General features: G+C 44.1%; 4 protein-coding genes and 1 non-coding gene across 8 annotated transcripts; all 5 read left to right on the plus strand.

The window, feature by feature from the left end:
- Window positions 1–4,992: 4,992 nt before the first annotated feature.
- On the plus strand, window positions 4,993–23,482 carry mtmr9 (myotubularin related protein 9). Of its 4 annotated transcripts, none has more exons than XM_023800079.2 (12): window positions 5,089–5,145; window positions 5,468–5,511; window positions 5,772–5,974; window positions 6,708–6,816; window positions 6,900–7,025; window positions 7,221–7,394; window positions 11,397–11,614; window positions 12,325–12,486; window positions 13,102–13,243; window positions 14,740–14,960; window positions 17,972–18,123; window positions 21,683–23,482. In XM_023800079.2, exons 3-12 carry the CDS (start codon window positions 5,793–5,795, stop codon window positions 21,844–21,846), a joined length of 1,650 nt encoding a protein of 549 aa, XP_023655847.1. In that variant the 5' UTR covers window positions 5,089–5,145; window positions 5,468–5,511; window positions 5,772–5,792; the 3' UTR covers window positions 21,847–23,482. The 4 variants fall into 4 exon arrangements, with proteins under 4 accessions (XP_023655837.1, XP_023655830.1, XP_023655847.1 ...); XM_023800098.2 differs by having other exon boundaries at window positions 5,129–5,145; window positions 5,775–5,974; XM_023800069.2 differs by lacking the exon at window positions 5,468–5,511 and having other exon boundaries at window positions 4,993–5,145; window positions 5,775–5,974.
- A 2,151-nt stretch (window positions 23,483–25,633) lies between these two features.
- tdh (L-threonine dehydrogenase) lies at window positions 25,634–31,860 on the plus strand. The gene is made up of 9 exons (XM_023800751.2): window positions 25,634–25,769; window positions 27,735–27,928; window positions 28,053–28,095; window positions 28,489–28,559; window positions 28,652–28,801; window positions 28,954–29,126; window positions 29,835–29,925; window positions 30,263–30,532; window positions 30,676–31,860. Exons 2-9 carry the CDS (start codon window positions 27,739–27,741, stop codon window positions 30,813–30,815), a joined length of 1,128 nt encoding a protein of 375 aa, XP_023656519.1. The 5' UTR covers window positions 25,634–25,769; window positions 27,735–27,738; the 3' UTR covers window positions 30,816–31,860.
- Window positions 31,861–36,120: 4,260 nt separating this feature from the next.
- pinx1 (PIN2 (TERF1) interacting telomerase inhibitor 1) lies at window positions 36,121–55,825 on the plus strand. Its single transcript, XM_023800726.1, has 7 exons — window positions 36,121–36,166; window positions 36,311–36,420; window positions 36,620–36,712; window positions 36,958–37,030; window positions 38,228–38,317; window positions 42,703–42,785; window positions 54,922–55,825. The coding sequence occupies exons 1-7, from the start codon at window positions 36,148–36,150 to the stop codon at window positions 55,549–55,551; spliced, it is 1,098 nt and encodes a 365-aa protein (XP_023656494.1). The 5' UTR covers window positions 36,121–36,147; the 3' UTR covers window positions 55,552–55,825.
- On the plus strand, window positions 53,686–53,844 carry LOC111838126 (U1 spliceosomal RNA). The gene has a single exon (XR_002836810.1). It is a non-coding gene; the product is annotated as a U1 spliceosomal RNA (small nuclear RNA).
- Window positions 55,826–59,050: 3,225 nt separating the features above from the next.
- On the plus strand, window positions 59,051–62,641 carry sox7 (SRY-box transcription factor 7). The gene is made up of 2 exons (XM_023799314.2): window positions 59,051–59,527; window positions 60,809–62,641. Exons 1-2 carry the CDS (start codon window positions 59,296–59,298, stop codon window positions 61,702–61,704), a joined length of 1,128 nt encoding a protein of 375 aa, XP_023655082.1. The 5' UTR covers window positions 59,051–59,295; the 3' UTR covers window positions 61,705–62,641.
- The last annotated feature ends 8,135 nt before the right edge of the window (window positions 62,642–70,776 follow it).

Consider the following 70,776-nt stretch of genomic DNA (forward strand, 5'->3'; position numbering starts at 1 on the left):
TGTTCTCCTGTACCCTTTTACGTCATCTTCCATTGCCAAAGACCAGTTCCAGTACTAAGAACACAAGTACAGAGGATGGTAAAAATCTTGCGCTGCCCCAAATATAAAGTTAGCAAGACCGGTCTTGCCAAGACCACAAGTTTTTCGTTTTTGGTATTGAGATTCACCCAAGATGTCCAGTATCCAGTGTCAAGAGGTGGAAATTTCAGGTCCAGAAAGTACAAATCCAGACCAAGATTTTGTTTCAACCAACCAGTTGAGTACTCTGTGACTGTGACTCTTTATCTTAATCATGGTCTGGATTTTTACTTTCTGGACCTGAAATTGCCACCTCTGCCAGTGTCACAAGGCTGAGTTAGTGTCCAGTGAATGGAAGCCCATTAGGGTGCTGAACAGCTTGAGTGGATTCATTGTACTGAAGGCAGGAATGATGACATTCATGAACAGGATGTGTGTGAGTGTTAGGAGACTCCAGGCGATGCCAGGTGTACTGGACAGCCAGTCTCTTCCACGTTCCTGGAGGCACAGATTAAGCACCACCGAGGTGTTCTGATGCTCTCATTGCTGCCAGGGTCGCGGATCCTGGGCTATAATCATTCGAGTGGCGCACACAAGGACTCAGTACCAGTCAAAGCTCATGTGGCACCCTAGGCAAGCTTCACCGTCGGCGCCCCCTCTCTGTGACAAAGTGGAATCGCCCCCTGAGGGGATGGTGCCCTGGGTGGCCGCCCAAGTCACTCAATGGGTTGACCACCGCTGCTAGGACTTTTGGGAACAGGGAAGTTTTGAAATACAGTGGGACAACAGAACCAGAACACACCGGAACGAGTGGGAGGGGCATTGCATAAGTGCAACAGTGTTATCCCCTGAAGACAGTACTCATCACCAGGGCTGTCTTTAGCCCCCCCAAGTCTCACATAAGCAGAATTCTAGCACAGCTTCACACCTAGCGCCACGTAACAACAGAGGCTATAAAAATTAGAATATTTTACTCTGATGATACTGCATTTTAGGCTTTTAGATTTATTGGCTTAAGTAATGAATAGTTTGCCATCAGCCCCCCGTAGTAAAGACTCAACCCCCCTATCCATTCATCTCTAACTATGCCCCTGTTCACCCCCCCAATGACGAGGGATGGATGTAAGAAAGGGGTGTGGATGAAGGGGCCTCTGACTGTCCAAAGCCTGCATTGTCATCCGATGGAGCAACGGGAAATCTTTTGTAGCCTGTTACTTTTCAGTGTGTTCCTCCAGGAGTCTGATTTAAATCACTGGTCCATTCTTCTTGCATAGTTCAATTTTGCAGGCCTTAAGGCAGTAGCAGGTCATTTTTGGATCGTTTGTTCTAGTGACTGTCACCATTGGTCTAGGGTGTATTTGTCCGAGTCCATACTATCTGCACTGTTTTTGGAGGACCTCAGTTTGTTGTTATAAAATGTCAGACTTGCATATTTCTTTGACAAAATGTATGTAAGGTGACGCAGTGTTTTCACGCCATTTGAAATGTTCTTTTAGAGATTGAAAAGCAAGACTTTACAGTGATCGTGTCACAGGCTCGGGAGGTTCTGGCACAGGAGTGAGGCATTGTGCAGGCGGGGACTGAAAGTGAGGAACACCATGCTGAGTTATTGCAGGAGTCACAGTGTTAGCCTTTGCTAGAAAACGCTCCATGGGAACCACACCTGTTAGCTTAATGTTAGGTGTGGAGCTGTTGACTGCCGTCATGCTTTCAGAGCTCGGTAGAGATAGAAATTGCCCTATTCCTTGTGGGACAATGGCACAAGCATCATGAATGCACACTATCTGAGAAACATGTTCGCAGTTTAGTAGGTTAACAGCCTTTTCCCACTGAAGAAATTCCTCAGAGACTTCAGCTCTCTTATATCTCAGAAATCTCAGCTCTCCTACCTCAGAGATCTCAGCTTTCCTACCTCAGAGATCTCAGCTCTCCTACCTCAGAGATCTCAGCCCTCTTACCTCAGAGATCTCAGCTCTCTCCCCTTGCTACTTTGTCTAGTATTACTTGTGACATCAATATGTCATGTGTTGTGTCACAGGATTCTTTTTTTTTTTTTTTGCTTTAGAATCAAAACATGCAGCAAAGTGAAACTGGCCACGTGTTGCAGAGCATCTGTGCAACACTGGCCTTGATTATCAGGCATATAACAATAGAGGCCATGGAAAATCGAGTAATTTACCCTGATGATACTGCAGCTTTGCTCCGCTTGAATGTGTAGCATGTGAATCATTTGATTCTGGGTGATTCTTTCATTTTAAACCAAAGCTATCGCAGGCAGGTAGTCATCACATATGATTTGTAGATCAAAGGACTCAAATTTCAAGGGTAGGGAGGTAGGTAGATCATTAGTCAGGTAGGTAGATAAGTTTAAAAAGGCAATCATTTGGGGGTCTGGAATGGAATAAATTAATTTACGTTATTTCTTATGAGAAAATTGACTTGGACCTTGAGCAAATAACAACTAGATCAGCCTTCTGGAAGAAATTAAGTTTGTATTCCATGGTACCACTGTATATATAATTTTAACATTGGCTGTGGTTGTTTTGTTTGAGGTATCAGTGCTCTCTTTTCAAATGTGGCTTTTCTATACAGTAAGCACCAGAATCTAAATATTTTAATGTTCTTTGAAACTGGAATAAGAGGTGGGTTAAGCCTGTTAGTTATTGAAAGTACGCTGCAGTTCCAGTTTGTGCAGTTTCTACAGCAGGGGTGGCCAGTCTTGTTCAGAAAGGGCTGCTGTGTATGTGGGTTTTCGCTGCAACTCCCTAATTACTAATTAGAGGACTGACTGACTGAAGAGTCTTCACACCTGGGTTTGAACAGCTGACCTCAAGGTTATACCAAAATCCTGCATACAAACTGGCCCTTTGCGGATAAGACTGGTTAATCATCCGTTTTACCTTGGTTCTTATATTTTCACGGCACAGTTAGTTGTTCATGAAGGATGATTGCCTTCCATATGCATAACTATGAGTAACTTTGACTTTTCCTGCTGTGTTAAAAGGATATCTTTATACATATTTACTTTCATTGCCATTTACTTTATTTATCAGACTCCATTTGTGCAAAGCAACACACAAGTGAGGCGAATGTACCACTGTAATACCCTCCTTTCTGGTTATCCATCTGGATCCTTCCATAAACTAAAATTGGTACAAAATTCAGCAGCCAGAGTTCTTACAAAAATTATAAAATCCAATCATATTAGCACTGTTCTGTGCTCCCTTCACTGTCTTCCAGTTAAGTCTCGGATTGATTACAAAATACTGCTATTAACTTACAAATCACTGAATGACTTTGCACCAGAAGAGATCTACTGGCTTCTTTCAACCCTCCTCGCCTGCTTCGATCTCAAGAGGCAGGATATCTATTAGCACTTAGAGTAGAAAGAACTATGGCAGGCTGCAGAGGATTCTCTTATAGAGCTCCGCAGCTGTGGAATAGTCTCCCAGTGGATGTGTGGGATTCAGGCTCATTCTCAGTATTCAAGTCTAGACTAAAAACACACTTGTTTAGTCTAGCTTATAGGGACTCTTGTTCTAGCTCTAGCTAACTCCTCACTCCCAGTTAGACCTATAGTGTGAGGTGTAGAGCTGGGTGGGGATCGGTGCCATTGGCTTTGGATGAACTGAACTGTCATTGCTGTCTCTCCAGCTTCACCCCCCTTGTGGAATTGGAGTGCTGACGTTCAGGGACTCCCCATGCCTGCGTTCCCACCTGCTTCTCCCTCATACTTATGCCGCCATAGCCATATCTGCCGGAGCTTACATATTACACTCACCTAACTGTTTGCAATCTCTCTATCTCCCCTCCTTTGGCTAATGCACTTTTTATTTCCCCTACCCCTCCTGGGGTGTGCTGCCAGGAGACCTAAAAATATCATGATATTCTTCCTACAATGCTGCCTGCGATGCCTCTACTACCTGTGACATCTTCTCAGCCTGCCTGCCCGTCTGCCTGTGATGTCTCTCCTATATTCCCTGCTGCCATACCATGCACTGTCCATCCTGCCATCAGAAGCAGCACCAGCCCCTGCCTGCCATCACCTGCCTGCCCCCACTTTGAGATGCAAATCTTAAAATTTGTACAGTGTAAATTAGGATTTTGCCATCATGTTCATTTGACTTCCTCTGCTGGCCCCTGGAGGATGGGCTCCCTCTTTGAGTCTGGGTTCTTCCTCCTAGGGAGTTTGTCTTTGCCACTGTCACCTCTGGCTTGCTCACTAGGGGCATGGACCAGGGACAATGGAAAGTACTTTGATACAATATAATGTTGTGAAAATGCGCTATACAAAATAAGGTCTATTGATTGATTTATCCTCTTTATGGGCATACTCCATTGAGTCCATTGAAGGGCTCACGCTTACACATTATTGATATTTAGAGACACTAGTTCACCAGTTTTGGACTGTGAGGGGAATATAGAGTTTCTTGGGAAATCTCGTACCACAGCTTTGAAGAAGTGTGGAGCTGTAAGGCCCAACTACTATCCAGAGAGTGGCATGCTGGCTAAAAGGTGTTTATGAAGTTTTATGCTTGATCTGTAGTGATTTATGTATTGATTTATTTACAGTGTTGCCAGCTTCTGTCAGCTGGCTGGCATGAGATTTTCAATTTGAGACAAGTCTGCACACACATTTAGCCTACATGTATGAGACAGTTGTATTACATCTGTAAGGTTTGTAAAACTACCCCAACGCTTTTGATGTAGCTAATTTTAGGTTTATAGTGGAATAATATATATTTGCAGTTAGATTTCTTATGCGAGCGTGAGTCTGAAAGTCTGAGTGTCATGCCAGATCCTGTTTATTTATTCTGTAAGACTTCTACAATTACTGCAAAAATTTTACACCAAGTAATTAATCCATTATATGTGCATGGTATAAAATAATTTTTCTGTGTTTAGCAAGTCCCAGAGCAGAGTGCCTGCTGAGACGAAACTACGGGAGCGTGAGACACGGTTTTACGGCTAAAATAGCGAAACTGAGTGCCGCAACGTCCCTGAAAAATTCGGAACCAAATTCTGTCGGTTCCGCGTTTTCCTACCGGCGTGGCTTTCGTTATGGACATACCACTTCCGGTTTCTGTTTCCTGTCCGTCTGGAGCAAGGTAGCGGGCTCAGCGTAAGGTATATTTCGGCGTATTTACTTCACTTTTAGTTTCTTGCATAGATAGCAAACGTAGTGAGACGTATTACTTATATTTTGTTAGCTGCCTACGTCGTATAACTTTCTGTGCAAAGTTCTCTGACTGTCATGACATTAGCAGCCGGATTTAGTTATAAAAACAAAGCAATAAAGAAAGGTAGTAGGTGTGGCTGTATGTTTCAGTTGTAATGTGGCTTTAATGACCTCTCTTTCTTACCCTTTATAAGTGCTTGTATAATTGAGAGGAGGCTGTACGACTGCATTAATATGTAATATATTTATGCAGATGCTGTTTTATTTTAGCTGCTGTAGTTTAAAGACTGCGAACTATTACATGCACATCGTCGGTATGTATCATGGCCATATCCTGTCATCTGTACAGAACATTCTGGTTTATTGTTTGAAATGCATTCTCAAGTAAAGCATTTATTTAAAAGCATTTAGTATAATAAAAAGCATTAATTTAGTATAATGACGGATTACATTTGACAAACATAATTTTGTGAAGAGGAATAATTTTTGCGAGTTTGACTATGAGATTTCCTTTCAGTGATCTGAAACTGATTGATGTTGTGCAACTTGTGAAGGATGATCCTCTTTCGGTTAGCAGTCCAAGCCTGTTCAGAAAATGGAGTTTGCAGAGCTGATAAAGACGCCCCGCGTGGATGGGGTGGTCCTGCACCGACCCTTCATGCCCACGGTGGAGGGGACCCTGTGCCTGACGGGGCACCACCTCATCCTCTCCTCCCGGCAGGACAGCATAGAAGAGCTGTGGCTCCTTCATTCCAACATCGACTCTATTGAGAAGAGGTTAGAGCTGCTGTTTGCCAGTGATTTCTGTGGTGTGTGATGCTAAAACACCTTCACTGTTCCTGGCATTGCCTTCTGCTCCTTTCCTAGACTTTGGGGAAGTGTATTTTGTAGAGGGATGTTAGCTGGTTGTTCCATTTTTGGATTTATGTTTAATCTGCACTGGGACAGTTCAGTGCTTGTTTTTTTATGAACTCCATCTTAGAGCTGCATATGTTGTCGTTATTTGTTATTTGGTTATTTTGGATTTATTTTGTCCCAGTTAAACATTTCCAAATTATACAATGAATAAATGAATGAATTTTAAAATGGGAGTGTCCTGTAGGGTCATGTTGGAGTCTTTTAATTCAAAATAACTTTTTACTCAGATGATAATCATCTCAGGGTTTGTTTCAACTTCTATTCTATTCTGTCTATTCTCAAACCGATGGGAGTAACGCCTTGGTTAAAATCTTGCCAAAGACTTGATAAAGCGATACACACCAAGGAGAGTACAGATAAATAAAGGAAAATGACACAACAAGCGTATTTTTAGATTGATAAGAATGTAACGTTACTGGGGTCACCCTATAGCCCTGGACAGACGTTCTGGAGCAGAATCAGGAAAAGTAGTTTTTTAGCTTATGTTTACCTCTGCTTAACACATTCTTACCTATCTGCTGTGCAGCTCCAGAGCCCCCCCCCCCCCCCTCATGTCTGTGTATCACAGTTCCATTACACATTCTCACCGTAGGTTTGTGGGGTCACTGGGGACCATTGTGGTCAAGTGTAAAGACCTGAGGGTCATTCAGCTGGATATCCCAGGGATGGAGGAGTGCCTGAACATCGCCAGCTCCATCGAGGTGATGAGACCCTTCCCAAGTGGCTGGATCTGTCCGCTTCCTAGGCCCCACATGCCCAGTCACTGCCCCTCCTCTCTCTGCAGGCCTTGTCCACACTGGACTCCATCACCTTGATGTATCCCTTTTTCCATCGGCCGATGTTCGAGGTCATCGAGGATGGGTGGAACCTTTTCCTTCCTGAGGAGTTTTTCAAAGACATCGAGTCCTCGGTACAGATATTGTTTCTCTTCCCTTTTCTAATTTGATGGGATATTAGTATTTTTTTCCTGGCCTGCAGTCGAAAGCGGTGAAGTCTTGCTTAGTAAAATTTGCAGGTGTTTGTGAAACTAACTCTTAATGGCATTTTTAGTTTGGTCGTTTGTCTGATGGCGAATTAAAACGGTGCTAAATGGTTTTCCATACAGACAGATGAGTGGAGGTTGAGCAGCGTTAACAAGGACTTCTCCGTCTGCCCAACGTACCCCGCACTGGTGATCGTACCCAAAGCCGTGGATGACGACACCCTGTGCAAGGTCGCCACCTTCAGGCATGGAGGCCGCTTCCCGGTTCTCAGCTACTACCACAAGAAGAATGGCATGGTGAGGAGAGGGTGTGGCATTGCGTGCGGGGGGCACGGCACGTTGTGCGGAGCGTGCGGCACGTTGAGCGGAGGGTGCGGCACATTGAGCGGAAGCGGCACGTTGAGCGGAGGGCGTGGCACGTTGAGCGGAGGGTGCGGCACGTTGAGCGGAAGCGGCACGTTGAGCGGAGGGTGTGGCACGTTGAGCGGAAGCGGCACGGTGAGCCGAGGGCGTGGCATGGTGAGCGGAGGGTGTGGCATGTTGAGCGCGGCACAGTGAGTGGAGGGCGTGGCATGTTGAGTGGAGGGCGTGGCATGTTGAGTGGAGGGCGTGGCATGTTGAGTGGAGGGCGTGGCATGTTGAGCACGGAATTTTGAGCGTGGCACGGTGAGCGGAGGGTGTGGCACGGTGAGCGGAGGGTGTGGCATGGTGAGCGGAGGGCGTGGCATGGTGAGCGGAGGGCGTGGCACGGTGAGCGGAGGGCGTGGCACGGTGGGCAGAGGGTGACCTGTGGGTGCTTGCCGAGCTCCAATAGCGCGACATCTGGTTGTGGACTGAAAGCTGCATTTTAAGAATGGCCCAGTATAAACTGTGCTCAGAGATTGTCTTTTAATCGTTGTTCCAGACTGATACAGACACCCAGCTGTATGTTTGGTCCCACATAACAGAAACTGTCTCTGTATTGCACATTTCCTGGTTAGTATGACGCATATGTTTTACGAGGGCTGATCGTCTGTAAGTTTTTTTTCTTTTTTTGTACTTACTTTTAAACAGGATACATAACAATAAAATAGTCAACATGATCTTTGTAGAACTGAAAAGAAAAGGAACTTGTTATAAGTAACTGTAGCCATTTCTTTGTGTTCATACATCCATTGTGGTTTTCCTGTTTTCTTTTCTCTTCATGAAATGTCCTCTTTACTCGCATTACCAGTGGCAAAAGGGCCCATTATTCATGGCAGGATGTAATGAAAAGGGAGTTTGCTTATTATCCCCCCCCTCCCCCCCCCCCCGCTTCAGCTCCTTTATGAGGTTAACCCGCGCTGTTGCCATGACTGCTATTGTTCCGTGTCCAAGTGATGGCCCGTGCTGCTCCAGAACCAGAGTTGCCTCTTCTGCTGGTCCGTGACCCTGGGCTGGACCTCTGGGCAGGGACTGGGGGGTGCAGAGTGGTCCGTTCCAGATGGATATGGACAGAATGAGTGTCTCTTACATGGAGGCTTCGCTGCATTGCTTAGAAGGACTATGGATAATAAGGAAATTTTTGCAGTGTAGGAATCAGCCTTACGGGAGTTATTTCATTCGAATGGCTTGAGATTCCTGTTGTACAAAAGCCTCTTTTGATGCCAGTGACCGGATTCCTGTGCTGGAGGCTGACTGTGGGCCGACCACATTCAGACGGCAGCTTTGGGGGGGCAGCGTGACCTTTCGCCTCCCCACCCCCAGAGTCCGACTCCCAGAAAGTAACATGGCGTGTTTTCTGAGCGGGCGGGGCGGGGATGATGCCTGGAGCTGCTGGGCGCCTGCCCCCCTTCACCTTCCGACAGCCCCGCAGAATTACCAGTGAGAAATGTAGCACGTTTTTCCAAAATGTATTTTTGGAACTTTGATATGCTTACTGGGCGCTACAGGCTGCGCGGGACGTCTGTGAATGACGTCACTGACGAGTCCAGAGATGGAAAAACAAGGTGCGTCAGTGTCGCAGTGCCCGCTGGGGCTGGCCCACAGGTCTGCCTGCCCCTCACGCTCCAAAAGCCCCCCCGGGCCTGGTCATGATGACCCAGTCCTTATCTCCCGCTCAGGATAGGAACGCGTCAGGCGTCTGCGAGCAGACCGAGCCCCTGTTTATTGACTTCACTCTAATGGCGTGCGCATCGTAAATGAGGCCATCTCCTCTGCACCCACTTCTCCCCCTCCTCTCTGTTCTCCCGTTTTCCTCTCATTTTTCTTGAGGGCAGCCGCTCTCCCTCCCTTAGCTGGCCTGCTCTCCCCTCACCCTCTCTCTTACTCTCTTTTTATTTAAAATGTATTTTTAACTCGTAGGCCGGGCGGGAGGGTAACCGGAGACGTACATGGCGCATCTGCAGGGACCTGTAATTTCGATGTGCGTTACGTTGTGTGTATGCAGCTGTTTCATAGGTCTTTTATGCTGTAAGCAGGGACCTGGGGAGCCGGATGACTGGAACTGCGGGCAAACGAGTGGATGGTTGCTGTAGGTTGGTTAGCGGGTGTTTTGGGAATGAGGTTTTGATTTGTGTGGTCCGTCGATCCTAGGAGCTATCCACGAGATGAGAAGCACCTTCTAGGTTCTGCAGACTGTCCCTCGGCCTGATAGGATGGGTTCTTCTTTGTGAAGTTGAAATGATCTGCATGAACAGCACTGGTACCCTTCCGGAAGTAGAGGGCGGAGCCTCGTCAGTAAGCGTATCGCCGTTGAAGGGCTGTGGAGGAAGTGGTGCGGCGCTCGTTTGTTGATGTCTGTCCTGATAAAGGATGCCGTCGCTCAGCAGTTCAGGCTCAATCAGCATATTTCATCTGTGTTTCCCCTGTTTGCATGAAACACAGCTTGGGGAGGGTGGGGGTTGGTAGGGTTCAGAGCTTTTGCTTGGGGGCATTTTACATGCCAGCAGATCTGCTGTCTGACAGATTTTCTTTTTGGGTTTAAACTTTTATTTTTTAGTTTGTTCTGCGTGATTCTGGGTGGCGGGTGTTTTCCGCTGTCGTTTGAGGGCAGCTGTGCGGACGCCTGCAGTGGAGCGGCCGTCTGCAGTGGAGCGGCCGTCTGCAGTGGAGCGGCCGTCTGCAGTGGAGCGGCCGTGTATCAGTCAGGCCCAGTCTGTTTACTGAAGCACTTAATCAGCTGATCCTAATTACCCCTTTATTTGAGTGGAGTTTATGTTTAATTAACTTTATATACCAGATGTTTGTTCAAACAAGCAGATTGCAAGCCATGTACAACAAGTTAATCTTGCTAGTGGTGATTACTGACCAAAATCTACGCACAAGCACACACACCTGCCGGTGCCTTAATAATATGTTTACTGAGGAATCATCATTATTTACTGAATGTCTTTATTAAGGAGTGAAATGATGGAAAATAGAAAATAGCATGAACATGCAACCCTCATGGCAAAATCATAAGCTGAGTGTAAGCTGTGAGTTAAAGCGACACTGTGTATGAGCCAAAACATAATGAGCACCTGTGAATTGAATAATGTTAATTATCTTATAAAAACTATGTGTGTCAAGGTCTGGGATATATTACACAGTAAGCCTGCATTCATTACTTGTAGTTGACATGCAGAATGCAGAAGAATTTGATAGGGAGCACATTGTTATGGCCTGACAACTGGGTCAGAGCATCTCTGAAATGGCGGCCATGGTGAGTAGAGAGATCCGAGGAGGGAAAGACCACAAACCAGCAGAAGGGTGACTGGCACTAATGGTAGATCGTTTTGATGGTCATAGGAGTGATGAGTCATGGATCCCTGCTGCGTGTGGGGCTGTGCGGCCACGGACCACACGTGTCGGTCCAATGCGTCCCCATGACGTAACTGGAAACGGGATTCATCAGACCAGGCTACCTTCCATTCCTCCAAGGTGCAGTTCTGTGCCCCTTGTGGACACTCTGAAGCCTGTCTGCTAGCAGAGCTCTGTCTGCGATAGTGACGCTTCATTAATCCCCGTGGGGAAGCACTCTATTCGCCTACGCCATCTTGCTCTCAATGAGACAAACATGTCTAAGCAAGCTTGGGGTAGGTGTGGAGATCACGGCAAGGCGTCAGCCAGCATGCAGCACCCCGTTGAGTTTAAGGCCCTTGCTCAAGGGCCCACAGACATGTGACTATTCTGCTGAGGCTCAAACCAGCGACCTTCCGATCACAGGGACGCAGGCTTATCCCGCTGAGTCTCACACCGTGCTGTGCTTGCTACGGAATACTTTGCACACAGGCTATGTCAGATGCCAGCAGAAGCTCAGACCTCCCCCCCCCCCCCCGCCCCCTCTGCTGCTGTCCCCAGGTGATGATGCGAGCGGGCCAACCCCTGACCGGCACCAACGGGCGGCGCTGCAAGGAGGACGAGAAGCTGATTAACGCCACGCTGCGGGTCGGCAAGCGCGGCTACATCATCGATACGCGCACCATCGGTGTGGCTCAGCAGGCCAAGGCGCGGGGGGGCGGCTTTGAGCAGGAGGCTAACTACCCACAGTGGAGGCGCATCCACAAGGCCATTGAGAGGTACACCCCCCCCCCAACCCCCCCGGCCCACGGTGCTCGTCGACGCCTCAAAACGCAGTTACATTCCTCACCAAGAGGCTGGTCTATATCATGAGTATCGATTTTATGCATTTGTCAATTCAAAGACGTATTTGTAAACTAAAAGTATCGCCGGGAGATCGATAAGGTCAGAAAGCAGGAATCTGGGTGAGGCTGCTTGGTGCAATGAAGGGAATTACCTCCCTGCTGAAAGGTTAACTGCGTAACGTCTATTTCATTTCAGTTTATTTATTTAGCAGGTGATTTTGTCCAAAGCTTGCTCAAGGGTCCAGTAGAGATATGATTGCTCTGCCAGCCATGGGATTCAAACCCACAACTTTCTGGGCACGGGCTCCGCTCTACACCACTTGCTGCTTCTTTTTTTTTTATAGATTTCGTTGGTGTTTAATATGGTTTTGCTATCAGCGTTGTATTTTTCTGAACTTTCCTGGACAGACGACCTCACTCAGCTGAACCCACATCTAAAAGTGCTTTAGGGTTAACACTTATCCATTCATCTGTCCATCCATCCAACTTCTATCTGCTTGTCCTGTTCAGGGTCTTCAGGGGCCTGGATACACCCTGGATGGGATTGGTTCACAGTTACATCAAACCGATCTGGAGATTTCACTTTGGCTATCAAGACAGTGATGTGAGGAGATGTGAGCCTCTTCTCCCCTGTCGGCACACAGGTCTAACATCCTCCAGGAGAGTCTGATCAAGCTGGTGGAGGCCTGCAACGACCAGAGCCAGAACATGGACCGCTGGCTGAGCAAGCTGGAAGCCTCAAACTGGCAAACCCACGTCAAAGAGATCCTCACCACGGCCTGTCTGGCTGCGCAGTGCATTGACCGGTGAGGAGTCCCCTCAGACCCCAACTCCCCCCCCCGGTGCGATTTTTCTGCTGGGCCCACGTACTTCTTGCCAGTGACAACAGGAACACTGAGCACCACCACAGATAGATGCAGATAAGGTTATAATGAAGTACATCTACAAGGAGGAAATGAAAAAATTGGGGTTTATAGAAGTATAGAGATCCAGGGTTTGCTGGTCACTTGGCCCCACCCCAGGGTTAACCTGTTAGGTCAGTGATTGTCTTTTGTTTTATTTTCCTTTCGGGTTAGGGAGGTTTTCGTTGATACACGTGTGGGTAGTTCACTGGGTTTTCTTTATTGCTTTGGCCTTTGTCACTCCCGAAGGTCACCCTGGTGTGTCACGTCCCCTACCCCCATATTTTCAGAATACATCCTTTCTTATTCGTAACCCATTCTGTCAGTCCATTTCCTTGTCCTCTGCTCCCTTATCCTCCCTCCCCCCCCCCCTGCTCTCATTGCCGGTTACGTCCCGACCTTAGACCGGGACGTAACAGAATAACGCTGTGGATATGCCTTCCAGCTGAAGGTCTCTCATCATGTTGGATGTCTTCTGACTCTGCTTATTCCTCCCCCCCCCGCGACCCCCGACCCCAGGGAGGGCGCCTCTGTGCTGGTCCACGGAACTGAGGGCTCCGACTCCACGCTCCAGGTGACGTCGCTGGCCCAGATCATCCTAGACCCGGGCTGCAGGACCATTAGGGGCTTCCAGGCTCTGGTGGAGAGGGAGTGGCTACAGGTATGTGGTGGGGTCTAAGCCCACCAGTGACACCAGTTTGCCAGTGTAAAGGCAGCACTGAAGAGCACAGACTCATAAAGGTCATAAATGCCTATGATGCCAATCTGTCCCATCTGCTGAAATACAAAAGTATAGTTCTCTACCAAATAAACAGCAAACCCATGCGTTGACATGTATTCGTTGCATGCTGTTCCGTTACATCATTCTCGGTTCTGAACGCACAGTGAAATGTATTCATTTCTTGACACGGACAGAACCTAGACTCACAAGTGGATATTCAACACAGAAAACATATTAAGCTGTTAGTTGGTCATGGTTAGTGGTGCAGATCTTCCCATTTTCTGGTTTCCCAATAACTTACCCGTAAATTACAGCAGAGACAGACTAGTTAAAAGGGTAAGACTGTCAGTCCCGTTCTGCCGAACTCGGATATGTTACTGGAAACGCATCCAACATGCTAACTCATTTGAGATGACGTCATCTGAATGTGTGTTCAACCGCAGCCAGGCAGAAACAGTTCATTAACTTGCGGCATTTGAGGTGTTTTTGCCAGGAAATTCAGACCTGGTTATAGTAACTAAATAATTATATATCATTACAGATATGCAATCATACTCGATAGTAGAGAACACAAGGTTTAGTTCATTATGCTTGATTTTTTTAACTTTTATTTTCCATATTTATTTTATAGATTGTAAATAAGCTGACAGACGTATTGCTCTGTTTAGATTACAACTGTTCCTAATTGTGTTAATAATAAACAATTTTGAAACAAATTCTGCTTCCCTGCTGTACTGAAATTACACTGAGCTGTGAAACCAGAGCCAGGGTTTGCATTGAACCGTGTATTTTGTGCTACACTTCTAGTGTTAATCTTCAATACATCGATAATCTTTTATCTCCCCGACCCTCCTGTCCCTCCTCTGTCCCTATCTTCCATCCTTCTGTCATTCCTCTGTCCTTCTCTCCCTCCTCTGTCCTCCTGTCCCTTCTCTGTCCCTCTCTTCTGTCCTCCTGTCCTTCCTCTTTCCCTCTCTCCCGCCCTCCTGTCCCTCTGTCCTCCTCTCTTGCCTTTCTCTCTCCTCTGTCCTTCTCTCCTGTCTCTCCAATCCCTCTTTTGTCCCTCTTTCCTGTCACCCCTCTGTCCCTCTTCTGTCCCTTGTCCTTCTCTCCCTTCTCTGCCCCCATCCCCTTCTCCTGCCCTCCTGTCCTTCCCTGTTGCTCTCTTTTTTTGTCTCTCTATTCTTCTTCTGTCCCTCTCTCCTGTCCCGTCCCTCATCTCTCCCCCTCTTTTGTCCTCCTACTCCTCTGTCTCTCTCATGTCCCTCCATTTTTATCTCCTTGTCCCTCCTCCATCCCTCTCCCCTGTCCCCCTCTCCTGTCCTCCTGTCCCTACTCTCTCCCTCTGTCCTGTCCCATCTCTGACCATCTCTCCTGCCCTCCTTTGTCCCTTTCTCCTGTCCTCCTGTCCCTCCTCTATCCCTCCCATCCCGCAGGCCGGCCACCCCTTCCAGCAGCGCTGTGTCCAGTCGGCCTTCTCCAACAGCAAGCCGCGCTGGGAAGCTCCCGTCTTCCTGCTCTTCCTGGACTGTGTCTGGCAGATCCTGCACCAGTTCCCCTGCTCCTTCCAGTTCAACGAGCACTTCCTGGTGTTGCTTTTCGAGCATGCATACGCCTCGCAGTTTGGCACCTTCCTGGGGAACAGTCCAGCTGAGCGGTCAGTGCGCAGAGTCTCCCACAGCGACTGTGTACTCGCAACGTGCAACACGCACCTACTCTAGGCTTCACATGCAGCTACATACGAGAAAGCCAGTGTGCGACCTGAGAATGCTAATCCACAGTTTCTACCTGCCAGAATTAAATGAATAAATGTTGAAGGTCGTTGGTTCAGATCCCAATGTCAGTAGGTGATTTCACCGCTGGACCTTTGAACAAGGACATTAATCCCCAGTTGCTTGAGTGACTGGCTGATCCTGCTCATCCTGAGTATGACTATTAAAAGTTAATGTTTGGCAGGTTAACAGTCATTTGAGTTGATTGAAAACCTCAATATGGACATCTGAGATTTTTTTCATTTACTGCTGTCTGAACATGTTCTCAGACACCTTGACGTGCAGGAAGCCATTGGCCAAAGGCCAGTTAATTTGACTGGAGTTTGAAAGTGGAGAGGGCATTAGAAGATTGAACATGACTTTGGAATATTACTTTAATATATAAAAGGTTCCTTGCCAAGAAGTCTGTTTACTTTGAGAAGGTTCTGGATGAGATTTGCATATCAGATATCAGACACCTCTTCTGAATTTCTTTTGTTGGCGGGAGACAGCTGTTCACTGCACTGGTTTCCTACTCATTTAACGATTTGGAGTATGGTACCTGCCCTAATTAACCTGCGCTAATGGAGCTGAAGGCATTAGAGATGTCAGTTTCGTGCAGCCATCTATCTCATCATAACCATACAGCTGTGGCTGATTATTATGGGGCTACTATTGTAGCAAAATTATTTGCAAATGTGTATGGAAAGGTGTGTGATTGTATTCAATACCTTACCGTAAAAAAAAGTCATTGCAGCCTTAGAAAGGGTTCAACCTAGGGCTACAAGAATGATTCCTGGTCCTAGAGGAATGTCTTATGAGGAGAGGTTAGCTGAGCTGAATCTGTTCAGCCTCGAGCAATGGAGATTAAGGGAGGACATGATCCAGGTATATAAGATTCTAACAGGTCTGGATGCTGTTCAGCCAAATAGTTACTTCAATATTAGTTCAAATTCAAGAACTTGTGGCCATAGGTGAAAATTAGCTGGAGAACATGTTAAACTGGATTTGCGAAAGCACTTCTTTGCACAGTGTGTACTTACAGTATAGAATAGTCTTCCTGTTAGTGTAGTGCAAGCTAAAACCTTGGGTTCCTTTAAATCAGAGCTAGGCAAGATTTTAACAACTCTGAGCTATTAATTTACTGTAGTTCTCCCATAACGAGCTAGATGGGCCGAATGGCCTCCTCTCATTTGTAAATTTCTTATGTTCCATGTGTGCATAATCAGATTTGTAGATGTGTAAAAGAATTTGTAAATGCATACTGAGATTAGCAAATGTTAATAGGGATCTGTAAATGTGTGTTCAGAATCCGTATGTGTAATCAGATTTATATATGTAATGAAATTTGCAAGTGTACTGAGATATGTACCTGTGTAGACAAATCTGTAAATATGTATTAATTGACTAAAAAGTCTAAGTATTTTGCTCCAACAGCTGTAAATACAGACAAATCATCAGTTACAACTTAGGCGGACCTTTCAATCGGCTGTCTTTTTACGCATGATTTTTGCTTCACTTCTGCCACAGCAGATCTGCAAATGCGTGTGGAGATTTGTCTGTGTGTGGAGGTTCTGAGGGCTTAGGGTTTAGGGCTTAGGGTTTAGGGCTTAGTGCTGTCCCACTCACAAGCTTTTGAGGGCCTAAGTGTGGAACGCCATCAGGGTATAAACCGTGAGACAGTACCTCTCGACACGGAACGCTGAATGATATGCTGAATTATATGTCTGATTTGGAACAAATTAATTTAAAATGAGCAAAGTAGTCAGGGCTAGGAGTAGGACTGAATTTTTAACTGGGATTTTTGATGCTATATGTTTTGATTTAACATTACCATTATCTAGGCTATTGAACGTACATTCTTAGCAGCAGGGTTTAATTTTGCGTTCAGACATATAATTCGGCATATCGGACAAAACAATACATCTCCAAGTAAAAATTTTCGCAAATTTTGAGCTTCAGTGGTTACGATTAAAACCCGAAATATTGTCATATGGCATCCATTACAGACTGGACCATTTGCCCTTGAATACGAAGTGTTAGTGTAGGTATGTCTTAGTACTAAAACACCTTTTTAACATGTACGTTTACACCGTGTTGATGCGGAATAAAAAGGCATGTTTTGTAAATGCATATTTTTATGCTGTCTAAACATTTTACTGTATCTAGAGGGTAAAAAAACACCGCGTGGAGACGTAGAGAGGGGAAAAAAATTTGTGTGTATTCTGTCTGATGGTTTACACCCTGCCGGCGTTCCATACATAAGCCCTCAAAAGCTTATGAGTGGGACAGCGTTAAGCCCTCAATCATTTGGCAGTGGGACAACACTAAGCCCTAAGCCCTCAGAACCTCCACACACAGACAAATCTCCACACGCATTTGCAGATCAGCTGCGGCAGAAGTTTGGCAGAAATTACACGTAAAATGACAGCCAATTAAGAGGTCCACCTGAGTTGTAACTGATAACTTGTCTGTATATGCAGGTCTTGGAGCAAAATACTTAGACTTTTTAGTCATTAATACTTATGTACACATTTACAGATTTGTCAACACACGTACAAATCTCAGTACACTTGCAAATCTCATTACCCATACGAATCTCATTGCGAACACAGATTCTGAATACACATTTACAGATTGCTGTACACATTTGCAAATTTCAGTACGCATTTACAAATTCTTTTACACATTTACAAATCTGATTATGCGCACGTGGTTTGAGATACAATCACACAACTCTCCATACATATTTGCAAATTATTTTGCTACAATAATAGCCCCATACATTATTCCCTTTATTACAGCCTCAGCGAGGTCAGAAGACAACACTGATTTCTGTGGCACTTCAGCGTGTTTGTGAACTGAAGACTGACGTGTGGATAACATGTCCTGTGTCTGCATGCGTCTGCGTGCTCAGGGTGAAGCTGAAGCTACCCCAGAAGACTGTGTCTCTGTGGTCCTGGGTGAACCGGCCCCAGGAGATGGAGCGCTACCTGAACCCGCTGTACGAGGCCAACAGCCTGGTGATCTGGCCGTCGGTGGCCCCACAGAGCCTGCTGTTGTGGGAGGGTAAGGGCCTGCCTCCTACGTCCTCACCATCACCTGCTGCTCCTCACTAGAGACAGAAATTCTTTATCGATAGTCACACGCAGGCTTAGGGGTCTGGCAGGTAATCGCACTGGAATCTTTTTTTATTCGCATACCTGGTAAGTTTAAAGTCAAAGGTGATGATGTTTGGGTTAGGCTGAGTTGCATCTTTTGATGGCTGCTAGGTTTACGGATGTTCAGCAGTTATGTTCCAGCAGAGGGCAGTATAGAACATACAAAAATGTCTGTGGGAACATGGAATCGATGTAGCACTTGTCTGGCTGCGAATATGAATGTCTCTGCATGTGATGTTTACTGGCTGTTTCTGTGCTGAAATTTGGGGCATCGCCACTCGCGGGGGAGGTGCCCTTTTCGGGCTTGTTGGCGGCTTCGCCAGTTTGGACAGACTTCTTGGCTCCCGCCATGTTTTTGCTCTGTTTTGATGAGATTTGGGCCAGTGATCAGCCAGCACCTGGTTATGAGAGCTAATATCCGCAGCGGCAGGTGTCTGGGGGTCTCAGTTTCAGCAAAGCCCCGAGGAACCAGGGTGACCTACATTACTGTCCAAGCAGCAGCCCAGAGCTGGGAGAGGGACAGTCCAGCTGGCTTCCCCAATCCCAATTAGAGTCCCGCCGAATTTATACTGGCTGTGTTCTCACCAGCCCCCCAGTGCTGGGGGCAGGTTGGCATGTTAATATGTGACATGCGCGTTTTACGACGAGTCGGTTTGTAGGCACGGCCAGAGCGGAAGCACAGGGTTATAGTCAGGGATGAGAACTTACGAGTTTTTGCAACTAGTCAACTGCTGTACTTCTGTTATAAAAATAAGCAAACAAACAAGATTAGTCCGACATGCTTTTTTTTTTTTTTTTTTTTACTAACCTCTGGGCTGCTGTTCATTTTCTTGGCTTCATGCCAGTGGGTGAGCTTAATTTCCCACCCTGGCTGTAACGAATGCTGTCTCGCGTTAGACGTGGCAGTGAGTCTCCCTGAATGGGCTACGCTGTCACACCGCGAGGATTCCTGGGGGGAATTCAAACGTCTGTGAGTACGGGAAGGCTCCCTTCCCAAATGTGTGCTTAAATGATTTCTTTTGTTTGCTTTTATTGAACTTTTCAAGAAAAATGCAGTTAAATATCCCAGGGCACAAATATAAAGAGCAAGTTAATAAGGACAATTACATTAACATCGGATACAAACAATTACAAAAAAAAAATATTTAAAAATAGAAATAAATATGGAATAGAAAACAACCCAAATAAAGAAAAAAAACAAACAAAAAACGTTAACGCTTAAATGTTATATTTGTCTCCTTAAATGATCTTTTTCCGACAGTTCAGCCGCTACAAGAATGAGATGTGCGACCAGCTATGGGTTCCTCAAGCTGTGATAGCTATTTTTTATTTTGTGATTCTGAACTGGTGTTTGCGCCTTTCTTGGGGCTGGTTGAATTACTCCCAGCTCTCAGATCTTTATGACAGTGTGTCTCAACCCGGTTCTTGGAAACCCACAGACAGTCCGTGTTTTTGTTTCCGGCTTCCGGGAGGAAAAATGTGGACTGTCTGGCAGGGAGCTGGGACGGAGCAAAAACATGCCCAGTCATGTGGGTCCTCGAGGACCGGGTTGGAAAACACTGCCAAATGCTGGTATGTGTTCCTGGCATTGATGGTGCCCAGGCTGGATCTAGATGGTCGTCACATCGTAGTTTATTCACACAGATTACTGCAGATTGGGGGGGGGGGCGTGGTGTGGACGGCATGAAATTTAAGGATGGCCGTCGCCATGCCACGGGGATGATCTGCGACATTGACCGTGACATGTGGCTGACAGTAAGCTAGCGAACTAAAGACAGATGGTGACTGTGACCACAGATATGAGCTGAACCCCCAACATGACCGGCGTACAGGCAGAAATGCATTGTGCTAATATTAAACCAAGCTGGGCTTAGCACTCAAATTTGGGATCTGCTTGTTATAAATAACTGTGGATACGTCATCCAACTGATCTCGTTAGCCACTTAGCACTGCTAGCAGACTTTCGGCAGGGCGAAATACGGCCGTCGAATCAGAGGACCTCATACGGTCAAGGAATTCCAAAACGAACCGGGATAGAGGCCTCAAAAAGGTAGTCGAGACTCCGCTCGGGTCTGATTTCGAAGACTAAAAAACTCCGTTAAAGCTGCTCATATGGTAATGATAAAGCTGATTTCTGGCAACCGGTTAGCTAACTGTTAAATATCATCTGAGAAGCTTGTCTGACCAGCTCAAAGAGTTTTTTTGCGTGCTTGGGGAGCTATTAATAGATTTTCTCATGGATCTTAGTAACAGTGACTCAGTGACAATGGTCACCATTGTGTGCTGTTTGTAGGAACCATTCAGAGTGACTCTCATTGAGTTTCCCTTTTCCAGTCCTGTTATCACAATGCATGCAGACGAACTTGAGGTTGGTGTCTGAATGTGGCTGTTGAAGTTCCAGTGAATCGCTCCCTTTGTGAGGTGCATCAAAATGGAAATTGTCTCTCTTTATTGACCCACAGGAAACGTTGTGTCAAGTTCTCAAATCCTTAGGTTGCTGAAAAGTATTTTGCAGCTTTTTAAACTGATGTCTGTTCGACTTTCAGATCTACCATTGATTCTGTACTCAGTTCATGGCTAATCTTCATTTGCAATATTTTAACAGGCTGATTCCTGTCTTTGGAAACACCTCGAGGTGATGATTGCAGATATTGCTTACCAACACCACCCCACCCTTACAGAAATCTATTTACCAGTTGGGTTCCTCTGCTTTAGATCCTTTTCCTGGAAGCACAGTTTGCAAGCCAGGGAACATTCCAGTGTAGATGTATGTCTTGATATGCATAAACTGTAGCGGCCATTTAAGGTTCCCAACTAGGGTACAGAGCGAGCAGATTTGGATTTGGGAAGTTCCAGTACTGAAGAACAGAAGAGTACTGTAAAAATCCCTGGATTTCATTCTTGCCCCGCCCCAAATGTCAAGGATGCAGTGGTTGCATCCTTGCCAAACAAGACCAATCCCATGATTCATTGCACCCCAAGTTCGTTCTTGGGTGGCAAGTTTGCATGACCGGTCTTGCCAAGAGAAACGCCCCAAGAATTCTGTTCTTTGGTTTCAGTTACCAGCATCCAGGGCGACACTGGATGGGGTCTCCAGGGGTGTCGTGTGACACCTGAGAAGCTTTAAGGGCCCCCTGCTTGGGGACATGCCTGTGGTCATGGTGGTGTCCCTGTCAGCGGCTGACATTAATGCAGCCTCCTGTATTTTTAATTAAAGAACGACACTGTTTTTGAAAATCTTCTGAATGACACCAGTCATTTGGTATCTGGGAGGTGATTTTGTTCTTGAAGCATTTAGTCGGATATCTGAGACTTTAAGACGGTGTATTAATTGGCTGGTGTAATGATACTGTTGGATTATTTAATTTTCGATTAAACTGACCTAAGAATGATATTAAACTGAACTAGATCGTATCTTGATGGTGGTTCCGCACATCCTGGCCTGACCACCCCTTGCTCCTGAACAGGGGTTTTCCTGCGCTGGAAACGCTCTTCCAAGTGCCTGGACGAGGCCTTCGAGGAGATGGTGCACATCATCGAGTGCAACAAGGAGCTGCAGAGCAAGGTGAATGCTCTGCGGCGGCAGCTGGCCCAGCTGGAGACGGGGGACGGCCTGCTGGGGACGCCCTAGCCGCCCAACTTCCCAGACACACTACCCCTGCCCTGCCCTGCTCTGCCCTGCCCTGCCCCGCCCCCCACCAGGCTGACGTTTTCCCTCACACACACTATGCCAAATGTCCACAGCTTTTTGGTTCCATGGAGCCCCTGTTGTTGTACAGGTACCTTGTGACCGAATTTCCACATTCAGCACTACAGTAAGAAAAATAACGGCGTGAGAGACGGTGGCGCCGCACAAAGCGACATGGGGCTACAGACCATGAAAATATCCCCACATAAACTTTTCCCTCTGAAATTTTAATGGATACTAGACCATATATCCTTGCCTCTTGACTAGATAATATACTGACGTATTGTTTGGCATATATTTGCCATAAACGCCATGTGAAAGATATTTTAAAATATCTAAACATCAAGCCTCTTTGAAATATCTGGTCTTTTGTGTCCCCCAACATCCACTAGAACAAATTATTATTGTTTTTTTTCCAAGTAAGTTGTAAATTTCCCTAAGGCCAAAATGTACTTTGCTCACAGCGTTTGTTAATTGGGACCAAGTAATCTCAGTTTTGGCTGCCTCTGCATGTATAAGGTAATGATGGGCCCTCTCCACACGCCCCCCCCGGTCGGCGCCAGCTCAAGGTGCACTCTCATACATAAGCCAACAATTATTAAGGCACATATGCTCTAGATCTGCTCTCATTCCCTTCCATATGTAGTTTTGCGGGAGACTGGGCATTTAGCATAGCGTAGATTATGTGTCACAGACGCGTGGCAGACGCACAGTGCCAGGCTTAACAGCTCCCTAAATGTGCCCGTCTGACACCTTTATAATTCAGAGTACCAGTACGGTCATGTTGTTATACCTAACTAGCGCTTGTTTTTGGTGGTTTTTTTCCCCCCCAGCAGCCAATTGTCACATATTGTTGTAAACTGTGAGTATAATCTTGTATAATATTCTAGTGATCACTATTGAACGCAGAAGCTCCTGCATGCTTCCCACATCTCTTCCGTCTTTCCTGGCCTCGGTTTTTCTGTCTTTATATGATTTATTGGCTACACAGTAGCGTATAATGCCTCAGAGAAAGTCTGTTTGATCAGTGAGGGTGGTTTTATCAGGCGATACTAAATAAATGGAACCAGAAATGTGACCAAAGAGCTACAGGCAAACAGGTTCTGATGCATCGAGGGACTTCTTGGTCGATACATTTCTTCTATAATTTATTTTTGCTTTTTAAAACATTCTCCGACTGTGTGTCAAATGCCTCGGGGGGTTGCTATACTGGCCAGGGAGCTTCCTGAGAATAAAGTTTGCAGGCTAAGTAATTCAGATGGGATTTGGCACCGGTATGGCAAATTTTAAAGGTTTCATAAAACGGCCACAGACAAAGTGATGAATCGAGAACAATTTCAGACAGTTAAATGTATTTTTCAGTTTGAGGTCGTTGATGGGGAAAGAAAAAAAAAATCATTACTTGAAGTGTCTTAAAGTGATTTTTTTATTTTTGTTTTCATTGAACAGTGCTGTTAAGTTACTGCGGTTTTTGGCTGTATTATGTTGTATTATAAATAATGTGTACAGTGCAATTGATTTTTTTTTTTCCCACTGACGGCATAAATATGACTGCAGTAAATGGAGTTGATGCACTAAACTTTTTCTTTGTTTGGCTTTGTGTTGTGGGTTCCATTAGAACATGTAACTACAAGCAGAACACAAATGAACTAAAATTACTACACTTTGAGTTCAGCCTAAGTATTGTACTCCTATAAAGAACCTTTAGAATTATTCTAAGGACAGAATTGGATTTGCTGTCTTAACCTTTTTTTCACTGTTTAAATCAAGTTAAAGTAGACTTCCATTTCCTAAAATATAGGACAGTTTTAGCCAGTTTAGGATTGTGATGTTTGTTACATTTGTCCTCCAATAGCCAAAGACACTAATATTTGGGTTTATGCATTTTGAATTGATTTTAGGATATAGTTATGTTCTTACGGATGCAGTGCACTGTATGTGGAGTTTGCACACTGTCCCCTTGAGGTACTGCAGTGTCCTCCCACAGTTCAAAGTGCACCTGCCAGGGTATGAGAGTGCATATGGGTGTGTGTGTGTGCCCTGCAGTGGGCTGGTATCCAGGGTGTATCCCTGCCTTGTGCCCTATGCTATCATGAACTTATTGACTTCCACCTTTAAGGACCCTTGCAAAGCAGGGTCTGAATAAAACTGAATCTGGCCTGGAATGCAGGATGTGATTGTAGGTGTGTACATTCCTGGTTAAACAATTCCTGGTCACAATTGCTTTGCTTTGCTAATTTGCTAGTAATCCAATCAGCAGCCGGATTTAACAGGTGGGCTAGAACCAAAAAGGGGGCGGCATGCTTTGGGCCCCACATGCATTCGGGTTTGACACGCCCCCTCCATCATTTGTTTGGAATGTAAACGGCAGCCATCTGGAGCGGAGTGGCACGTGCAGACCTGCACGAGTGAAGCAAGCGACGCTCTCAAGGGCAATGCAATCAGCGTCAGAGGGACAGCGGCCGTGTGCAGGGAGGCACACACATACCGGCACATCCTGCATTCCAGGCCAGGCTGAGTTTTACCCACAGCCAGATATACGAGGGTGTCCAAGGCTAGAAGTCGATCAGTCCATGACTGCAACATGGTTGTCGGGATTGTACCCACTCACTAAATTCAGGTGCACTCTTAGTGATTTTGTTAAAGACACTCAATATTCTCTTCACATAAGGGTAAAGGAAATGTATAACAAGTATCTGAAATATTGAAATTCAGAATAATATGAAAAATATAAGCATGATGTTTGCTACACCTCAAGTAATTCAGCTGAGTAAATGATGCCACTATTAGACATTTTTGAGTATTTGTGGTCTGTCTGGTTTTCAGAATCTCATAATGTAGATTATATGAATTAAAAGATGATTTTAGCCATACTCAATGCTCTCCATGGAGGAAACCAAGGTCAAATCCTCATTATTTTTTCTACAACTCCAACAATCACGATCCATTAAAGGGCACAACTAAGATGGACTGACACGTTTGACCTCGGTATTATAGAAATCCTTACTTTTGCTAATTGCTAATATCTATCATACTGCTCACAAGCAGAATAGAAGTATGGCAGCATTGCTGTAATCCTCAGCTAAGCTAAGTCTCTTCCAGTGATAACTGAGATGAAGCAGTGACTGGCTGGTTTGTTTCTGAGAGAAGAATATTGGTCCCGTGGGCAGGGGAGTTAGCAGAGCTAAGATCATACAGTATGAGCATCGACCATTTCATAACACAAGGTATTGTGTTTAATAATAAGTATATATTATATATAATAAGTAAACGCTATCCTCCTCACACACATAATTTATTTATTTCCCTCAGCATGGTCCTTCAAAGTCAGATTATCAGCGAGCGCCAGACTGGTATCTAACACTCACATTTTTGAACAGTGACTGAAACCCAGAACTTATACGTGACGCTCTCCCTCCCCCCTCCCCTCCCCTCCCCTCCCGCCGTTCCATGGTGTTCAAATAAACCGGACATTTTTGACACAGCACAGCTGTATAAATACACGCGAAGATGCTCACCGACAATAACATTACTTAAAGCCTTTAACCCCCACCGCGCCAGCCACAGATGCTATTAAAAAGGACGCTTTTAATATCGCCCCCCCCCCCATGCGGTATCAAATATTCACGTCATGCGGGCGTCACCAGGGCAGGGAGCCGCACCCCCAGCCTTTCGTCCAATCAGAATAGAGACCGGCTTCCTTCTTTGCCAGATGGCTTCCGATATATAACAGCGTCCAAGGCTGATGCAATATAGCGCCTGCTTCTGATAACACGTGTAGCATATAGCCAGCCAATCCGGGAAGCATCTGAAGGACACACAAAAAAATTGTAATTATTTTTCATAAGCACCTATATATTTTCCTGGTGAGTAAATATTTTTAAATTTTAACGTCTTACTACGTATTTCCCCATTGGTGCATTAACGATATATTATTAATTATTGATATTATTGTTAATTTATTGGAACATGTCTTCGTGTACAGTTTCAATGTACTTTTAACAGAAATGGTTTATGGTATGCTTATTGTGGACGTAGCAGCTTAGATGCCTTTGTTATATGTATTCGGTGTTACTTCGACTGTTATAAGGAACTTACTTGATAGATACGGTAACTAGGTTTAATTTAGAGAGCTGGTTATACCGGACGCAGTAACGAATGAATCACTTTTTTACTTCTCGGCTTCGTTTCTCGTGCTGCTGGATGCTGTACTTTCACTGCAGAGGCGTTCTGTACTGTAATGATGTGTATGAAAGGAAACGGAAAAATAAACGCACTACGTGACGGCTTCAGCATGTTTTCCCCTCTGCTAACGCGTCATATTTCCCCTTTACCCATTTAACTATAACGAATTTACGTGAATATAATTTTGACCATTCGATGGTGAATTATGCAAAGACATATCTGATTTCTAAGTTATAAAGCGAGTTACTCGATTTTACTTATTCCCTCCCCCCCACCACCGTCGTCAGAAATAGCATTCAGTACAGATATAAAAATATTTTTGCGATCAGATTTTTAAAACCTGAGTGGTTGGCCTGCTTATGTCGTTGGTCAGCGTAGTATCGTATTACACACGTATGAAAGCCTAGTGTTATGAAATTTACAAAGGGCATACGTGCTTTATGCACATTCGAAATGTCGCCGAGTCCTTAGAAGAATAGATGCATATGATTTTACTTAAAAACTAAATTTCCACCGACAAAGCGAAATCAAACAATGAATTGTGTGTTATAGAGTGATAATTATATAAATAAGGACAACGGTTCCCGTCCGGTTTCATTTTTTGTTTTATTATCGTGAATGTGATTTATAGCTCTGTGACATACCATGATATACGCTTATGTTTAAAGAATTTCTGCAAAAAATCTGCAAACGCAGTTTAATATTCACATATACTTGATCACTTTTACATAGCTTCCGTTTTATTTCTTATTTATTGAAAACGAGGAGGATCTGCAGTTCAAACGCGACAAAATCTCTTAGTAGCAGCCGATTGAAACAATTTTGAAATTGTATATCAACGCAAAGCTGCTAGACGCTGTGAAAACTTTAGATGGAACGTTTGGGCTCCTGCTGCCTTGTCCCCGCGTCCTGATTGGTTAAAAACGAAGGCAGGGCACTATAAAAACTCGCAAATGATAGTGAGACGTCCTGAAAACCCGAGCGCAGAGGTAAGAGCGAGTTCACTCAAGAAAGATGTATTCATACAAAACATTCAGATAGTATTTTTTTTTTTTTATCATTTGTGCACAAGGAGATTGTAAAATAAAGAAGAAAGTGCTTACTTATTACTGTTTTTTTACTAGAATGCCATGTCATGTTTAAATCGATCTTATTTGTCAGTTTCCAAATGATTTACAATTATTAAATAAAACGTCGTTGGTTAAACACATTTCTTAAACGATTTCAAGCTGTTTAATTCGTTAATTAAATATTAACGTCCTGTCAATTAGATTAACTTCTGACCACCCTAAACATGCGAAAATAATGTCACTTTCGTGCCAAACACGCGCTGCAACCTCGGAGTTCTTGAAATGTACTGTTCGCTACAAAAGGGACGTCCGTCTTGGGTCAAATATCAGCTTAATTTTGTTGCTCCCGGATTATTTTGAGCTTGGTGAATGCAGTTTTGTTTTGATGTGTACTTGTGGGGAAAATAGACAAAAAAAGCAAAAAATAAAATAAAAAACGCGGAACAGTAATACGGATATGAAATGTAACTAATAACACAGAAATTGCTCCACGTGACGTGGCCCTGTGACTTGTCGCAATACTCGGGGATTGTGAAGTGGAATGGTTCCGCCCTAAAATCCCCTCACCTTTCTTAGGTAAATGAAGATGCCTTTTGTCAGAGCCCTGAGCAAGGTGGCCAGGCAGGTCCTCCAGGATCCAGGATGTGGCTGTCAGCCCATGGCCATCGCTGTACGCACCATCAGCTTCTCCCCTCGCCAAGTCACTTCCGATGCCAATTTCCACTCTGTCTCCTTCTCAGAGACGGACCACCCCAAGGTCCTCATCACCGGTAAGTTTCCCTACAAAGCACCTGTGGTCTTAGCTCTCAAAATATTTTTGCTTTATTGAACAGTTGTGTGACTGTCATCCGTCAATGACCTCTTCTCATTGACTCATTGAATCTTCACTACCAGGTGGTCTTGGACAGTTGGGGGTTGGACTGGCTAAGTTGCTACGGTGAGATGTTTCCTCCATTGCGAAATGAATACAGACTTTGTTAAATCGCTCAACCCATTTATTTGATCTGTTTATTCACTTTAGGTTCCAGTATTAAACACACATTAATAAGTTACTGGTGGCCATTTAAACAATTGACACTGTGTAAGAATATGTCCTGTCATGCCTACCACACCCAAACTAAGCAATCGCACACTTTTTTTTAACTCAGAGTGCTACGCAGCATTACACACTAGGCCACAGGCTAGCATTTTATTGCTGTTTGAACATATAGGAACAAAAGCAGGACACATACATGTGCTTTCTTTTGGGAACTTACTGACTTGCTCAATGGGTCAATGGCTTTTTGTGTTGCCTAATTGTGATTGAAGCCTGTTTGTTATCCTTTCACAGGAAAAGATTTGGTAAAAACAATGTAATTCTGTCAGACATCAGGAAACCTCCAAGTCATGTTTTCCACAGTGGTGAGTTTAAGGCTGATTAATTGATCACATTGTATTTTTCTTGACCCAGAGAATGAGTAATTGTTACAAATGTCTTTTTTTGTGTACTGCAGGGCCTTTTATTTACTCTGACATTTTGGACTACAAGAACCTGCGTGAGATTGTGGTGAACAACCGAATTACTTGGCTTGTCCACTATAGTGCCCTCCTTAGTGCTGTGGGAGAGGCGAATGTGTCTTTGGCCCGGGCTGTGAACATCACAGGTGAGGAGCGGATATCTGCTGTCCCTCTTGGCTGAACGGCCTTTGCTCTCCGCAGATATTTGGTCTGAAAATGGAGGAAGTTTGCATGATGAATGTAAACTGGAATACCAAGAGGAACCTTGCAGATTGACAAATATGGCTTCCTCCTTCAGGTCTGCACAACATCCTGGACATTGCGGCTGAACATGGCCTGCGGCTGTTCGTCCCCAGCACCATCGGCGCATTCGGACCCACCTCTCCCCGGAACCCCACCCCTGACCTGTGCGTGCAGCGCCCCCGAACCATCTACGGTGTCTCCAAAGTCCACGCAGAGCTCATGGGAGAGGTAAAGGCCATCCCATGCATCTTATGGCTGCTCGATATCACGTCGCATTGTAATTGCGAATATATGGCGCATGCACTATAAGCACCAGGGCTTTAGATGACAGCCGTAAACATTTGTCCACACGCAGGTGTTACCACACAGACATTTGCTTACACCTTCAGTTTGGTAGTAGCAAGCGTAAAATATTAACGAGATGTGTATTGTGATGCCCAAAAGTTGTGATCCGTGATCTGTATTAAATTTAGTGTATCCTTATGTTTATTAAATTTGGTTAGCAGTGTACGCCCCATGCTACCGTTTTGGTAAAACATGGAAGCGATAGGCACTTGAGTTGTGGTGAAAAAAATGGAGAACAGCAGCCACAATGTATTTTGAAAGAGGAGATATTGTGGATAAAAGGTAAAAAAGATGGTAAAATAAGGATATGCCAAAGTTATACAGATGGCTAATTTTTCGGCGTCACATACGCCTCTCATCAATATTGTAGGCATAGTACTAATTTGCTTACCAAATTGCGGGTGTAAGCAAATATCCGTATGGACAGAAAGCCGGTGTCCGGATGAATGTTTACTCCTGTCATCTAAAGCCTCGGTGATTACTGCGCATGATGTGATATTGTAGCAGCCCTTGTGTGCATCTGACATCCTAAATGGACAGTCAGGGGCTTCTGTCCCTGCAGTTACGCTCACCGTCTCCTCTGTCTCCCAGTACTACCACCACCGGTACGGCCTGGACTTCCGGTGCCTCCGGTACCCGGGCATCATCTCTGCAGACTCCCAGCCTGGTGGCGGCACAACAGGTGAGCAGTTTTAATCATCTTGATGTCTAAAGGAGGTTTTTTGTGGTCAGTATAAGACCAGATGATCCATTTCAAGATGTGTTCTCCTTGACGCTGGGGGCCATGTTATGGTAGAATTTTCCAGATCCCAAGTTTACTTGTACATGTGTGTATATCTTCACATCTTTGGTTGTATCATTATTTATTTTTCTGTGTGTGTTTTTCTTCAATTTAATGAAAAATTTAATGTTTCTATACAGGTGTAATTGTCCTCCTAAATTCTTTTCTGTTCATACTCTTTGATTCATGTGGTAGCGAATACCCTTCCAGCTCATTAATAGCATGTTCCCCTGCCCAGACTACGCCGTGCAGATCTTCCACGACGCAGTGAAGACCGGCAAGTTCGAGTGCAACCTGAAGCCAGACACGCGGCTGCCCATGATGTACATCGACGACTGCCTGAGGGCCACGCTCGAGGTGATGGAGGCGCCGGCCGAATCCCTCACCATGCGGACCTACAATATCAACGCCATGAGCTTCACCCCTGAGGAGCTCGTGACGGAGGTGCAAAAGCAGCTGCCCGATCTCCAGGTCACCTACGACATCGACCTCGTCCGCCAGGCCATAGGTGAGGGATGCCATTCTGCCACAGATCGTCAAGAATGGCTTTGTTACCCTATTAACTGAACATCAACTTGTTGTTGTGTATCTGCATTCTTGTATCAGAAAATTCTAATCGCTAATTCTAATGACCTTTTCTTGTCCCTCCAGCTGACAGCTGGCCCATGAACTTTGATGACAGCAACGCCCGTAAAGACTGGAGGTGGAAACATGACTATGACCTTCCAGAGTTGGTCCAGACGATGCTCAACTTCATTGGCTCTGACTCGCAAATCGCCCATGCTAACTGAACACGCCCAGGCTACCTGTACATAGTGTTAAAACTAGATCTGCACACAGCAGAAGCTCACGGTCTGTAAATAGTCTTACTCCATGATTTGGGAAATGCATTTATTAGAGATTCTGGTAGCCAAGATATCTACCTTCCTCTTTGTATCTAGAGGGGGATAGTTGATTCCCATTAAATTACTGGGAAACCGTTTTGTGAAGACAACTTTCCAAGTGAAATGATGGGAAGCTTCTGGAATCTGTAGCTCTGAAACTTTGGATGCCAGCTACGTGCAGTTTAGATCTGGGAAATGTTGCAAAAGTTAATGCCATGGAGGGAGAAGGTTTGTGCTTCCTTCTGGACCCTGTCATGAAGATGGATTTTAAGAGACCAAAGGAATATTTCTGTGCAAATTATTACAATGTATCAAGGGCTTTACTTGAGGGGAAGTCAAAAACATCACCTGAAGTTGTATCATCCTTCTGTTAAATGGTTTTACATTGATTTTCTCTTCCTGGGTAACAAGGAACAGTAACTATGTTTGATCATTTGTAAGTTTGTTTTGATCCTTGTCAGTATGAATATAAAACAATGGAACATAGAATTACATGACAAACACAGTGGTCTATTTTAAAATGGCAACGTACAGATGAGTGTTTGACAATATGCAGAATTTAAGGTTCATGATTAGAATGCAAAAGCAATTCTGAAATGTCTGATGATTTCCTTGGATATTTATTTTATAAGCTATTTATTGTGTGTACAGTGGAACTTGGCAGATGTTAGCATTTGTTTTGTGACACTGTACCAATGGTCCTGCTTATTATTTTTTACTTTTCAAAAAGTGTATACCTCCATTTGGAGAGTTATCCTATTCTTGACATGTTTGTCGGCTGTTTATGCAGCTACAGTGACAGCTTATGCACCTTCTTTATTCTTGATGCAAAATATTCACTATGGAATGAAATGATAACAGAGAAGCTTTCTTTGGAGTTGTAGAAAATACTTTTGTTTTTTAGCTGCCCTTTTTGTTCCCGGAAATATCAATAAAATGTGTTTAAATACGAGTTCTTCCAGACTCGGCCTGTTTTCTGTTCCATCCCCTCTCTGCAGGTCTTACCGTCAGGGCTGGGCTGGCAGTGAATATCAGCACTTTTTTCTGTCTCTTTTTGCTTTCTTTTTTCAGTTTGGTCAGACTGGGATCACCCCAAGTTCGAACGGTATCCCTCTTGTCCTCATTCCAGCAGAAAAGCCATTTATTTCAATAATTAATTAATATTAAAACACAATATTTCTTAAAATCAACAATAAAACTGGAAGAATTCTTAAAAGCAAGAAATGCAAACATCAAATAACATGGACATTACAGTGATTAAAATGTAACCTTAAATGCAAGCAATCTGAGATTTTGGGAATAAAACAAGGTTAATCACACACAATGCAAAACACACCAAATATAGATTCATATTGTTATTAAATTAAGGTTGAAAGGGTGCTACAAGTAACCAACCAAAACTACTAAATTTGTGTAATTAATTCATTTAAAACTATGAAAAACACCTCAAGCAGAAAGAAAGCACACTTACCTTAAACCCCAAGTACCATCTGTGTGCTTCAGAAGAGGAGATGACATCAGTCTCCATCCTGAAGTTCAAGTCGGCCCAGATTTTGTGAGACAGCCTTTGTGCCTCCAGATGAACCTCTCTGCAGATGAGCATGGTCCTGGCATTCCACAGCTCTCACTGGGTAATGCTGACCAGCAGCCACATCCAAGGGCTGAAGGGGTTGTGGAGGTTAGGAGCAAAATCGCTCTCCCCAGCAGGGAGAAAAATGACGCCTCAAAATAACTCCCACATTTACGCAGGCTGTGACGTTTTCACGTCATTTGCGGAAGTAATTCCATACACACTGAAACGAGCATAAATGTATACATCACGTGGCTGTCCACACGCTGATCTGTAAATTAGTTTTTTTTTTCCTCAAATATGCAGCAGTGACACTATATAACACGCTATTTAGCAGCATACAGTTCAGGAAAAAGGGAAAACGACAATTACAGCAACTTAATTTAATGTAGGCCTATGGCATGTACATTGCATATTAATGTTCTATCCCAATAAAAAATATTCTGCATGGTTTTGTGTGGTAAAAACATGTTTTTTTAATCAAGTGTTAATCAATGCCATGGTCCAAAACCGGCCCACCGCTTCGGTCGAGAGCTGAGGTGCAGCTAAGCCTCTGGTATCACATGCAATTCCACTGCTACTGTTACTGGTTACATAGCGGAACAGTGGAAGATCCCATGATCTGCCCCTTTCCTGGTACAGGCCTCTCTTATTTTGTAATGCCACTGCAAGTCATCAGTGGATATTCCTGCCAGCACTAACCACATCTTGCAGGAGGGGCTAACAGGTTGCATAAGAATTACATTCTCATCAGTCATCATCAGATTATGAGATATGTACCTGAAAGAAACTAAGTCACGAGACATGGGAGCCCGACCAGGATAAGGAGGAATGAAAGGAGTTCATACTTCTCATGTGATGTGGCTCCCAATCGCATTCAGGGGCGCCGTAAGGGGGAGGAAAGCTAGGACGATTCCAAGGGCCCCTGAGTGACAGGGGCCCTAAAAAATTAGGAAAATAACTGGATTGGTTTGGACTGGGGGGCCTAATATGATATGCTTTCATGGGGCCCAAAATCTCTAGCAACGCCCCTGATCGCATTATTACCACGTCTTCAGCTTCCCTAAAATAAAATGTTCTGGGCAGCGAGCCAGTGACCAGGACTAGCTTTTAGCAGACCCCCAACCACGTGAGCCTTTCGTGTGTCTGCTGACTCGGTCAAATACGGGGGAAATTTATGCTCAGACCAGGTGGGTCACTTAAATTGAAAAACATGACAGGAGCAGCGGTTGACATGCTGTCCCAAAACGGTTCATCATAGGCTTTTGAGTACTGCTTAAAAATGGAAGCATGGTTGATCACGCGTTCAATTTAGTTAACATAGTCAAGTAAACAGCATCACACTAAATAGCTATAGAGCCATCCTAGTCGTTTATACAATAATTGCGGGAAATGTCACAGGTATTTTTCCGTATTGGCATTAGTATCTGTTGAGGTGTTGCATGGGTGTTGACAGAATTAAACTGACACTTTGTAGGAACAAAGCCATTACCCCGAAGCACAATGGCATTTCAAGGATATGAGAAGGCACATAAGTCACGTTGGCTTAGTACAAATAAGTCTCGCGTGATTGTACTTGCCTACCACAGCTCGAAGTTATACAATAAAATATTACTATCGGACCGCATTCATTTTATCTTAGATGTATTTATTTAGCAGACGCTTTTGGTGTATAGCGACGTGAAAGTCAGGCAAATAGTACATTGAAAAGTTTTATCGTTGCATTCTTCTAGTTCACCTATTGCTCAAGGTCATGCCTGTTTTGAGCGGACCTATGAGGGAACTGTTCAGTTGCAGAGTCGCTTAAGCGGAATTTCATAGTATTTCCCCCGTGATTTATCTGATGCGTTCTCTATCGATCTTGTGAAAAGAACAACTCGTTATAGTTTAATCGATTTACATAGTAAAAAAAAAAATTATACCATCAAACTGACCAGCCAAATTTGAAATTAGAAAAAAAAATACATCTAGCAGGGGTACAATTAAAATCGGGTAAATCGTCTGGTTAAATCAGAGTGCTCGTGTATATCACACTAGGAATGACCGAAAAATCTTATTACGATTAGGCCTATAGTTAGCGTACGTCACGCCTAAAGGTGTGGAAATCAAGCTTGGGTGCAGCTGGATTAAGCTGATCGCGTTGTACTTGCACTCATTTGTGAGAGGGGTTGGGCACAATACTGTATAGTAGCCTATTTATTGTCTGAATACTGACTAAACAATCCTGAATGTACATATATTCTGGTAGAAGACGTAAAACGTGTATCTTATTCAGAATACTTTTAGAATACTTAAAGAAACTGTAATATGTATATGAGTGAAAGGGTATTTTGTGTTTTTTTGTAACCGTTTTTATTAATCAGGCTAAATGCTGGTGGAATATGGACACGTTTTCTTTTTAATGTTTGAATAAATGCGCAAACCAATGAGATGATTTCTGTGAACAAACAAAGCAATTAGCCTAGCCACCGTTTTAACCACAGTTAACAATTAATTTCACAATTCAGATTTATGCTTATGTATTTCATATTAAAATATCTTTAAATGCAAAAATCGCTGTCCTTTCTAGTAATGTGTTCTTATTGCTATAAGCTCACTGCGTGGACAACTAAGAAAAATTTATGCTTGCAGAAGGACAGGATAACATTAGTTTGAAACAGTTCTACTGGTTTAGAAACTCGACTAATGCTGACTTAAAATATATACATTGTTTCAAAAATGGGTATTTTAAAAGTATTCCAGTTAAATTTCATGAAGTGTACTTGTACCTGTACTTGAATTCCGTCACAGTATAAACCTGATACTGATTTTCAAGAAAGGGTGTATAAGGGGCAGAGCAAGAGAGAGAAACGGCGTAAACTACAGATAACTAACGTCATTAAGTGACGCCACCTAAACTACTGCCGATGCAAATATGGGTAAATTTGGCCTGGGAAGGTTATGACAACTCGATCGCTTTCGCAAGTGCTGGAATCGAGGCACAGTGGAGCCAGCCGGTATCAGGACAACACGTGGCTCTGTTTTTTTAGACACTGTCGCAAGGCCGGTGTGTGCATGGTTCATCTGATGATCTTTCAGCTGATGTGCTGATGACCCAGATGAACGGGGGGTGACATGGTAGCAAAAAAGGGGGAGAAGCATTTCTGGCATTAATAGTTTAGTTACACTAAATTAGAAATAACTAAGTAGCATAAGGAATGGATTCAGTAATCTCACCTCTGACAGTCTAATGAAATTAAAATAAGTCAAGAGAACCAAACTATGCATGTGTATATGTGGTTTGAGTGCATAGCTGTGCAAGTTTATAGCCAACGTATCACAAGTACACATCAACCTACTGAAATTTGTACTGTCCAGCTACCAAACCTTTTTCGTTAATAAAGAATTATGTAATTTAAACATTTTATCTGGGCGTATAACAGTGCCGGATAATGAGGTGTATTACCGCCCCCTGGTGTCACCCTTCAGTCGCACATATTTATTTATTTATTTATTTAGATTAAATAATAAAGAAAACCTATACAATGTGTTTATTTTATTTTGTCGTTATTATTATTATTATGTGTTTTTAAATGTGAAATATATTTTGTTTTTGTTCATAAGTATATCGTCACACGGAGGATTTTTATACAGGCATATAATGAGACACTCCTGTGAGGACCTACGAAGATGGCGATGCTGTCAGAACGTGGGTTTCATTCCATGTGTTTGATAGAACATTTATTATTGGGGTTTGATTGCGTTTTTCTTTTTTTCCAGCAACATTCGAGTCATTTTACACATATATCTCTCTCTCTATAGCGACAGGTTAACCCTGTGCGTTTTTCTGTAGCCCGCAGGAAACAGAAATGGTCGGTCGATCCAAGGAACAGCACCTGGAGTAAAGATGAGTCCAAATTCGGCCAGAAGATGTTGGAGAAAATGGGATGGTCCAAAGGAAAGGTAAGTACATTACATGTACATTTATTACGTTTACACGTATTATTACATTTATTAGTATTGTATACCAGTGTAACCGATGTGAAACTGATGTTATGTCAAGCATAGTCGAGACAAGCCTATTCTGTGCCCTCTTTGATAGACGAATTTTTCGGTTTGGTTTGGTTAAACTCTCACGTACATTTCATCGTTTGATGCCCAGGGCCTGGGAAGAACCGAGCAAGGCGCCACGGAGCACATCAAAGTTAAAGTGAAGAACAACACGCTAGGCTTGGGCACGACCGCCAGCTATGAGGTCTGTCGGGCAGACGCCGTCATCTGGGGGCTGCTGTGTGGGGGCCGCTACTGCGTGCTGTGTAAAGAAATTTTATTTGCGTGTTTTTTTTCTTCAACAAGAGGTTTAATTCACGAGGTAGCAAGAAATCGGTTATTCTTTTCTATATTAATGTGATGAATCTTCATAATGATGCACTGTGCTTTAGTGTCTAGCTGTACCTCATTCTTACTCAGTAGAACTTGATGCTGTCTTTGCGCCTTCAGGACAACTGGATTGCCCATCAGGACGATTTCAACCAGATTCTTGCAGATTTAAACAGCTGCCACAGCCAGAACGGTACCTTTTGCTTTGGGTTGTAAACAGTCTGTCACTTGCATTTCACAGAACTCTCTTATTGTAGGCTGCATGAGGTGTTTTCCAGTACAAATGGTTGGAGGGCCTGATTTAGTGAAAGTGATTGACACACCACAACAAAATGTGTTCTTTTCGTTTAACCCATATGCGACATAGTAGTGGGCAGCTATTATTTAGCACCTGGGGAGTAGTGCTAGGGGGCAGTACCTTGTTGGTCGGGGATTTGAACCAGCAACCTTTCAATGACAAGTGTGCTTCCCTAACCATTAGGCCACCACTGCCCTCTGATGATTATGAAGGTCTATAGATATGTCGATAGGAAGCACAGTGAAAGCTTTTGGCTAGAAATGTGCCATTTTTGAAGGATGCTGAAGAAACATGGAAGACGGTGCTTTTGTGGTTAATTTTAATGAAAGCTTGTGAAGTAAATGCAGACAATTAGGTAGACTTGTTTTTAATCGCCATTTATATATAGCACACTAGGTGGCAGTATTGTAGCACTTCAGTTGAGGAGGATAGCTGATAGGCTGATAGCTGTTGTGCAGTGATTGGAAATGAAATACTGCTGTGGATACTAAGTATTGCTAATCTGATGTTTTGTTGTAAGTTGAACTAGCCATTGTACTGGAACAAAATATTAACTGCGTGGTGCAGATTTTTTTCAAGGTGATCCTTCTCCTGATTCAATGGCATTTCTTCCCTGGATATCTTGTTTACCTTGGATACAACATCAATGGACGGATCTTCAGAACCTCTTTTTAAACCTGATGTTTATGATGCTTTTTAGTGTTTCTGTGTCTGGGCTGGTGGGTCACATGGGGACATTTTAGACTAAATTCTTAACGGCTTCTAAAAAAACACAACATTTAATGTTTTCTTTAAATTATTTGAATTTATTCCATAGAGATCTACTGTTACATGTTTGTTTGTTTAGCTACACCAATAATCACAAAACCTTCATTGTTTATATTCTGTCTGGTTCTATTTGCGTAACATTGTATTCTTGAAAGTGCTCAGTATAGCTAATATTCAGGAACCGGTACTTAATCTAAACTGAAACCCATTTGCAGTCTCTTCTGCTGCAATAAGTCTTTTCATTGTAGCAACATTCAGCATTTTAAATTATCATTGTCTTTGTTGTTGAGTCTTTTGATGACTTGTGGCATTTATGTCTTTCAGAATCGACAGCTGAGCCAAAGCAGAGTTTTAGCTTGGAAGAGAAGTCTAAGACATCTAAAAAAAGAGTTCATTACATGAAATTTACCAAAGGTCAGTGACCCTTTGTCCTGTTAAAAGGTCTTACTGCTTCAGATCGCATAACATCTTTTATTCAACCAGCATTCTTCAAATGAATTGCTTATAATCTAAGTTATTATTGTTGTGATCACAGTCATCAGATGATCTAATTTTGTCTTCCCTAGCAATCTCAGGGATCAGCAGGTTACACTTAAGTCTCCAAAACACCCCCCCCCCCCCCCAAAAAAAAAAACCGCAGCACAATCAGACATCACCTGCAGCCTGTTATCTGTGAAGTTATAATAAATAAATAAAAATAATGCCGACTGACCTTAAAACGGCAGCTGCGTGCTGTGGATTTTATTCAGAGGCCGTGTGGGAGTACCTAGGTTTCCAAAAACCCTGAGTAACGATCTGATCTGAGAACTATAGTAACTTCACCAAGCAGAAGTACTTTTATCTGGTGACCGAGTTTTCACCTGTCTGGATGCAATAATGAAGCAGAGCTTTAATTTCATTCATTGCTGCTTTATGGGAAACTGGGCCTTTGTTATGGTCTGGTCCAGCGATGATTGGGCTGTATATATGAGGATTTATTTGCTAACAAATATACTTGCCAGTTCCCTTCTTGTCATGGAGAAATAATTCAATGGGCTCGTTGCTGAGGGCATCACATCACCACATCTGCAGGTAGTTTGGCCTCTGTGTGCCAGAACCAGATCATGGTTTGGAATAATTCAGTCAGGTGGTGCAGGGACACCAGTAAATTTTTCCCGGTTTCTGGTTTGTATGTTTGGGTGTCTCAGATGCACATCTCTGCCGTCAAGTGTTCAGTGTCGGGCTCCATTTGAATTTCAAACCCGTCTACCTGGATTTCCGTGCCGTCTGCCTGTTTTATTCTGTTCTTCGTTCTGGGGGTCAGTACGAGGGGTGGAGGGCAGTTTGGGTGCACCGCTCTACTCCGTCTCGCTGCTGAAGGGGTGCGGGGTCACACCGTGCACAGCCTGGTAGCGATGGACTGCCTGGCCCAGTTAATTTCCCTTTGTAGGTCAGGAAGCTAATAAATAATAAATAAACCTCAGCAGTTTCTGTGGGTGGGGGTGGCAGTGGGGGGGGGGGGGGGTGGTGGTCAGGTCTCTGCTATGTTCTTATTTAACTCCTTGTAATAGAAGTTAAATAAGTTTCAATTTGCTTCCCATGTTTAAATTGAGCCCTGTCATATCTTCCCTGTGAATGACCTAGAATCCGTTTTCACTGTTTAAAGACAATTCAGATCCCTTTAAAGTAATGAATCTGTGTTCTGGCAGACAAAGCTTTGTTTGTGGAAATGAGTATTTTTTTTTTTTTTTTTAGTGGGGTTTTTAAGCAGAGGAAAAGGTTACTGGGTTCTCTTCACCTGGCCCTAAGAGTGCTCCACAACAGGACTTCCTGTTTCCCGTGTCGACAGCTGGGGCCCTCGTTTGCTGTGCTCTCCTCTCTGTCCCGCCCTGGGGTCTGCGGCCGGCGCGGGGATCGCCCGCCGTTCGGTGCGGAGGAGGAGTGCCGTGCCTCTTAGCGATATCGGATTCCCCCTGACAGCCAGGCAGACGAACAAGGATCTCTAATTATGACTTTGCTGTTTGGATCTCAAATCCCGGTGGAAACCGAAACCTTGTGTGCGCTACTTGTGGAAGCCCCGCCCCCCCCCAACCATTAATATTCGTGTTTGTATGTTTATCATATTGCACAAGGATCATACAGCTGTGAGACGTAACGGGTGTGTGTTGGCGCGTTCCGCCGAACATCCCCGCCTTTGCCATGCCATATCAACCTGTCAAGCGATGTCATCGCAAGAGAGAGGTCAAAGGTCATGTTTATATAGTATTGTACTGCCACCCGCAACTTGCTTTAAAGGGACAGGCGTGAAACAGCCCGGCCGGTGCAACTGGAATTCTGGGTTTTCCAGTTGCTTCCCCTGTTGCTATGATAACTGTTCAACACATGTAGTGACATGTTTGCTTTGCCCCCGCCCCCCGCCCTCTACCCAATGGTAGTCATGGAGGGACAGGCCAGGTTGCCGACAGCGACCCTGCGCTGGGAGTGTGTGCTGTCCCCAGAGGAGGAGTTGCTGGCATTGGTCCCCACATCTTGGGGGAGGCGTGGACTGACCTGTCATGGGGAGCAGCTGCGGCGCTATGCTTCTTTCCCGCTGGATACTGGTGCTATAGGTCGTCCTAGATGGCGAAGGGGGGTACTGTAGGTCGGCATGGATCGTGACGGGGAGGAGGGGGGGGTTTCCTCAGTTCTTAGTGACTGCTTAAGGCTGGTGCTGTTATTTACTTCAGGTTTGGGTTAAAACATTGTTCTTTCAGGATTAAAAAAAGTTATCAGTTTCTTAAAATATAAACTCCCCTTATGCAGTGTTCATTCGCGTGATGGACAGGTATAGCTGTCATCAAATTAATGGCAATTGCAGAGTCACTCATCGTGTGAAGGAGCCGCTTCTCTCACTGGAGATTGTCGAGCATCTGCTCTGCGGGGTCTTTTAACACGCCATCGTAGCCCCCCCCCCCCCCCCAACTGGGTAGATGATTGGAAAATGTACCATTTATTTAACCTTTCATCTTGACATGGCTGAAAGATGCCAAACAGTCAGTTTGACAATCCTACTATGTGTGGTTTAGAAGGTCGCCTGATCCTTCTGGTGGACATTATCTCAAAACCTCAAACTTCTACCAGTTAGCTCATTTTTAACTGTAAAGGTTTCACGATGGTTGGTTGCAGTACCCAAGGAGGTCAGCAAAACCGGTCAAATTTTAGTGAGAAAGGTTCAGGACCTCGGAGAACGGAGAGTTGACTGTCTGTGTTTATTGATGTTCTGCCATGCTTTGTTCCACGGTTGGAGCTTTAAGGATTGATGGCCGTCTTTCCCGTGGAGAGGTGTTGCTGCTCCCGTACCCCCTGCATACCTGCTGCGTAAACCAGTAACCTCATTTTAATTGCCTTCGCATTTATCAGCTGTCCTTTAGGAGACGTTTGATGTTGAGTTTATTTATGGACGCCCTCAACGTTCCACTGGTTGCTTCTGCTATGCCGGGCAAGATAACCCAGCGTTAATTCAACCCGCCCTGCATGGGAGATGTTGAGAAGCTCAGCTGGACCTGGAATGTTCCTCAGATATCGCTTCTGGATGGGTCTTATTTTATATTAGTACCACAAAGATGTGGTGGGAAAAGTTTCAGAACTTGTAGAGTTTCAGAAATTGTGGCTCTAACTGGATTTACTTTGTGGTAACTTAACCTTTTTTTCCCTTGCTGGTTGACTCTGAAGCGTATGACCTCAGAAGTCCATATAAGAAATTTAGAAAAATCTCTCAATTTCCTCCAGCTGCCCAGTGCAGGAATCTGTCAAGCCTGGAGTCAATCTCAGGAAGTTCACTGCGTGGGCCTGGGGGGGAGGGGGGGCGTGGATGGGATGCCACTCCATGACATGACATAGTACACAGAGCAGGTCTGGGAGACGTACAGACTGCCATGCATAAATGTAATTTCAGATCTTTAATACCCAGTTACATTGTGGTGTTAGCTGTGAGAATCGGTCAGCGGCCCTTAGCTGGGCCCTTAAGCCTCAGCCTCGCTTTACGTCTGAGGCCGTGAACCTCAGCCTGAGGTGGGGCTCCTGCGTGTCCCAAGCTGCTGGAGCCTCTTTGATGTGGCCCTTTGGGTTTCTGTGATGAAGGATTGCTCTGGGGTGGGGTGTGTGTATGTGTGTATGTGTGTGTGTGTGTGTATGTGTGTGTGTGAGGTTGTGGGGGGGGTTTAAGAGCAATAAATAAGTAAACGTTATCAGGACCCGTCTGGAGGAAGAGGATGCAGCTGTGCATGTGGGGGCCTCGCTGTGTGTGGGGGCCGCCTTCGTCCTGCGGGCCGTGGGTGCCGCTGGAGTGCCTGTGCTGGATGGTCCGCCTCGGCGCCCGGCGTCTTTCCCGCCGCTGGAGGTCTTGGGCAGTTAGATCACCATCTGTGTAGCTGGGTCTTTGCGTGGCTGCATAGTGTGTGTATGTATATATGTGTATAATATTTATAGGTGTATATATACACACACACACGTCTCTATGTCCAGTTCCTCCATTGTAAGTTGAACAGCGAGTTCTTTGTCTGCTGTTTGTTCGCATAGTAATTGAGAAAGTAGATTTTAAAGGATACATTTCTTACTCTTTTCAGTTGGGTTTATATAATGACTGACCACTGTTTATGGAGCTTTCTAAGTAGCTACAGAATCTAAAGGTTTGTGTGTGTGTGTGTGTGTGTGTGTGTGTGTGTGTGTGTGTGTGTTGATATAGATATAAATCCATAGAGTATAATGGTAGATGGCTGTCAGGCAGAGCTGGGCAGTGTTACATTGTTAATGTTCTTGTGTTCGATGGCTGTCTCTATCAGGAAAGGACCTTTCCAGCCGCAGCCAGACAGACCTGGCCTGTGTCTTCGGGAAGAGGACCAAGCCTTCAGAAGAGAAGGTCGAGGTGAGTCGCTCCCTGCCCTCGTGCATCGCCGGCCTTCACGCTGCCAGCCACGTCGTTCCCTCCGATCGCTGCCATCTTTCTTGAGGGGCGGGCCGGGGTGGGCAGGGTGGGGTGTTGCTGGCTGGTGAATGTTCGTGAACTTAGTCAGCCAGTGGTATTCACTATACGGATGCCAGCAATATTCAGCAGCCAAAATCCCGTAATCTCCCTCGTCTGTGTAAAAGAAAAGATGATGTGTCATGGCAACTCGCCCGACGGACCAGAAGTGAGAGATGCTCCGGAAGTGATTTTTGTATCCCTGCCATGTGGTCAAAACTAACGCCGATCGATGTGTGCGATAACCCCCCCCCCCCCCAGTGCCCGTCCACCCCGGGCAACCGCATCCCAGCAGCTGCTGCTGCAGATTAGCCTTGCCGCAAGCTGGTGGCTGACCCGGGTGCCTGGTCCGCGCGCGGCATTAATCCCTTTAACAGATTACCGCTTTGACTTTCTCCACTGTTCCAGCCTCATCAGGTGAGTGGAGCACACCAATAGGATCTGTGACGGGATTCTGGGATCCCCGCGGCCGTTTTCCGGGATAAGTCCCTCTCCGAAATGATGACTTCGGCAAGCTGAGAAAGTTCTCACTTCCGCTGACTGGGTGACTGCGTATCTGCACTCTTGAAGGCTGTTGCAGAGTCTGAGGTTGACCCTGCCAGCACTGGTTGGTGGTGGTGGGTGGGAGTTTAAGGGCACAGAGTCTCTCTTTGCAGTCCTAAGACAGGTGATTGAGTAGAATACCCCACTGTGAGTCATGTTGGTTAACAGCTTTCATATTCTCAGCGATTATGTGATTTTATCAATGATAATGAGTTAAAATTTTCTTTCTTCGTTTTTTTTTTTTTTTTTTTTTTAAACCACTTTTTGTCCCGTGATTTGGGTGGATAGTCACACATCTCAGGTGAAGCACCTGAAGGCAGCAGCTCCTTGCTTTCCAGCTTTGATCATTGCCTTTAAAATCCAGGTGGCTCTGTTGCCTTGGCAATGGTTTGGTTGCCATGCCGCAATATTTAGTCAATATGAACGTTAAGTAATTATTTAATCTGTCAGACAGACGAGGTGTTCTGACAGATGAGGCGTGATGTCAGGTTTGATCTCTGCCCTGTAGCTGCATGATGTGAGATTCCTGCATGATATTGTTTTGGTTGGTGTGTGTGTGTGTGTGTGTGTGTGTGTGTGTGTGTGTGGATTTCCTCGTAAAGACGCTTTTCCACCTGCTCTCCCCCAGGCTGAACGTCCTCCTCCCGATCTGCTCTGATCCCGGGTGGGTCTGTGCCGTTTTGGTGCTGGTCTGTATTTCTCGCACTCTGAGTCTCTCCTGGTATGTTTACAGTCATTGCGTATCCAGGACTGCAGATCCAAAGGGGTGAGGGAATCATCTGAACAAGAAAAACATCTAAGTCGTGCCCAGTTGTTCCGGTAGAGATGCACCGTGCTCCATGGAATTGGGCTGTTCTTACAAGATTGTCGTGGAATTGTGGGGCGAAAGATATGTTGGGGGTGGACAAAAGACGTCAGGCACACCTTCCGTGAAAAATACCGATGAGCAACTCATGGATGTAGTCATCGCCACATGCCTCTTAGGCTGATGCAGCTGGGACGGCCTTCTAAAGTGCTCAGTTTTTATGTGTTTCGGGCAGAAATGCATCTTGGAAATTATTTGTCATGTTGACTCTTCTCCCCTCTCCAGTAAGATATGAAAGAAGTTGACAAACTGCCCCGTTAGTTATGTTTCCTCACTGCTGATCTGTGAGAAATCAGCACCGGAATCCATATTTGTGACTGAAGCGCACAGTCCATTCTGCCCCCGTCCAAGCGGCGAGAACAATGGCGGCGGGGGCCGCGTCGATTCAAAATGGAAGCAGGGGTGTTTATGTGTGGTGCTTATTTTTTAAAAATCGTTCTGTTATGTTACAGTTCTTTCCGGAATAAGCTTTGTCCAGCAGATTGAACGCACTGAACAGAATCACAATGGTGTCCCGGGAGATGGGCCGGCAAATCCAAGGAAAATGGGGGGGGGGGGCTAGGCTAGGAGTGTGGGTTATAGGGGGGGCGGGGGTAAGTTCAGGGCTACTTTTAGCCTTTGTGTTGGGTTTTACTCCGCCTTGGTTCATGTGCAGAGGCGAGGAATGTAGGTTTATTTCTGCACGTTCGCTGCAGGTGAATTACCCCCCCCCCCCTCCCCACAACGCACTTTTATTAAAAGGAAAAAAAGAAAAACAAACTAGTTTCATCCCCATCATCGCCAGCACCCCCTGTGTGGAGTTTCCTTCCTCTATGTAGCTGGACTTCCTGGTTGACTTATCGTGGGTAAAAAATAAATGGATCTTAAAATGCTCCAGTACCCGTCTAAGCAGATAGCTGGCCGCTGGACGCCCCCCTCTGTGCCGTGGGTGGGTGTGTCTCTCTACCCAGCCGCTTTGTCTTCAGTGTTGGCCCTTTGCATCCTGTGTCCTCCGACTACTCACTTGGGGTGCCCCCCCTCATCACAGGTGCCATGAGGCACCGGAAACCATGGTAACGCGTATTTCAACGTGCCGTCGTCTCTTTATCGTATTTGATGTCCAGATCATGTTTTCTTGGGCGTTTTTAATTCGGGGTCATCAGGGTCAAACGCGGACTAAAGCCCAGTAAGACCATCACAGGCAGCATGCAGGTGTTAATGGTAATAGTTGGGGGGGGGGGGGTCATTTGTACCGCAAATAGTTCAGTGAAACCTGCGGCTCGCTGACTCCGTGGGAGGCTGGTGCGGAACGTACCGGCAGACTTGGGTCTGGAGTTATTTATGGTGCCCGGCTTTCCTTAACTCAAAGGTCAAAATTAAAAACCGCCCCCGCTTCCCTAATGTGTGTCGCCCCCAGGCCTGTCCGTCTTCACGCACCTGCCTTGGATAGCCATGCAAATACTCTCAGTTCTATTAAACAGGGGACGTGCGACAGTTTCCTGTCGCTTTTCGATGCTGGGAACAAACCACTCCCACCCTCCCAAAAAAAAAAAAAAAAACTATATTCGGTAAACATTATTAAACGTCTGGCTGCCTGGCCTCCGCCCCCTCGCCCGAGCAGCTATCCATCACCCGATCTCGCCCCGATCCGTCAGCGTGCCCTAGCCCACTGGCGCCCGTGTCTTTTTGGCCACCGTGCAATTACTCACCGCAAGATGGATGACAGTCAGCTGAAAATCAAAGCGACTGGCACTTTGTAAGGGAAGGCGCTTGGCAGGGCCCTGCTCCGCTGCTTATCGGCGGGCGGACGGGAGCCTCTGGCCGCGACTTTCCTCAGGGGTTTAGTTAGGGAGCCGCGGGGAGCCGGTTTGATTTATCTCCCGTCCACCGCGCCCGGCCACTCCGGTGAGCCAAAAGAGCCGACTTGGCTCTAATGTGTCTCCGTTAGAGGGACCGCGTTCGCTGAAATAAACCAGCCTGCCTCCGGGTGAAAAATGTCCCCTGATTGGCTAATTAATCAGTCAAAGGGGAGCGGCATGGTCCCGTGGCATCATGCACCCGAGCGGGTGAGGAAGAGGGGCCACTGATAAATGGTGTCCCCCCCGATTCATACATCAAGGGTTGTCGGCCATTTTTTAAACCTGCCGTTTGCATGAAAGCCGGATTGTGAAGCATCCCCCCCCCCCCCCCCCCACCCTTTCTTATATTTTGAAATTTTTTTGCCAGCTCTTTTACTTTTTTTGTGGCTTTGAAAATATCTCCTTTTGGACAACTGTTATTCCGTGGCTTTTGACGTCTTTATATATACATTTTTTTGATATGTTAATCACTTCTCTTTAATCAATGTCCATTTTGACGCATATTTCGGTTGAACTTCTGGAGTGCACCTATTAAAAAAAAAAAGGGCTTTTAATTTCTGCTTGTGTGTACAGTGTCGGCTCCGTTTGTTAATAATCACTCACTTGTGTAAGTTTTTTTTTTTTTTTCTCTCTCTCTCCTCATCCCATCCAAATTTTAGAAGTACCGTAGATAATGACATCAGTTTGACTTTTTTTTTTTTTTTTTTTTTTTTTTTTTGAGTTTCTAAGGCCTCTCCTGGTTTGTTGCCAGATGTCAGCGTGGTTTCTAAGCAACCTGTTGCCTGGCGTATTCTTAACAGAACGATACAGTTGTGATTGCAGTACAACAAAAAGGTATCTAAGAGCCCACCTGATGCATCGTGGGTAGAACATACTTTTCCCATATAGAGAACAGATTTGTAAAGAATAAAGAAAAATACCAGTCATATAAAGAATGGTCCACCCTTTTGCTTTTTTTAATGTATGATGTAAACACTTTATACTTTTAAGTTGCTTTACCGTTATTGTTTCTATTTAAAGTCTATTACGTTTGACATTTGGCAGCATGTGGTATGTATGGCATGGATAGAGGGCATATTAATCTGTATACTGTTCTAGGCAATTATGGAGTCATCCGCCAATCTGGAATCTGAGAAATGGGAATGTTCACCTGTCTGCTGACTCCCTGCTCTCTTTGAATGCGAGTGTTAAGATAATTTTCCTTTGTTTGATTGGCTTTCAGGGCAAGCGACAGTTTTGCTATTTGCTGTTTTTGGTGGTAGTGATTTGTTGCTGTTTTAATTGAGATGAGCTGTTTTTGGGTCATTGCTGGACGCCTGTAAGTGTGGAGAATTGGGGTCCTGATCTTGGTTCTCCTGTAAGGGTTGGAAAGTTCTATTCCGTGACCCGCTGCTCCATGGTTATCGAGCGCGATTGATAAATGGGGTGATGTGGCCCTTCTGGGTTTGGAGTGCATTTGGGGTCAGGCAGGGATGGGCGCGCAGCCTGGGGTTGGCGTGACCCCCGACCCCTCTCACTCCCACTCCTGTGGCAACACAAAGGGTAGCGGGTGGGACCCAACGGGAGGGGGGTGGCGTCACATCGCCCACGCGCCGCCGGGTAAAGAATGGAGCGTCCCACGCGGCCCTCCTCGGATGATGGTGTGGGGGGGGTGCATCTGGCCTGTTTGGGGCGAGGGCGGCGGGAGAGTCGCAGGTGCTGCTGCCTCGCGTGGGCGGCCGGGGCTCGCGGGGCTCGCGGGGGTCACAGCTCTGTTCGCGTTTGGCGCAGTCAGGAAACAAGTGAAGACGAGAAAGACGCACTTGACGGTACGAAGTGTTAAATCTTCCGTGTCCTGGCGGTTGGAAGCGGCCTCTAGTCTCAGTTGCTTCCTCGTACCTTTGGAGAGCAGGACGGTGACTTGCTGGGTGATGGTAATGTAGCCAGACCTTGTTCTGACCTGCTGGGGGTGGGGGGGTGGGGGGTTCTGGTCTGGCTTGACGCCAACCTGGCCCTGCTTCCCATAGCTTAGTTTTGACGCAGGGTTTTTGTTTGTTTTCCGCTACAAGCCTGATGCCCTTATATAACACGGCTATGCGATAGTGATTTTAAGGCAGTCAGGTGAGCCCTCTTGACGAGGCAGGGGGTTTGGCGGCCCGCCCTCCCGCGCTTGACAACTCGTCTGTTGTGTCCCTGATTGATCTCCGATAGCATCTAATTGCCTCAGACAAAGCACTGGCTCCTAAAGTGCCGCCTGCCGACAGGCCTGTCGTTGCTGCTGTGGAAACCAGATGCCCGCCGGTGACACCCTCCTTGGCAGTCACTCGACAGCCCCCCCCCACCCCCCCGCGCCTGCCAACCCGCCTCCCACCCACCCTCGACACGTACAGATTAGCGCAAAATCACTGTCTCTTAGTTACGGGCTGTGGCAGGAATGCCGCGGTGGGTAATTACCAAAGGGGTGGGTTGGTGTGGGGGGGGGGGTGCTTGTGGTAGTTGGGGGGGCTGGGGGCCAGTTAAATGTAACTGCCGGAAGATTTGCAATTCCTCGGCTGTTTGTGGTTCCTGGTTGCATTTAATCACTGCCTTTTATTCTAATAAATCACGCGTAGGAAAATAAACGTTATATCTTCCATCTTGGGTCAGACAGCTAAGCTCCTGGGGGTAGAATAAAGACGTAGCGACTCCGGAAGCTACAAGCTACGCTGGTACAAGTTGTTTTTTTGTTTTTTTTTTCCCCTGTTCGGCTCCTAGATACACGTGTAAAACAGTAATATGCCACATAACACCACACTCCTGCATGCGCACACACTAAATAGCATGTGCGCTAAATCAAGGTTGGCCTTACAGCTGCGTCGTGGGGGAGCAGAAGCTGATTATTAATAAAGTAAAAAAAAAAAAAAAAAAGTTTCCTCAGAGGTGGTTTGTTCTGGACCTCTGTGCAAGTACTTAGATAAGCCGCTGTATAGTGGAAATGCATCGTTATATTTAAGTCTGTGTACTTGCATAGGTGGCCGATACGAATAGCAGATGTGTGTGGTAGAACGGGAGCAAAAGGCGTGTAGCACTGCTTCATAATTCAGCTGCTGTAATGAATGTAGTGGCTGGTTTAAGTATTTTAATTGTTTACTCGGCACAAGGGGCTAACTGTTTAGCGGCTAGCTAGGCAAGGCCTCTTCTTCTGCTGGCTCTGGGATGCTAAGTGATCTAATCGTGATCTATAATTTCAGTCTTCGGACAAATTTATAATGGTGACAGGACAATAAGGCGACACTCCAGACCATTGTGGGAAAAGGTTACCGATAATATTGGCTGGGTATTACTAGCCGATAGTGTGATCCAACTGCGCTCTACTTTGACCACGGTTTAACCTCTGGAGAAAATGCACCTTGGCATTGAATCAGTGGGTCTGTTTTTGCTAGCTGTATATCTGTCAGCCTGTACACCGGAGCTGGTTATACCTGTGCTGTGTGCTCTGCTATGTCATTTGTAGGTCATAGGTACAAATAATGTAATAATGACTTTGTAAATTAGGACCGATCTTGGAAAATGCTTGGAAATTTTTGCCTCTTAATTAAATTCTGTCATGTACAGTACTCTGCAGAAGTCTGCGGAAGAAGGCTGCCAAAGAAAGTTATTTACTTAATCTTCATTTTGATGTAAAACTACAATGTCTGTCACAGTGTCTGTTAAAAACCTGCAAGAGTAACCCCCGGATTTGCATTAATCATCTGATATACTTGTGTATTTGTTGGCTTGACCAATAGCATATCATGTTTGGCTAATCAGTATCTCATCTGATCATTTATTTTATTAAGTTATTTTGTTAATTAAGTGAGCAGATGGTGAAATTTCATGAGTGCATGGAATTGCTAGGGTGGCCCTGAGGAGAGCTTTGAGAATCAAAGTAGTATCTTTATAGCTGTACAAGAAGATTGTGTTTTCGGAGAGCAGAGCAAATTCTTTTGTTATTCTGTTACTGTTCATTTCCATATATTAAAATGCGAAATGGTGTGTTTTTCTGAACAAGCATATATTTACTATCCAGGTAGGTGGCGTTAAGCATTAAGCTCATCGTCCTGGGGTTGGGGGACACTACCTTGGTCCCCAAAGCTGCTCTGACAGCTATCATTGTGTGTCTCACGCTATGCGTGGCACGCCCCCACACCGGCATCGAGGAAACATTATTACCCCTGTCTTTTGTTTTCACTTAAGCGGTTTTGTAATTCGGAACGTGTGTGTGTGTGTGTGTGTGTGTGTGTGTGTGTCTGTGTGTCTGTGTGTCTGTGTGTGTGTGTGTGTGTCTGTGTGTGTGTGTGTGTGTGTGTGTGTGTGTGTGTGTGTGTGTGTGTGTGTGTGTGTGGGTGGGTGGGTGGGTGTGGGTGGGTGGGTGTGTGTGTGTTTGTGGTTTTGCACAGTAATGGAGATATAATATTTATGGTCGTCCAGGATGACATAGTGACAGTAGCTAGACTGCATAGGGTACTCTATGTTCGTTAATCTCACCCATCAACGTCCATTTGAATGGCTCAGTTTAGCTACGCTTTAAGGGTTTGTTCACATCAAATCAACAAAAGGGTATTTAAACATTGAGCGTTTTAATTATTTCGTGTAAAATTAAAATTTTGTCAATCTAACACCACCACAATTGAGCTAGAATATTCAAATGAAAAGACGTTACAGACCTAATAGTAAGGCTCTCACAGAGCAGCGTAAGAGGAATGCTTATTTCAGAGCGGTTGCCCTGTTGTTTTTTAAATTTAATGTGGAAGACTGCCTTGGCGCCATTATGCACGCATGACTACAAATGCCAGAGGGATAAAATATTTAAATAAGTCGGACTGTCCCAACATTTTTCATGCTATGATGTTTCATCGTCCAGAGCTGGGTGTCAGGCTCCGTGCCCCCCCAGCAGCGGCACGTCGCCGAGGGAGGCTCCCGTTCTTTAGGCCCCCTCATGTTTTCTTGGAGTCCCCCCCCCAGATCCGGCTGCACGGCCCCTCGGCCCCGACTTCTGCCAGGAGAGGGGAGCAGGAAGAGCTGATAGCCCAGCGTCGCTCCCCCCAAAGCCGCCTTATCTCGCACCCGCACACGGTGGCGGGACCGTATCCCCTTCCTGGAGCGAGGTGTCCGGGGGGGGGGGTGGAACAGGGTTTACCAGAGAAACCCCCCCCCCCCCCCGGCTCTGTTGCTGTGTCCCATGTAGTGTGGGACAGGGGTGGGGTCTGTCAGGAGCTGTGGGACACACTCGTGAGATTTAAACAGTGTGTGTTTGGGGTGGGGGGGGTGGTTTAAAAAAAACAAACAATCTCACCTGGGGAGTTCTACTTAGTGCTTTATCTTTCTGAGAATAGAGAGCACTTCCTGTTTTGCAGTATCGATCGTATGGATTTTGGCCTTTATTTTTTTAGTTTCAGCTGGATTAAAAAATAACCTCACTGAAGACTAATTTTTTTTTTTTTTTAGTTTCAAAAATGTCCCCAATGCAATCAAATCTTATTTCACTGTGGCAACAATTGATTGATACTCTATATGACAGGAATGCTTATTTGGAATCTGTCAGTATTTTTGCATAATAGCTTCATTTAACCCTGGCTTTGATGTAATTTTACGCTTTGTGTTAGCTGCAATCCACTGAAGCCACTGCACCGTCACTGGCTTTGACGTAATTTTACGCTTTGTGTTAGCTGCAATCCACTGAAGCCACTGCACCGTCACTGGCTTTGACGTAATTTTACGCTTTGTGTTAGCTGCAATCCACTGAAGCCACTGCACCGTCACTGGCTTTGACGTAATTTTACGCTTTGTGTTAGCTGCAATCCACTGAAGCCACTGCACCGTCACTGGCTTTGACGTAATTTTACGCTTTGAGTTAGCTGCAATCCACTGAAGCCACTGCACTGTATGTCCATTTTGACTCATTACTTTATCTTGTTTTGAAAGTGGAAACTTAATTTGCATTACATAAAAGAATTCAGAGTCATTTGGGGGGGGATTGGGCGTCAGCGTGAGTGTGAACTGTAGCTTAAGTGCTTGTAGTAGGATGAATCGTCGGGGGGGGCAGTCCTGACAGCAGGTTCTGCCGTATTACAGATAAACCTAATAGACCCCCTCAGGCCGCCCGCTTGGAACTGTGCACAAAATTGCCATTTCTCTCTGGATTTTCCCATCCCTCTCCAGAGAGCAATTTTGGATGCTTCTCCGAAGTGGTTTCTAGCCATCAAATGAACGATAAATCCTCTTTGCGTTGTCTTACCTCAGTGGTCACAACCCTCCGGCTGTAAGGCCTTGCTGTGTAATAACTGTGGACAAAGCTGGGTCCTTTCTCTTTTGCTTTTTAACTACCTAATATAACTAATTAGTGCATGTTTTAATTTTCAAAACTGTTTGAATATTTATTAAGAATATGTAACGGTAAAGAAATGCTCTTGTCAGCAGCGTGGATTTTGAGCCGCTGGCGTTGTTGGCGTTTGGTTGTCTTGGTGCCCCTGTTACTCTGACGCACGGAGGTGAAATCTGATGTGAGACATTTAAAAGCCTCGTTCATGTGAATTGCCTTCTGAGAGCCAGATCTTCGGGGCTCTGCAGGCAAGTCTTTAATTGTTTGCTTGCTTGTTTTGGTTGGTATGTGTCATTTTGGTGTCGTAAGCATATTTACATTTTTTTTAATTCCCAAATGTACCTTGAAGTCAACATCAAGCAGTGAAGAACCTTGGATGGACGTGGGGAATGGGTGCCCCCTGAGAACCATTAGTGGGTGTTGTATGTGTAGGTCTGGTCTTGCATTAGAACACTGAGTACAGATTAAAAAGAAATCACTGTAAACCTTGAAGGATTAGTGATCCTCAGATGTTCAAACACACTGCATACATCTGCACCACATGGGTACTGGAGGTGCCAACCACGTGCGCAAGACAGCGATTTCGCAATGGATTCATTCCTCGAAGGCTCATCATTCACTCGTCTGTCATGTAAAAAAAACAATTGTTTATTCGTTTCTTTGTGAGAAAGATAAATGGAGTACCTTCTAAACCACATATGAGCTTTGGGTCATCTCGGTGAGAACCAGTAGCTAAAACTTTTATAATTCCTTTGATCTGTTTTATGATTATAGAGCGACATTAACACTTTAAAAAAAAAAAAAAAAAAATACTGGTTCTCTTTGCTGTTTGCTTTAAAACCTCTTCCAGCACTGTCTGCACTGGTTTTTCTAGTATGTCATGGAAACATTTAATCCGATATGAAACACCGACATCATCCTAATTGCCTGGTTTCAGTCTTGTTTGAACATAATCATTTGAAGCCATTTAAAAAAAAAACAAAAAAAAACTGATTCCTATACACACACACACACACACACACTACATTATATTATATGTGTATATATATTATATGTGTATATATATGTATGTATGTATGTGTGTGTGTGTGTATGTGTGAATATATATGTATATGTGTGTGTGTGTATGTGTGAATATATATGTATATGTGTGTATATGAATGTGATATGATTCACAGAGAATTACTACTTGTGGTAATTAGCCTTGTTTGCTGTATGCATGTGTGTGTGTATGTATGTATAGATGTATGTGAGATACCATGATCACAAAGGTGGTTCACCCAGGGTGAGGCCCAGCCATTGCACTGCGGCTGTGCTGACCCCTGCGAATTCCCCAAATGTGGGAATCTCCACTGCATAATCTCTGGTAATGGAGGACTGCGTTTGCGCTCTCCCCTGTTTGTTTGTTTATTTAGTGGGCAGTGGTGGCTTGATGGTTAGTGAAGCGCACTTGTAATTGAAAGATTGCTGGTTTGAATCCCCGACCAGCAAGACACCACTGAGGTACCTTGAGCAAGGTACCACCCCCAAGCACTGCTCCCCAGGCGCTGAATTAGCTGCCCCCTGCTATGTCACGAAAGTCACATATGGGTTAAATGCAGAGGACACATTTCGTTGTTGCGCACTGTGCGCTGTGGTGTGTTAACAATGACCACTGATCGCCTAATTCTAATATTAGTGAAATTCAAATATACCCAGTAGTGTTCAAATACACACTGATTTGTGCAGATTTGAAGTGGGATGACACAGTAACTAAGAGACTATGATTTTTTGCACTAATTTGTACGTGTCTGATATAAACACATAATCTAAGTAGCCAAGTATAACAGATGAGAGCAGCTCATCACATAAGCTGTCAGTTCCGCCAGAACTGAACTGACCGCAAACAAGGCTAATTACCACAAGTAGTGATTGTTTGTGAATCATATCGCCTTCAGTTTCTGGGTTTGGCGCGAGGTCTAGGTCACAGCTTTCCTGTTAAGGAAGCTGAAGCCCAGAACTACCGTCGGTTTGGTGTCGTCACGTATGAAATATGACTTGTGTTAGGTATGTTGTATGGGGCTGTCCAAGGGATTTAAGGGATTTTTATGTTCATACTACTGGTACTGTCTAGGTTAACACTCATGTAAGAACTAATATCATAATAAGACTATAATAATATATTATTATAAAAATTAAAAACTATTTGGAACTTAAGTTCCAGACTTTTTGTCTTTTGTCTGTTTTTAGTGTAATGCAACTAAAATCCACCAGCTCTGAAATTATGCAACATTTTATAGTATCAGTTTAAACATTTATTTCACTTTAAAACGTTGAACAGGGGCTACTATGCATAAATTACACTGAGTTTGAACTGGATTTGTTTTACAGTGTGCCTCATAAGGCTCTGAAACAGTGTATTAACTACTTAAATGTGCATTGATATTTGTCACCCTGTTAAAGTATTATTCTTTGTTTTGTTTTTCAATTTTAAAGCAAAACGATCATCAGGAAGATGTTCCTGCGGATGAAGAGGCTGTGACCTCTGACCCGGAAGTGAATAACACCATCAACACAGTGACCAGCTCTCTCACCATGCAGGAGTACTTTGCTCAGAGGATGGCTGGTCTGAAAGAAGGCCGCCGGGAAACGCCGACCCCCAAGGCTGCAGACGGACCCCCTGAAGGCTCCCTGGACCCTCCCAAGGGGAGGAAGCCCAGCTCGAAAAAGAAAAAAAAGGACAGAGGAGAGAAGGAAACAGAAAGCCATGAAACAGAGGAGTGTGGGAACCAGGGCAGGAAGAAAAAGAAGAAGCAGCGAAGACGTGCAGATAGAGAGGATGGCGAGGAAGTGATAACGGAAGACTGCACAACCACCGGCGGACTAGGACAGCAGGAGGTCCGGGATCAGGACGGTGCAGAGACATACCGCTGTAGGAAGAGCAAGAAGAGGAAGCTGGGGCAGACTGTGGAGGAGAGAGATGTGGAAACCGTACTCTCTGAGGCACAGAATGGGACAGACGACGCAAGAAGCATCGAGAAAAGGAAGAGGAGGATGGCGAAGGAACAGGTTCTTCAAGTAACTGAAGTGAAAAAATCCAAGAAGAAAAAAAACCAGGAACATTAAGTGCTGACTGGAAGGTGGTATTGGTGCGGTTCAGACCCTGTTTGTAAGGACATGATCCCCATTTAAGCAACAGGGTTCTCATTTGCTGATGAATTAGATAAGGACTCACGCTTTGATGTGTAAGATCAGTGCTGATGGGATCCTGCATAATGTTGGAACTCAAACCCATTTTGACAGTGATTACTTGAAAATATTACATAGATGGTTTTTTAAAGGAACATGAAATGGCATTTTTTTTGCTGCTGGTCTTTCAATAAAAAAATAGAAAAACGTTCTAGATCAGTTTTACTTCTACACAGTGGCTTCAATCTCGCGTTGTGCAAGAATCTAAGATCTTCTAACTACACACTGAACACTTCCTGTAACATTCCAAAACTATCATTGTGAATATAGATTAGATTAGATTTAATTCTGGGAACAATAAAATTTAAATATATATTACTGGATATTATTCGATATATGCCACAACATTTAGGATAAAAAGTTGCATTTCCATACATCTTTCATTCATTTTTGATGTAATGATATTTAAAAAAAGTGAAAATGATCTATACGGAACGTATACGGCTCCCTATAAAGTTTCTCTGGTCTCAGAAAGCAAACCCTGACATTGTGTGAATCGGCTTTTATTTCCTTGGAAACGGCAGTCACAGTTTAGCGTGCTCTGAAATGTTTTTCACTAATCTGAAAGTGAGTAATTTTTCAGTCATCTTGCCCCTGCAATGCTGGGGAACCTGTTCAGTGTTGGTGCTTAGACGTAACGCCTCTAGAAACGCCTCTATAATTTCTTTTGGTGACAAACTTGGCAGGGAACGAAAGCGATACAATCGCTTGCTATAAGCATGAGTTGCAGTATCTGAAAATCTTATGCAACAAGTGCATTTTTAAGATTTTTTTTTTAAGTGAGGTGTATGTTAGCTTAGATTTTAAGCTGATCTAGCCATGCAAAATTGAGGTGACAAGTTGTGTATCACAAGGCTAAGAATCCATTGGTAATATTACTGTATGAGGGGTGTACTGGCAAACATCATGATGGTATACTGGTGAGGTAGCCAGCTAAAATTTTTAGACTGAAGCTGAATTTCATCACTGCAGACACTGACACATCAAGTGCAGTTTTGTTCCTAAAGATTTGATTTTGCAATAGAAAATATGAAGATGTTCTTGTTTGTTTGACAAGGTACCATGGTGCAGCAAATTCAAATACTAAGACAAATACTGGTGTGTGGATACATACTTAAGGTGGAATTGTTTTGACATTGTGTGCTCGGAGACATTACCTGACCTTAACTGACCTTATTAGAATTTGTTACAGACTTTATACTATAGTATTACATAATTTCACAGCGTGCAATTGTGGTGCATGTTAAAATGCCTGATAGCGTTATTTAGAGTTACACCTGTTTTATGTGAGAAATCTTTTGAAAAAATGCCTATAAAAAAACTTGGTCAGTTGAAATAAAAATCTGGCAGTAAACGAAAAATGAGGAAAATGATTTCATTGCTTGAGGTTCTAGTCTTAGACAGTGTACTGCTGAAGGTTGCTCAGGAATGTCTCCAACTGGTGAAAATAACAAGGTTTCCTGCGTATTGTGGCTAACTGTGCTTAATTGACATGGCTCTTATGACGACAGCACTTTCTCACTGCTGTGCATCAAGACGGCCGGACACTAGAAGATCTCACCAGACTGTCTTATAGTGACCTCACTATTCTAAAGGAAATGCGGGCCACGGTTTGAGGAATCTCACCACTCTGAGAAAGGAGGCCATTGAGAGGAGACTGCACAGTATATTATTCCAGAACTCTGCCTCCCTTGCTTGGAGGAAGTTTATATTCCAATAGACTAAGCAGGAAACAACCTGTGTTGGTTCCACAGATTCATCTTCAAAGACCAATAGGAAACTGGGTAAGATCCTTTCCCAGCTGGGTTTGATGGAAGGAACTATAAAGATTGGCCAGCAGAAGTTCATATTTTCTGTGCTATGGTGAATGACATCAGAAAAAGAGACACCCCCCCCCCCCCAATTGAATCACATACACAGATATAAATATAGCATTTGTTTCAATGGATATGTAGGCCTACTCATAAATAGTCAAGGTGACAATAGACATATAATGCCTACAGGAAGTGTAGCGGAGCCTTTCTGAAGGCATAAACTCCGCTCCGGCAGATGAAACCTTGATAAATGAAGTGCGCTATAGAGAAGTGACAGGCCCCTCCATTGAGTTGTTAAAGGTTTTCCTCTCATTCTTGTTAGATTTGCCGTGGCACGTTTGCCAAGTCACCCTTCAGCAGCAGTGGCTGTGCTGGGTTGTGCCCAAGAAAAACTGATTTTACTGTAACTTTTTACTGCATTGTAGGCATTACACATTGTGCTTCGAGACTGGGCTGCTGTGATGCAATGAAAGTAAATATAACATCCACTTGATACTCTTTATCTAAAATATATGTCAAATTAAAATTACATTTCGAACTATGCATTTTACAGTATCAGTATATAAAAAATGTTTGATTAATGCCACCATCTTACACATCCAATGTCCCATGTTCTTTTCCACGAGGACATCCCGTGCGGATAATTTAGGCCTGATACTGTTTTATATCTGAGAGCAAATTATATCAGGTTTCGCAACACAGCTTCAATTCACTTTAATTATTGGTTGTTATTGATACATTACGATAATCTGCGATCGTAATGACATCATTCTGCTTTGATGAGATACTCATATCTGAATGCCTGGGGTTCGACACAATGGGAGATAATCAGAGGAGTACCGGTGCGCCGCGCGCTAACTGTGTCCCGCCTTGGCCAGTAGCACGAATCACCGTCGCTAGCAAAACTTTCCCACAGTTTCATGAATTTCGCCATTAATATAAGATGATTTTCTCAGTCATACTGCTTCACCTTAACTTTAAACACTGATTAATAAATGAATCTCTTCCGAAATTAGATCTGCAGACTGGGCTAAAAGTGCTAAAGGTTTTCGCGTACTCAATTAAAAGGCTTCACTAACTAGAGGTATCCAGATTACTTGATAGTCTTAAATATTTAATCTGAAAAAGGAAATCCATTTTTTTTATTTTAAGTTGCAATTTGTATTATTTGGGTCTTACTGAATAAATAAAAAAGCATAACCACTTAATAACTTAATCTTGTGCTGCAAATAATAGCAAAATAGATATAACAATGTAATAAACGAGCGTTAAATTATAACTACTAATTTATTGTAATTTCATTGTTGAGAGTTTTACTGTAGAACAAGCAAAAAGCTTCAAATAGACCTACTTTTCCTATAGTTAATGAAGATTCTGAACAATATTTATGATTATATTTTCATAGTGGAGTATTAGTTGATCAGTATACAGGCACTTTTTTCTGAATTTATCGTATGATGTCTCAAGTTGCAATCAAGGAGGAGCTCAACGTCCTGCGAGGCTCCAGAGGAACCTGCTCGGCGAATATAAAGAGCTTCCCCTAATACAAGGAAGAAGTGAATCACAGCCGACGAGGACGCGGGCTGCAGATCAGCGCTCCTCACTGTCCAGAGGCGCACCGTCAGCTTACCATCCAAGAGTTTCTCAGCAGACCTTCAACATTTTATAAACCCCTTAATGGAAGCCAATTTGCAAAAATAGTTTTTCCCCAAATGAATTTAAACGGATAATAAGTAGTTAGTAGTTGTTATACCGATTTTAAAACAAGAAAACAAAGTTTCAGAAGTCGATTTCACCTTAGGCGCAGATGGCAGCTTTGATAAGCACCTACTCTTCGTGGCCGGAGAGCTTCGAGCGCTCCCCGCGAGATACGGAGCTGCCCGACGGACACTGCGCGCACAGAGGCGCCGCCGACAAGGGCTCGGAGCCCCGCATCAGGAGACCCATGAACGCCTTTATGGTGTGGGCGAAGGATGAACGAAAGCGACTGGCGGTCCAGAATCCAGACCTTCATAACGCGGAGCTGAGCAAAATGTTAGGTGGGTAAACTTTATTGTTCATGTTTGGAATTTTGCTGTTGGTTAAACTTAGCATCATTCACGACAATAATTATAACTGTAAAAAGTTTTATCAAGTGTATAGATTTTTTTCCTTTTCTTTTTTTTGCAAGTGGTGGGCTATAGTCAACACAACTTTTAAGCCAGAAAGTTTCACTAGTTATTAAAAATAGTTGGTGTCTTTTATATGGATGAAAAGAAAATTATTATTAAGAATCATTCAGTACTACAACTTATATAAGAAGGACTCATTTTTCTATAGAAGATATATACATAGATGGTCTTTGCTTAAATAGCTTGGAATTAACTTTATTACCTATATCACAAAAATTTCAGCTTTGATTAATTTTAAGAAATAGGTTTCTTAATAAGGTTATCTACTGTTTCTTTGAAAACAAATTCATGTCCCAAATTTCCAACAAATCTGTGTGTTTCACATAAGGTCAAGAAATTTTGAGACAACCTGCTTTGGTTTACAACAATTTTTATAATCAAATTGTAGCTAAACATAGTCATTATGCATGATGTTTATATTCATTTAACTTTTATTGAGGCCCAATTCTCTTTAATTCTAGCACTTTTAAGACAACTTTAAACCTTGAAAATCTTTAAAATTCAGATTAGTAATTCTTGCTTTGTTATAGGTTACCTTAAAAGTACAACGGAATTTATCTGTGTTAGTGTGAAAAGCAGATCTAAGTAGACTTAAGCGGAATGAGTAGTGCAATAGTAAGTTATCGCTTTCATTTTGTTTCAGTTTAGTTTAGAACACAAAATAAAACAGACCGTCACTGGTAAACTGCCAGTTTAAAAAAAGAGTAAAAATAAACATACTCTAGATTTTTTTAGTTATATTTTGTCATAAATTCTTCTAGCTATAAAAAAATCAGGTTCAAAAACAAAATAAAGAACTTGTTTATATGAAAAAGATTCTTCTAATTCTAAATTTATGCTTAAGATGCACCTCTTAAGAATAAAAACTGCACTCAGTAAAGAATATTTAATGTATTATATACAGGAATTTACATAAAATGCTTTGATACCAAAGAGTTCCTTGAATACCATCATCCATCCATTTTCTCAAGCCGTTTGTCCAACGGTAATTAAATATTGTAGCTGGAAAGTTTAATAGATTTACACATTTTTAGAATAACTAAATGATGACTGACCATGCTGATACCTGGTATTTAAAGAACAGTTAGGAAAAAAAACACGTAAACCCTGTAGTAAGCTGATTGCCCTGCGACTATCCCCGTGCCATAGGTAAGTCGTGGAAGGCGCTGACGCCCCCCCAGAAGCGGCCGTACGTGGAGGAGGCTGAGCGTCTGCGCGTGCAGCACATGCAGGATTACCCCAACTACAAGTACCGGCCGCGCCGCAAGAAACAGCTGAAGCGCATATGCAAGCGCGTCGACCCCGGCTTCCTGCTCAACAGCCTGGGGCCCGACCAGAACGTGCTGCCCGATGCCCGTGCCCGCTGCCGCGCCCTGGACAAGGACGAGGAGCCCGGCTACTCGCCCGGTCTTCCCGCTATCCGCACCTTCCGGGAGGCGGCCGGCTCCGGCTCCGGTTTTGACTCCTACCCCTACGGGTTGCCGACACCCCCGGAGATGTCCCCGCTGGACGCCATGGACCATGAGCACTCCTCCTTCTACTCCTCCCCCGGCTCCTCGGCCTCCTGCCCCGACGAGCGCCGCCCCAGTCCTCCCCACATGAGCGGCGCGCTGCCGTACCACCCCGACTTCTGCCACGGGTCCCTTCACTGCAGCGGACCACACCCCAGTCACATGGCCATGCCGGCGAGCGGCACCTCGCTGATATCCAGTGCCCCCCTGTCCTATTACGGCTCCTCGTTTCCTCCCATCCAGCATGGACTCCACAGTCACCTGGGCCAGCTTTCCCCCCCTCCGGAGCATGGCAACCTGGAGACGTTGGAGCAACTCAGCCAGGCGGAGCTCCTGGAGGAGGTGGACAGGAACGAGTTCGACCAGTATCTGAACTCCACCGGACACCCGGAAGCAGGCAGCATGACCATCACGGGGCACATCCAGGTTGCCCCGGTCTCCACGCCCCACCCTAGCAGCGCTTCCGAAACAAGCCTCATCTCCGTGTTGGCAGATGCCACCGCCGCCTACTACAATAACTATGGCATCTCTTAAACAAAAATGCTCTCCAAACACTCTAACATGAATGAGGTCTTTTTTTTTTTTTTTTGCAATGGCTTTAAAATCGAAACTGAACATCAACGTTGGCCGAGAATGACAAAAAAATGACAAAAAGAGACACATTTATTTATGGACGCCTCAGGGATCCATCGCCGAACGGTGACGTCTTTCCCACGTTGGTCTCTTCCAGAGGGACTATCTAATGGACCAATTTGTCTCGACTTAGATTTCTTTAACTATTCTCAGTTTGGCATGAACAGGTGTTTCAAAATAATTTAAGTATTTCAGTGTTGCGCATAACTGCTTAATCTTTGTTCTTCCCTTCTTTGTTCAGATGTGTATGACCTTTTTTATGTATGACCTTTTATTGTATAAATATAACTGAGAGTTTTACCTCAACACTGTTTTCAAATAGTGCTGGATCCTCACACCACCCTAATCCGATGGAATGGAACGAGAATGTGTTTTCTGGAGGAGAACGTCTTTTTTTTAATTTTTAAACTGTGTCCCTTGCATTTGCTCATGGTGACATTATCAGCGAAGATTTATATCAACCGATTGCTGAATTCAACTGTAAAATGAAACGGACTAAAATTATATTTATATGGAAAAGCGCAGAGGAGATATGTGTATAAATAGCTCGAATGACATCAGTACATGTCAATATGTGGAAGTGGTCCTACTTTAGGTGTGACGATGCCATTCTGTACGTGTTTAAGATAAGCTACTCCGTCCTGTAGCCTCCAATGAAATATAATAGTGTAAATACACACTGCTGATACTCCAAATAACAATCTGTAATGTGAACTCCAGCTGAAAACATGTATGTATAGTGGATGCTCTTTGTATTCTGTGAGATCTGTAATAGAATGATGTTCCACCCAAGGAGATCAGTGCTAATAATACAATAAAGTAAATATACTCAAGATAAGTAAAGGGAAATTACTTTTTTTTGGTTTTGTATTTCTGTTGACTTATGTTTGGTATAAATTCATAACACATTCATAACAATCATAATGCAACTGGATATCTAAGTCAGGATGAACAGATTTAGGTATATTTATATAATGGCTATTATTCAATTGCCACCTGTATGTGATTTTACCCAGTCTGATCTGTAGTATTTAAACAATTGCAACATTAATGACTGATACAGTGGGAGTCTTACTGCAGACCACAACAAAGACCTCATCCGCAGCACTGCATGCAAACTGCATGCAACCTGCGAACACGTATCCAAAGACCCATGAAATGTGACCACGGGGACGGTTTGCCGAAAATGGGCCTAATCGCTTCAGTGCTGGGGGTAGAGATTAGGCTCTGTGCTGTGTACCTGTTGGCAGAAACTCATGGCAGACACTCCAGATACCACCTCCAAGCTCTGCCGTGCTACCGTGGAGCATAAGTATCAACAAACATACAATGACCTCCTCAAATACAGATTGAACCCCCACCCCCACCCCCCACTGCTCCATGCCTTTCCTTCTGGCGTTAAGCTCCGCCCCCAATGGGCCATCCTCATCTCCTCTGCTCTGTGTCACATTTCACATTGGCCGTTACTGTCCCCAAAAACCCATCTGCTTCCCCCACCTCACCATCAGTCTCATTCTGTGTTGGTCTCCTATCAACATTGAAGCCATTTCTCCTATTGTGTCGATGCAAACCTTAATAATCTCGAGGAAACAAACAAACGAAAAAATAAATCTCAAATGTTGACTGGTTTATATTATTACAGCCATCCCCCCTTTTTAAAAAATATTCTTTTGATAAAAGGAATTCTGTGCCTCTGGCAGATCCGGGTGTCTGCTTGGCTGGTCTTCCTGCATTTTTTTTGGGGGTGGGGGGGGGGGGTAATGGTCGACTCGCGTTTCTTGTATAGAGGATGTGCCAGAGTAGCGGTGTTTCCTGCCTGATAAGCACGCCTCTTTACCAGGATGTATGGGGCCGGCTCCCCCGTATTAAAAACGCCGTCGTGAGGGAAGGGGACCCCGCTGTTCGTTTGGTGGGGGGGGGGGGGAGGAAATAAAGCCTCACTGATTAACATCTTACGCCCTGATTTTTTGGGAGCCTTCTTTGGCCCATGCACTCATGGTGGAAAACACGAAGCCTCGGTTCCGAAATTAATTACATTAATTTAAAATTCTTCCTGTAACGAGCTGGTTCAAAACAAACAGTGGTAGCTGGAAGCTGTATGTGTACGTGACTCATTAAAATATATACATTTTACATGTTGCCGTTGATTTCTATATTAACCCTTCAAAACCTGGACAGACTCATCGGTTTCCCAGATGACTGCCATCTTCTGCAGCTCTCCCCACACACGCTGGGAGCTGAAGGGCGGCTGGGGGTGGGCTGGCGTCCCGGGACGAGTGTCACTGGGGCAGCGGGATGGGGGCAGCGTCTTCGGCGGGGTCGACCTCCCCGGGTGCACCGTGTGGGCCCACCGTGCGACACGCACCACTTTCCCCATGGCCTGGGGGTAGGACAACATAACACAGTTTACCACACCACTGAAAGGTCAGGATACTGGTCTCAATCATCCCAGTTAGAACTGTTACACTGAAATAGAGGTGAAGACCTAGACAGGCGTAATGTCCTTGGTTTATATTTAAAATACAGCAGGGATGCTTGATTACATTTTCATATTTAACACAATACTTATGTTAAAGAAGATTTTTTTTCAGCATGGTATAAAACTTGCTGGTAGTGTTTAAATTGATTTTATCAATATGAAAGCTTCTGATTCAGTGAAAATTTCAGGTGCAATTTTCAGAAAAGACGTTCAATGCCCAAGTTTGGTCCATTGAAAACAGTTTAACTTCTGTGATGCTACACTGGTGTCTGTTTTGTGGGTTAATGGAGACCAGTTAAGCCCCCATTCACTTCTCCAGGTCCAGGTTATGTATTGTTGTGTTCTGTCCTTGGATACAAGGGGTTCCTGAATGGCAGCCTTGCCATAGGTTCCAACTTCGGGAAAGTGTTTTGTTGAGACTTGGTCAAAGAGGTGGTATGAAAGATCTGCAGTAATTCTGCCAGCTGTTAGGGATTCTCCTAATAAGCATTGTGCTTCAATGACCTTCATTCTGCATTCCTCTTTTCTGATGCCATATCCACAGTTATATATATCCACAGAGGTTCCGATGCAGTTTGTCCCTTTTTGGCAGGACCAGTGAAAAATTTTTAGACAGTTCCCTTTGAAATGTGAAATAATTTTGCTGCTTTTATGGTAGTTTCGTGTTTCTATTACTTTTTCCCACTCTGAGCAATCTATATCTCTGGGTGTAAGTACACAGTGATCAGCCATTACATTTAAACCATTGACAGGTGAAGTGAACAAAATTGATTATCTCATTACAATGGCAGCTTTGAAGGCCAAGTGAACAGTCCATTCTTGAAGTTGATGTGTTGGAAACAGGAAAAATGGGTAAGAGTAAGGATCTGACCCAAACTGTGAAGGCTAGACGACTGGGTCAGAGCATCTCCAAACCAGCTGGTCCTGTGGGGTGTTCCCAGTATGCAGTGGTCAGTACCTACCAAATGGAGTCCAAGGAAGGCTAACCAGTGAATCAGCAAAGGGGTCATAGGTGCCCAAGGCTCGTTGATGTGGGTGAGGAGCGACGGCTGGCTCATCTGCTCTGATTCTACAGGGGAGCAGCTGTAGCACAAATTGCCGAGACAGTTAATGCTGACTTTGATAGAAAGGTGTCAGAACACACAGGGCATGGCAGCCTGGTGCGTATGGGGCTGCAGAGCCACAGACCGGTCAGAGTGTCCATGCTTACCTCTGTCCAGCACCGTAAGTGTTTACAATGGGCACATGAGTGTCAGAACTGGGCCATGGAGCAATGGAAGAAGATGGCTGGATCTGATGCGTCGCGTAATCTGTTACATCATGCGGACGGCCGGGTGCGTGTGCGTCAATTACCTGGGGAAGAGATGGGACCAGGATGCATTATGGGAAGAAGGTAAGCCGGGGGAGGCAGTGTGACGCTCTGGCCGATGTTCTGCTGGGAAACCTTGGGTCCTGGCATTCATGTGGATGTTACTCTGACACATACGACCCACCTTAACACTGCTGCAGACCAAGTACACCCCTTCATGGCAATGGGATTCCCCGATGGCAGTGGCCTCTTTCAGCAGGATAATGCTCCCTGCCACACTGCAAAAGTTGCTCAGGAATGGTTTGAGGATCATGGAAAAGACTTCAAGGTGTTAACTTGGCCTCCAGATTCCCCGAGATCTCAGTCCAATCAGCATCTGTGGGATTTGCTGGACAAACAAGTCAGATCCATGGAGGCCTCACCTCACAACTTACAGGACATAAAAGGTCTGCTGCTAATGTCTTGGTGCCAGATACCACAGGACACCTTCAGAGGTCTTGTGTCCATTCCTCAACAGGTCAGAACTGTTTTGGTAGCACAAGTGGGACCTACACCGTATCACGTACAGTAGGTGGTTTTAACGTCAGGGCTGATTGGTGTACAAAGAGTATATATTTATAGTGCACACATTTATGGTAATTTATGATCGTGTTTTATGTTTTATATTATATTTCTTTTATTCTTACATTTCTGGTTAATACAATCTTAGAGTTAGGCAGCCAAGCATTTAACTACACTTTGTACTGAGTATAACTGTGGATATGGCAAATAAAACTTAAATATGTGACTCGATAATGTAGCCATACAAAAGATTGCTTGTAATTCCATCTATTAGCTGAGATATTTTGCATTGCAGCCAAGCCATGTTAATATGTTTTGTTTTCTGAATTATCTCCAGCTCCAGGTCACACGAGAGCTTCATGTTGTCAGGTCATCTGCTATGTTTCCTGTTTCCTCCTGCTAAAACCGTCATGTCCATTGAGAAACAAACAAGCTCACAACGTCACCCTGCAAACCCTGTGTAGCCCCTGACATCTCTGCTGCAATTCGCTGTATAGGCATTGTGTCAGCACAGCTGGATTGAATATTAAGGGTCCTGGGGGAGTTTCTGTTTGTGTCCCTTTAAATAACATATACTGGAGAAAGGGGGACTTCAAGAATTACAGGTGATGACTGGCCAAAGCATTCAGAGTTTAAAGTTCGCATAACACACAATAGACGCTCCTCCTTTGTAAACGGAGATATCAGTGATGTTTCCACTAAGTTTGCAAGGCAAACTTTGCAGATGTCACTGATAATTAACAGCGTTATGGGCTTATGGTGTTGCGAACATTTCAGTGCTGGTATGAACCCCATGATTTTCTTTCACGTCTCCATCGGGATTATGGGCAGTCAGACAGAGATCGTGGCGTAATCCCATGTTACTCTATCAGGCTTGTTCCTTTTCCTTGCTCAGACAAGGATACAACCCTGATCCAGGGCCATATTGGACACCCCACTGTGCACTTTGAATGCTGTACAGTCATTTGCAAAAGGCCTAATAAATAAAACTCACACATTATAATTATCAATCCAAAACAATGGAATAATCCATAATCAATGCGAATCTCAGCTAAAATATCACTTGAAATGACAATACAAAGTACAGACTTACAATGTGGCAACTAAATCTTAAATGTTAAATTCTTTTTTTTTTTTAAGTAGCATTGAAAATGTGTGCCTAAGATTAACGAAACTAGCCTTGTACAAACATGCTTTAATTAAACATGCTTACGCTACCTTCAGCCACATATTTTATCATCTAGTTACGGTAAAAAAAATAACCCTCTGTTATGTTTAGTATGCATGTTAAATTATTATTTAAAAAATATGAACATAGATAGGTTTAATGTAGCACTAAGATTTTTGGGAACACAATTTTAGTCAGTTTTACAATATGGAATCGGGTTTGCAGTAATTGCTGCTAGAAAATTAATCAGTTTATAATTTGTACCTGGCTAACAATGCTGGCCATTTAAGCAAAAAAAAATTAGGCAAAATGCTAAGACAGAGGATTAGGACCATGGCGTTTTTTTCCCTCTCTCATTGTGATGAAACAACAGACGCAGCATGGGACAGCGAGAGGGTGTTTCTGGTGCATCCCGAAGAATGGAGCAGACTTGGTGAGGGATCTTTGCCATTTGGCAAAAGTGCGGCGCAGATGCAGATGGGGACCCGAGAAAACTTCAGGGACAATGCGAGCGGCCAGTGGCCACCCACCTATACCTGTGAATGAATGCAACAGCCGGGTGGCTGTTTGCGGCAAGCCATCTTCTGTTTCCGGAAGATACAGGCACACTACTGTAAACAGATAACTTGTCCAGAATATGGTCTTTAATCCAGAGAGTCAATTTCCACATTTAAACACCCACAAATTAATCCTATTGAGTATTCGCTGCAATGTGTTTTAACATATTCAGTCCTCCTATGGATGTTTTAATATATTGTATATAGATATCTATCTTTCTATCATCATAACCACATGCATACGCCTTGATCGACACTGCATTCTGATCGGTGTAACTTACAATGAACTTACTCATCATATATTCTGTTCATTGATCGTTTGTTGGGCTCGCGCCTTATTTTGGGTTCCCTGCCTTGCACCCGTCGCCTCCGGGATAGGTTCTGGACCCCCCACTACCCTGAATAGGACAAGCGGTTTCAGATAATGGATGGATGAATGGATACCATTTGATGTGTTTAAAGGTTAAAAAAATTGTCACAATTTTCAGACTTTTTTTTTTTTTTTTACAACAAATGCGTGTTTGTTAAGTGCACCAAAATGTTGCTGCAATTTAGTGCTTAAACAACAACTGTGCTGCAGAAAATGTAGATTATGGTCTGCATAAAGAACAATATTAAATAGCTCATTCTCAGTGTCCGTTTTACAACTCAATCTTTCACACAACCGGCAGGATTAAACAAAACATTTATTCTGGTGTTTAACACTGACAACAAACTTTTATCTAGAAACATTTCTGATCCAGAGCATTCAGGATAAAAAACATCTAGAGAAACAGTAGCAATAGCCTCCATCTCCAGCCAGTGCACACAGGTGCTGGGTCTCAGTGTTGTTTATGCTGCAGTTTGTAAGGAATCCCTTCCTGCTGCTCTGTTGCTCCCATTTCCTTTAGGCCAAACATCAAATAAGACACAAGGAAATGAGTCAAACTGTCCCAGGAGCCAGACGTTAGACATTTTGTACCATCTTGACAGGTGCATAACAGGATATGAGCTGGAGTAACTGTGGACAAGGCACATGCTGGCATTTGTGCTGCAAAAATGTCAGGGCAGAGAACTTGCAGAGATCTTAAGATAAATGAGAAACAGCCTTCAGGTCCCTTGAATACAACTTGATGTATTTCTTTAAGAAATTTAGTACTTCGATACTACAAAAGGTCTCTGACCACTCTGAGCTTTTTTTGTTAACTTAATGACTTATGGAATTTGGTTGGAAAAGCAAAAAGTGCACATATGAAGAAAATGGTTATTTAAAAGACCAAAAGTCTTAGTAGTAGACTTTGGCTGTATTTATTTCCCGCACACTTGTACCTGTGATTACGCTGGATCTGCAGTTTCAAAGGCCATCCGAATTGCCCTATGGGTACTTGGGAGACTTTCTGACCTTTTTCAAAGCTTTGCGATTAGGAAATAGCTCACTTTTAATGATGTTCTTATTCATTTAACGAGCAGTTTTAAAGTTTTCAAATAAGTGGTTGGGGACACAAACTTCAACCAAATTGCAAAATTTTTTTAATTGTTTCTCAATCCTGATTGGATTGGTGACTATGACAAATGGAGGGATAGATTATATATGGTATTTATACCTTGTATCTTTAAATGATGCTCTGCGTTTCTGAGATCAAGAGGTTGACTTTCGAGAAAAATAAATGAATGGTAATAACTGGCAGAATGACCATTATTGCTGGTGTCCTATACACCCTATGCCCATATGGCCATATATCGTAAAAACACCCTCATCATCTCCAAGACCTACTTAAGAAATTTACCGCATTAATAAATCGAATTTTATTTCTATTTCAAGAGATCTCTACTAGAAAATGCGAACAGCATAATCAATGAATTGGAGTGCAACACAATTGTTTTCAAGGTTAATTGAATTTGCATTTCTATCGTTGTGTTGTGTAATTTCTGAGGCATTTAAAGATTAAAAATTATTATGTACTAATAGGAGCACAGTGAAGTTTAATCTGGAGTCATGTACTTAACACTACAGTGAATTCACACAGCTGAGGTCGCGGTTTCCTGCGGCAATAGAAGCCAGAGGTTTGGCAAGTTATGTTTCCCTGTTGCTGTCCCGATTTAACATGTGCCCCTGAAGAAACGTATTACTGTAATATAATGGCACCGGCATTTTATACCGCCAGAACATAACAGCGTGATCACATATGGCCCGCTGTGTATGTGAATTTTATGTTTATTTTTATTATATTAGTAAGCATTGTGTTTGTAATGGTAGGGGCCTCCAGCTGTAGAAGTCTCGCTTCTTAGAGACTCAGCTAACAAAATGACGTACTTTCAACGTCATCTGAACGTCGACAAATGTCACGAAAATGTTTATAATTGACGTCATTTGGACGTTATTTTGTAGGGTCCTCGGTACAGGACAGACGACATTATTTCCGACGTCCTCACCACGTCTTCACAACGTTACCATGCTATTTCAGAAACAGCTATACAACGTTGTTTTTTGCCTTTTGTAGGACATTTCCAAATGATTTATTAATTTATTTATTACATTAGATTCAACTTTATTGTCATTACACATGTACAAGTACAAGGCAACGAAATGCAGTTTAGGTCTAACCAGGAGTGCAATAAGCAGTAAGTGCAGGATAAGGTATAAGTTATAAGTGCACTTAAATGGGATATGTGCAGGGAGAAGGTAAGGGGAATATTTACAGATGGATATACTGTGAGCATAATATACAGATTGCTAAGAACATATATATGTATATGTATAGATCATGTATATGTATATATATATGTATATACATGTATATGTATAGATCATGCATAAATTCGTAAGCTAGAAAGACTAATTTAAAACATCTTATTAATCAAACACTTCATTAAAAAAAATATAAAACAGCATTTTTTAACCATGGCAGAAATGTCTAAA

Source organism: Paramormyrops kingsleyae, chromosome 19 (genome assembly GCF_048594095.1).
Source record: "Paramormyrops kingsleyae isolate MSU_618 chromosome 19, PKINGS_0.4, whole genome shotgun sequence".
NCBI lineage: Eukaryota > Metazoa > Chordata > Actinopteri > Osteoglossiformes > Mormyridae > Paramormyrops > Paramormyrops kingsleyae.

Bases quoted from the DNA above. Each gene is read 5' to 3' on its own strand.
- mtmr9 (XM_023800069.2), top strand. From the start codon at position 5,793: ATGGAGTTTGCAGAGCTGATAAAGACGCCCCGCGTGGATGGGGTGGTC. The intron at 11,615-12,324 runs GTACACCCCCCC...GTCGGCACACAG, and splicing joins ATCCACAAGGCCATTGAGAG to GTCTAACATCCTCCAGGAGA. The intron at 13,244-14,739 runs GTATGTGGTGGG...CCCATCCCGCAG, and splicing joins TGGAGAGGGAGTGGCTACAG to GCCGGCCACCCCTTCCAGCA.
- tdh (XM_023800751.2), top strand. From the start codon at position 27,739: ATGAAGATGCCTTTTGTCAGAGCCCTGAGCAAGGTGGCCAGGCAGGTC. The intron at 28,096-28,488 runs GTGAGATGTTTC...ATCCTTTCACAG, and splicing joins GGACTGGCTAAGTTGCTACG to GAAAAGATTTGGTAAAAACA. The intron at 29,127-29,834 runs GTAAAGGCCATC...TCTGTCTCCCAG, and splicing joins ACGCAGAGCTCATGGGAGAG to TACTACCACCACCGGTACGG.
- pinx1 (XM_023800726.1), top strand. The intron at 36,421-36,619 runs GTAAGTACATTA...TTTGATGCCCAG, and splicing joins TGGGATGGTCCAAAGGAAAG to GGCCTGGGAAGAACCGAGCA. The intron at 38,318-42,702 runs GTCAGTGACCCT...TGTCTCTATCAG, and splicing joins TTACATGAAATTTACCAAAG to GAAAGGACCTTTCCAGCCGC.
- sox7 (XM_023799314.2), top strand. From the start codon at position 59,296: ATGGCAGCTTTGATAAGCACCTACTCTTCGTGGCCGGAGAGCTTCGAG. The intron at 59,528-60,808 runs GTGGGTAAACTT...CCCGTGCCATAG, and splicing joins GGAGCTGAGCAAAATGTTAG to GTAAGTCGTGGAAGGCGCTG.